This window comes from Pituophis catenifer, unplaced genomic scaffold (genome assembly GCF_029215685.1).
Source record: "Pituophis catenifer annectens isolate HBS135680 unplaced genomic scaffold, rPitCat1.0.hap2 SCAF_3, whole genome shotgun sequence".
NCBI lineage: Eukaryota > Metazoa > Chordata > Lepidosauria > Squamata > Colubridae > Pituophis > Pituophis catenifer.
In genome coordinates this window covers 69,520,043-69,592,131 of record NW_027256883.1, presented here as the reverse complement: position 1 = coordinate 69,592,131, position 72,089 = coordinate 69,520,043, and the positions used below count along the sequence as shown (strand labels likewise).

General features: G+C 41.9%; 1 protein-coding gene across 4 annotated transcripts; it reads right to left on the bottom strand.

Annotated features, from left to right (window-relative positions):
* Positions 1-38,752: 38,752 nt before the first annotated feature.
* Positions 38,753-59,917, bottom strand: TFAP2A (transcription factor AP-2 alpha). Of its 4 annotated transcripts, XM_070942512.1 has the most exons (8): positions 59,852-59,917; positions 55,578-55,604; positions 53,761-54,195; positions 50,297-50,348; positions 47,404-47,635; positions 45,468-45,586; positions 41,688-41,829; positions 38,753-39,544 (listed from the first exon to the last, which is right to left on the bottom strand). In XM_070942512.1, the coding sequence occupies exons 1-8, from the start codon at positions 59,900-59,902 to the stop codon at positions 39,256-39,258; spliced, it is 1,347 nt and encodes a 448-aa protein (XP_070798613.1). In that variant the 5' UTR covers positions 59,903-59,917; the 3' UTR covers positions 38,753-39,255. The 4 variants fall into 4 exon arrangements, with proteins under 4 accessions (XP_070798613.1, XP_070798616.1, XP_070798615.1 ...); XM_070942515.1 differs by lacking the exon at positions 55,578-55,604 and having other exon boundaries at positions 53,761-54,205; positions 59,859-59,908; XM_070942514.1 differs by lacking the exon at positions 55,578-55,604 and having other exon boundaries at positions 59,852-59,902.
* Between the last annotated feature and the right edge of the window lie 12,172 nt (positions 59,918-72,089).

Below are 72,089 nucleotides of genomic sequence, written 5' to 3'. Positions count from 1 at the left end.
TGGCCAAGATGTTGATTTACATTTATATTTATTAACCAGTTAGGGATGGAAAAAACAGGCTCCGGTAGAACAGCTTGTTCAGTGTAGGACACAGCAAGCCAGCCAATTAAAATCCAAGAAAGTTGTTTGCTTTGAATTATGGGTAAAATGATCACTCTGTCTTTTGAAATAATTGCTAAAAATTACTCTGGTGAAGTGGATTATAGTCCAAGCTGTAGCTGAGATATTTTTGAATCACCTTAAGCACAGTGGAGTCCTAATCTATTTCTGTGAACTGATGCAAAGTCCTGGATGTAATCAATGTTAAAAACCATCCCAGGTTTATAAATAGGAAAATTCTGTGGCTACAAGAATAGAGAGGGATGGTAAGACAAGAAAAAGACTTGTCTTCTCTTTTGGATCATGGACAACCTCCCTGCCCTAGGTTGCTGTCATTTAGCCCTCTGAAAGCTATTCTGGTGACTGCAATTCATCATAGTCCAGAAGATGGGAAGGGAGACTGAGAGGGAGAGGGAAGGGTATAAGAAAGCAAGGGCTTCATAAATAAATGCATTTACCCAATTTGGGATCTGACTTTTTTACTTAGAACTCACCCACCATTGCTATAAGGCAGTGATGGCTAACCTTTTCCGGACTGAGTACCCAAAGTGTGCATGCACCCAAACCCCCAAAATGCAATGTGTGCATGCACCCCACCCCCCCTGTGCATGTGGATGCACCCCCTGCATGCGCCCTGCCCCCCTGCGCATGCACATTCCCTGCATGCGCCCCACCCCTGTGCATGCGTGCGCAGTCCCCCACACGCACCCTGCCCCCCCCCCCATGTGTGGCAGAGACCTGAAGATTAGCTGGCTGGCAGGAGGCGCACGCGCTCTTGCGCAGTGAAGTTAAACTGGGGCAATGGCTCACGTGCCATCAGAGGGTCTGGCATACGTGCCATAGGTTCGCCATCACGGCTATAAGGTCTCCTTCAGAATTATTTCTAAGTGGGGAGGGGGGAATCTTGAATGAAGGGTAGTAGTAATGTTCAGTGCTTCCTAGTGTCTCTCTGTTTACTGATTAGGAAAAAATAACTGTGCAGTTTGTACATTCCCATTTGATTTGTTATTGTTTCTAAAGCTAAAGGGTTAAGGTTAAAATGTATTTAAAGGTAAAAACTTCACAGAAGTGTTCAAAGGATGCTTTGTTAAGGAGCCAGAGATGCCCAACTAACTTTCTTTGTCATCCGCAGAGCTGTTGAAAAATGCACCCTTGTGCACTATCCAACAGGCTATCTTCAGGGCGTTTGCAACAGCCCAGGGAACATTCCTCTGTAATTGTAGGTTGCTCACTTTTGTACTCTGTCTCACCCTTTAAAAGACTCCTGATAAAGAGTAACAGTTACAAAGGCAGATGTTAATTAATCTTTCACTTTTGGAGTTCACACAGAGAGCAGCTGACTATTTGGTGCGGTCTCCACCTACCCTTTCTTGTCACAGAGTCCCCAGCTCCCAGTGTGGCCCATTAATACAATCTTCTCAAATTGATGCCATCAAGGTGTGTCAGATTTGGTTCTCATAATCCCTAGTCAACATGGTCACAAAATAGTAGCACTAAATAATATGAGAGTTTATATTAATGAGAGATATATCCAGAAGATTTATCCATAACTACATATAAGAAGCATCCAAAGGCCCTTGCCAGGCTAGCCAAGGACAGAAGAGGGGCTCATATCCTTTTTCTGAGCATGCAAGGTTCCAGATGTGCCTTCCTTTTTCTTTCAGAAATCAGTAACTGAATGGAAAGACCGAACTGAACACTTGGCATCCAAAGATGAGGAACAAGATTGGAAAGGTTTCATCCCCAAAGCAGTATTTCTCAACTGCAGCAGGTTTAAGATAGGTGGACTTTTCTGGCTGGGGAATTCTGGAATTGAAGTCCACAAATCCTAATTATTTGGAGAAACATGGCCTCAAAGGACGTTTTTTCCAATCTAACCTTCTAAAGAGACTTCTACGGCCAGATATATTGGGTTGGACCATTTCAAAATCTAATTAATTCCCATGTAAGTATTTCTATCCTGATTTCTAATAGCTTGTTATAAAGCTAGCTGTAAAAAAAATGAAGCTTCTCTATGATTCCATCCTGACTGCAATTTGCCCAGATTTTAATCCACTAGCCTTGGCCTATCTAATTTTATGCTGTGTTCATAAGGAGGTCTGAAAGCACGTAGACCTCTTGTACATTTCTTCTGATTTTTCCAAGTACCTAATATACTTGTTGGTGTGTTTACCAGAAGTAATGTTGCCAGGAATGATGACAACCGAAAATCTAGATCTATTGATAGGTGTTAGTTTGACTTGCAACAATTGTAGAATTTCTGTTGTAATTTAACAGCAGTGAAGTGATTCCCTCTCAATTAATTGCTAAAATGACAACAACAAAAAAAAAAAAAACCCAGATACCTTTCAGTTTGTTGTTGTTGTTGTTAGTTGCCAAGTAGTGTCCGACCCATCGCGACCCATGGACAACTTTTCTCCACCTGTCCTCTACCATCCCCCGGAGACCATTTAAGCTCACGCCGACTGCTTCCGTGACTCCATTCAGCCACCTCATTCTCTGCCGTCCCATTTTTCTTTTGCCCTCAATTGTTCCCAGCATTAGGCACTTCTCCAGTGAGTCCTTCCTTCTCATTAAGTGGCCAAAGTATTTCAGTTTCATCTTCAGGATCTGCCTTCTAAAGAGCAGTCAGGGTTGATCTCCTCTAGGACTGACTGGTTTGATCACCTTGCAGTCCAATTTAGGGATTCACAGGAGTCTTCTCCAGCACCATAGTTCAAAGGCTTCAATTCTTTGATGCTCAGCCTTCCTTATGGTCCAACTTTCGCAACCATACATTGCAACTGGGAAAACCATAGCCTTGACTATACACACTTTTGTTGGCAGGGTGATGTCTCTGCTTTTTAGTATGCTGTCTAGATTTGCCATAACTTTCCTCCCCAGCAAGCGTCTTTTAATTTCTTGGCTGCAGTACCCATCTGCAGTGACCTTGGAGCCCATGAAAATAAAATCTGTCACTACCTCCATTTCTTCCCCATCTATTTGCCAGAAATTGAGAGGGCCGGGAGCCATGATCTTAGTTTTCTTAATATTGAGTTTCAAGCCAACTTTTGCACTCTCCTCCTTCACCCGCATCATTCACCATTCAGTTAGGGTACTCAAATGAATTTTTACTTTCAGAATTTTTTAATATTAAAAGTTGAATTTTGCATTCACCAATGATTTTCTACTAAAAACACTATAGATTCTACAAACCTGAAGTACTGTTAAAAACAAATTTGATAGTGTTATAGTGATAAAGGTCAGACTTGCATCAGATCAAGGTAGTAAAGAATTAAAATTTAACAAATAATAACAATTTCTTGCAAATATTTTTTCTTCAGTTCTACAGTATGTAATAGCAGTGAAGCACAATGAAATTGCCAGATCTGAACATCTACATTTTGATGTATCTTTCAAATTTGTAATGTAGCTTTTTTTGTTACATCATACCAAGGAGCCTTGGTGGAGCAGCGGACTAAAGCGCTATTAAGTAGCACTTAGCTGCCAGCTGCCTGCAATTACTGCGAGTTCAAATCTCACCAGGCTCAAGATTGACTCAGCCTTCCATCCTTCCAAGGTAGGTAAAATAAGGACCCAGATTGTGGGGACAATAAGATGACTTTGTATAAAAAAGAACACCGCTTAGGGGGGGCCGAAAGCCCTACTAAGCAGGTATATACAAAAGTATGAAAGCCGCTCTGAGTCTCCGGAGAAGGGCGGCATATAAATCGAACCAATAAATAAATAAATAAATAAATAAATAAATAAATAAATAAATAAATAAATAAATAAATAAATAAATAAATAAATAAATAAATAAATAAATAAATAAATAAATAAATAAATGCAATTAGATCCAAACAACCAATTTCCAGTTTTTAGCTATTCTACTTATCTATGGTATATTTAATTAATTACAAACATGGGAATCCAGAATTCCATTTTACAACGTATTTTTACAAGTAATATAATAAGCATTGGAAGTAGCATTTTGTGTATGTGAGTGTGTCTGTGCACCTTTTTCCTAGCCTAGCAAAAATAAAAGCTGAAGTTTTTGTATCTCTTTCTGTTAAACTCTTCAGAGTTCATAGAATGATGAAAAGTAGAACAGGTTGTTGTCTAGAATAAGACATAGTGGGAATTTATCTGAACCAGGCTGATGATTTAACTCAGAGTGGCTGCACTTCCGTTTTATATATGAACTGGCAGCAACTACAGCTTTCTTATTGGGCAATGAACGATTGCCTCCCCCTGCATTCTGTCCATTCCCCCCCCCCCAAGAAGACACAGGTGCAGGCTGAATTTAAAAAGAAGTGGCAGCAATATGAAACAAAGCAATATTAGTCCTGTAGTGTTGCATTTGTTCTACTACATGTTCAAAAGAGCGAAGCTGATTTCTTTCCAGACTTGATGGCGGAATGCACTTTATCCAACTTTTTAAGGGGAGGAAGAAAGGCAATCCAGTGGCTTGCAATTGTGTCCCCTCATTGTGGTTTTGTGTTGGAAAAGTGTCTGGAGCACAACTGCCTTGTCATTCCAGGGTGATTGCTGCTTTCTTCAGACTTTAAAAAAGTCAAGAGGTAACAGCTACAGAATCAGGATTCTAATCTGGTAATTATAGCCCCTCAACCTGACACAAGGTGACTCCAATACCGTTTTGACCCAAACCATATTGCCCTTTCTGCGTCGTTAATTAGACTTAAGAATGCAGAAAAACCAGTGTAAGAGCCTCGGCTGGCTTGCCCTCCTTTCCTAAGTGTTATTATGACATTAAGTAGATGATTTTGTTGCGGTAGAGGGATTTAAAAAAAAAAAAAAAGCTAGCTAAAATCTGCTGCTGTAGCCATAGGTTTGCAACCATTTGGGGAGCTTTGAAAAGTGGTCATTTTCGGATTAACTCTCTCTTGTCTTCCCTTTGATGCTTAAGAAATACTTCATCTGGTAGGTTGGGAACTTTACCTTCCCCTTTGGGTTGTCCATCTTGATGGCCAATCAGAATAAAATCTCCAAAGCCCCTGGCACTCTCTCTTGACAGCAGAAAGGAATTCCCAAATGTTAAAAGCTTTCTGGGCTATTTCAGTCTGGAGTTTCCTGCCGCAAATCAATCATGTTTGTTTTCAAACCTAACAGTTGGTGAAGATTCTGCCCTTGCTCTCATAAAGCACAATGCCAATAATTCAGATGAAAACATTTAAGGGTAGGTAGGTAGGTAAAGATTTTTCTATTAAAAAGGGCAACAAGCATTCCATTAACCTGAGTAAAATGTCACATTTCTTACCTAAGCAAAATTGCCATGACTTGCTAAGAATTTTGCACTTGTCTCCGTGGTCTTGTCTTCACCTTAAAAAGCATTAAAATGGATGTAATTCAAATACCAGCCATTTTCTTCTTTCATCTCCTTCCATCATATATTTTATGTTTTTAGGATTTTTAACTGTCTTATCAGGGTTTTTTTCCTGAACTCAGACACTTGCAATGATTTTGTAGATCTTGACTTAATAAAAGGATCCCTTTCATAGCTTTAATTTGTTTCAACAGAGTTATATATCATATAACTATAGGTAATGGAAAATGAATTATCCTATTACAAATATTTTGAAGACAAATTGCTACGTCTTCAAAAAAATATAAATTTCCTTTTAAATATTGAGAGGATATCAGAAAGTTGGACAGGTGGCAAATATAGCATTAATTCCAAAAGAAGGTCAAGTCCTAATTGTGCCAAAAAAATTATTGACCAATATCTTTACTGAATAAAGATTATGAAATATTTATGTTGATTTTAGCTGAAAGAATAAAAAGTGTCTGGCAAGACTTTATAGATGAAGATCAGTGTAGTTTTTTTATCTAAAAGACAATTAAAAAAACTATTAGAAATATTTTAATGCATTAGAATATTTGGAATATCATAATGAAAAAGAAACCATGTTAATATTTCTTGACATAAAGATAAAGAAGATTTTAACAAAAGAATAGGAAGGAAGAACAAAAAGAATTGATAGTAAAAGCTGGTTTTCAAATTGAGAAAAAAGTAAAATAATAAAAGTGAGATACTTTGCCATTACTATGACAAATATGAACTGTATCTTATTTCAAAATAATTATGTCAAGGTACCGAATGAAATTAAGAAAGATTTATTAAAATGGTAAAAGTTACAATTATAATTTTTGGAAAAATTTCTGTGATAAATATGAATGTATTATTTAAAATGTTTTTATATAAAACAATATCTGTTTTGAAAAATGATGTACCTTTTAAGCAATGCCAGAAGGATATATCCAGATTTATATGGCTAGGTTAAAAAAAAAAAAAACAAGAAAGTTGTTTGGTATAGATGAAAAAGTGGGTGTTGCTGAGAAATAAGAGAACGTTAGAATTAGAAGAACATAAAGTAAGATTTGGATGGCATAGGGATTTTTTTAAAGATACAACAAAGTCAGAGTTATAGATTTTAAAAATAATTATGTAGAAAGTACTATACTAAGGATATGGAATAGATATAAATAAGTTTGTGCCCGAAAATACATTTATTGGTCTCAGCACAAGAAGTATTTTTTAGAAAGCAAACAGTGTATAAAGAGAAATAGTTAACATATCAAGATTTGTTAGTACAGGAACAGAATTTAAAATAAGGCCAAGAGAACAATTGACTACAGAGGGATATAGTTTTCACTGGTTTTCATATGCACAATTAAGAGAAAGATTTAACTGGTGATAAAAAGTAATAGGAATTGAACAACATAAAATGGAATTTGAGATTGAACAATGTACAAATGATGAACATGTGATTAATAACATATACATTTTTGTTGACATTTTAAACAGAAAAGGAGCAAATTAAAGACTACATAATAAAATGGGGTAAGAACTTTGATTATAATATACACATGGATCAAATGGGAAAGAATGTGATTAAAAGGACTGAAAAATCACATTCTTTTATAATTTAAAAGATAATAAATTGATGTATCATTGGTATATGTCACCAAAGAAATTATCAAGGACGTATAAAGTTATGTCTAATCAATGTTGGAAATTTTGAAAAACCATGAAGGGATATTTACCACACATGGTAAGACTTGTGAAAAAGAAAAAAAAATGGACACAAATACATATGATGATACAAAGAATTCTAAAGATGAAATCAGCTTTTTTTTAGGGGACTTAAGTATAGCCAATTAGAATGTCTTCCAGTCATGGAAGACTGATTTTATTTATGTTAACTCCAGCAAGATTATTACATGCACAACTAAAGAGAAATATTGGAGTCCCACAATGAGTTTTGGATTGTCAAGATGGTAGGATTTGTAGACATGGCAAAAATAACCTGTTTAGTCAGGGATAGAACAATAAGCACTTTTATAAAGTCTAATAACCTTTTATAGACTTTTTGCTGAAAATGGGACAAAAAAGAAATTATTTCTAGATTTGCTGATTAAAATGGGTTGAATATGGGATAGAGGGGAATTATGTTCTATAATGTTAAGGAGGAAGGGATGGCAGTAAGTTTGTAACTGCTTTAAGAAGATTGGAAGTTGCTTCTTTAATTTTCTGTTTTCTTCAAGTTGTATTGTTTTCTACACTTTTTATCTTTTATCATAAACTTTTATGTTATGTTTATCTTTTATCCCTGTAAAAGAAAAGTTCAATGCACATTTTTTTTTAAATGAACTATCCGAAGTTTAAACTCTCTTGCTTGGAAGGTTCATGTATATTTTTTGGCTTATCAGCCATTTTACAAGCCTGTGCAATTTTTGCTTTTAATGGGAACTTGGCTATTCCCATGCAAAATAAAATTTAATCAGGTAATTTCAGCAGTCAAGCAAATCATTTGTTCAGCTGATGACTTTGAAGCTTATTGAAACCTAGGGTGCTTCCAGAATTGCTAACTCTTAAACAAAAGCATTAAAAACAACAGAAAGTATGTATTCTCCAAATTGAAGAAATGAACAGTAGTATGGCAAATATAGTTCCTTGAATAAAGACAAGAAAATTGGGACAATGTCCTTATTTCACATATATGCAAATGGAGCCTGAACTATGACTGAACAGCAAAAAAAAAATATTGGAGTTTTGTTGAGTAGCTCTAATTAAAATGTTTACCCAGCATAAACCCCTTATGAAATATGCAAATACGATTTCAGGAAGGCTTAAGGCACAGCTATAGTCATCCTGACTATACTTTATAGCTGACAGGTGTGGTCTTGCCCTGAATTTCATCTACCGTTCTGTAGAAGAAAAGCCTATTGAAGCTCAAGCTTGAAAAAATTGGCTACAGCAATGTTCCTGCCCCCTCCCCAGAAATTCTGAATTACAGCTATACAATTCAATGCATCGGGAGAACTGGAAGCGCTGCTCATGATGTCCTAAAATTAGGGTGATTGTATCCAACAGATCTGGAGACTGCAAAGTTAGACACAATTGTATGAAGTATCTGCCCTTCACTCAGTCAGGATCATTGATTTACATAGCAGTAGAGAGCTTGTACCATGTCAACCCAAGTGATGGTCAGAGCATTCATTCTTTCTTTCTTATCCTGGAATAAAAAGGAATGGGTTATCATAGGATTTGACTACTGGTCTGTTTGAAAGATTTGCCCTATGGTGACATTTTTAACCATTCAGGTGATGAATGGATTAAAGCAGAGGTCCCTAAGCCCTGGTCCATGGACCAACATCGGTCCATGACATGCCAACAACCAGGCCACGCAAACAAGCGAAGACCCATCCATGGAATTCAGGCAGCACACAAAACCATGACCTCTCCTCCAGTCCATGGAAAAACCTTTCTCCATGGAACAGGTCCCTGGTGCCCAAAAGGTTGGCGGGGTTGGGGTTGCTGGATTAAAGCATATAAAGTATTTAGGAAATACAGGTAGTCTTAGACTTATGATCACAACTGAGTCCAAAATTCCTATTGCTAAGCAAAACAGTTGTGAAGTGATTTTTTCCTCTGTTACAACCTTTCTTGCCACTGTTGTTAAGTGAATCACTACAGGTGTCGAGTTAGTAACACAGTCCTTAAGTGAATCTGGATTCTGACTCTGCTTGTCAAAAGGTCCCAAAAGGTGATCACATGACCCCAGGACACTGCAATCATCATAAATATGAATCAGTTGCCACACATCTGAATTTTGATCACGTGAGGATGGGGATGCTGCAAGTGATACACCACTTTTTTCAATGCCGTTGTAAGCTTGAATCAGTGGTGGGTTGCCCCCAGTTTGGACTGGTTTGCAAGAACCAGTAGTAAAACCGGTGGGAGGCTCCACCCACCGCCCCGGATGTTGTCCTGGGCAAACGCGCGAGTGCGATCCCATTGTGAACCGGTAGTAAAGGTAAGTAGAACCCACCCCTGGTTTGAATGGTCACTAAATGAAGTGTTGCAAGTCAAGGACTACCTGTAGTTGGTCATCTTCCCAAGACCAGGGGCCACTCTTCTTGTGAGGGAGGATTGTTCCACTCCTGAGGGCCTCTCTCCCTCTCCTCACCCCACCCTCTCTCATTGCTGACATGCAGAGTTTTCCCTAACTTGGAAATTCAAGCCTGGCAGGCATGGAAGTTTCACAAGTTTCAATTGTGCATAATAGGCAACCGTTACAGAGTTACTAGAAGAAAAAAATAGTAAACCCATGCATATTTTAACAGCACACGGCGTTTATATTAAACAGAAGTATTCTGGTACTTAGATATACTTTACAGTATACTGTTTCTTGACACAGGTTACCTAACATGCCTGTATTTAAAGGATGCCAGTTACACACACACACACACACACACACACACACACACACACACACACACACACACAGCAAATAACAGGCCACAATGCTGTAAGGGGGTATTTATTTATATTTAATTAATTTAATTCGTTAATATTTAGGAGGTGTTACAAGAACAAACAGAATTTGTCTCTGTTTTGGTTGGTTTTTTCCGGCTGCATTCTTTATAAGTATGGAACTTATACATACCTCAGCTTCCCTCCCTCCTGCCCTCCCCTGGCCCGGAAGTAAATAAAGTCTATTACGTCTTATCCAAAAGTTTGAAAGTGTCTTTTGGATAGAGCTTACAGTTCAAATTAGTTCTACCAAAACCAGTTTGAGGAATTTATATTACATCAGATGGGTATTGCTAAGATTAAGCCACTGCACAATTGAAACCCTTTCTTCCAGAAATGCATGCGTGGCATTGTTTTCTTGTATACTTGTACACATGAAACTGAAATAAACATTTGCATTCTTCCACCAGCTCAAAAACCCATGAGGGGGAGTCCTCACGACGGGGTTTGTTTCCAATGGGTGTGGCAGCGGTGGTGGCTGGCCAGGTTGCTTCAAAGGAAAAAGAGAGTTTGGAAAGAAGTGAGGAAATCAATGCTCATGAGTGGCAGGAAGAATGTGGCCCAACTGTGAAGCCTCCGCCCAGGGGCGTGTGGAGTCGCAACTTCTCCAGGTGACAGGTGCTGAAAGCATGAACAAGCGAAGGGCAAATCCTTCCTCTGGCTGGCTGCTGAACCAACCCGGGGCGTAGGAGAAAAGGCAAAGAGCGTGCTTCCTTTTCCTTTTTCTGGGCCCTCCCTCTTTTGCATGTCAATAGGAAGCGAAGGCGCATGCCACACACTTCCTCCCTTTGCTTGCTCAATTTATTTCTCTTGTAATCCAGGGGCAGCCCGGTTCAAACTTCTAATGATGCTACACTCAGAAACAACCATGTCAATTGTAAAGCCAGTAACACAAGTCAACTTCAACCGATTCTAAAAAACTGACCGGGAAGGGGGAAGGGGGGATAATTTTGGCAAAATAATTTCGGGAAGATGCTGAGTCAGCAGAGGGAGGGATGGAAGAGTCAGGCCCCGCCTACTGGAACTTCATTTCCAACTCTGGTCGTCGGCCATGTTTATTGCTAGGCCATCAAAATGCCTCACTGGTGTTTACTTTCTTAAAATGTAATTACGTTTCCTTTTTCCTTTCTCCCCCTCCTCACCCTGTGATCTCTATTTCCTTTGAGCCCTAAATGCAGCGGTAGTAGAGAATGAAACGGTAAGGTTTAGGACTATTTAATGTCAAGTTGGAACCATTTTCTGCTCCGGAAAATATTATCTAAGATGTTTGGATGCAGTGGTTAAAAGCAATTTTCAACAAAATGACTTTATTTGTTAAGGCAGTTTAGGCTTGGGCAAATCTAGCCTTGTGACAGCGAGGAAGCAGGCCAGAATGAAACAGCATTTCAGCCCTACCTGCTTGGTATTCATATACCAGTAGTGCTGGTAGAAGTACTGGTCTACTGGTACTTGGTGGAAGGTCATTTATGTAACCGTTCTTTTATTTCCCCCCAGAAAAGTGGGAGTTCTTTACAGTGGGGTTACTAGGCTATAGGTCTGGACCTATTATTATACAGGTAGATCTCGATTTACTACAATTGAGCCCCAAGTTTCTGTCACTAAGCAAGATATTTGTTAAGTGAATTTTGCCCCATTTTACAACCGTTCTTGCCACATTTGTTAAGTGAATCACTGCAGTTGTAAAGCTAGTAACACAGTTATTAAGTGAATCTACTTCCCCCATTGACTTTGCTTATCAAAAGGTCGCAAAAGGTGATTACCGGGACACTGCAACCGTCATAAATATGAACCAGTTACCAAGCATCTGAATTTTGATGATGTGGCCATGGGGATGCTGCAGCAGTCGTAAGTGTGAAAAATGGCCATAAGTATTATTTTCAGTCCCACTGTAACTTCGGTCACTAAAAACAACTGTTGTTAAGTTAAGGACTATCTGCAATGTGTAAGTTGTAAAAAATCAAGCAAAGGTTTCTGGAATCCAGATCTTCTCTGACACAGAGACAATGGGATGGTGTGATTGTCATAAATGTTGCCAAGTGCCCAAGTCACGATAATGTGATGACAGCTGCAACTTCAAGGATTGATCATAAATCACCTTTTTTCAGTACCATTATAATCATTTACCAAGTGGTCGGTAAGCGAGGACTCTCTGTAGTCTCTATGCTTCAAAGCTGCGCAGCTACTGATCACCCCTGATACGGCTTACACATAACTGAATTCTATCAGTGCAGCACTAACCTCCCTCCATTAAAGCACATTTCCCAGACTGTGAGATGTACCTCCCTTGGGGAAGTATAGACAGAGTCCAGGTGGGATCAGAAGAATCTTTTAGTTACACTGTTACAATAAATCCATCTTTGTCAAAGTTTCACTGTATTGTTTTCTTTATTCATTTGTGCTCATTTTGGCCTTTGGATTTTTGTAAAGGTGTATACCAGAGGTCCCCAACTCCCAGGGCCGGCAAACCGTGTTGGGAACCTGGCTACCCAAGCAAACAAAGATTCATCTGCTCATGTATGGGATCTAGGTAGTGCACAAAACCATACCCTCCATGGGGGGGGGATTTACAGAACTGGTCCCTGGTGCCCAAAAGATTGGGGGCCACTGGTGTATACCTTGATATTATACCAAAGGGAGGTGAGTTTAGGACACTGTTCATTAAAGGAACTTAGCTGTGCATCATGGAAAGCCAAGGCATCCAGTAGAAGCCAAAGACAACATCCTTGTGGGGAAAAAAAATAGTAATTCAGTTGCCATTTAATTCTGACATATTTGAAGGACCATTAAAACTAATCAGGTATTTACAGGATCATCCTATTTGTGTCAACTTGAAAGTAAGTTCCAATTAACTTAGTCCATGAGATTTCTGCATAAGAGTGAAACCCGTAATAAATACTGGGGATATATGAACATACGGGCATCCAGTAGATTTAAGGAAGAATTTCCCTCAATTTTCAACACTGAACAACACTGATGGGCCTCATGGGGCTTGGAGTCTCCCATTTTAAGCATCACAGGTTGCCCATCCCTGATTAAAAAGATGCAGAACATAAGGTCCTAGGCAGATTTCCTTGATCATCCAGCTTTAAGTAGACAAGCTTACTATGAATATTGAACAAGTAACTAAATACACATTGTACACACCCAAAGATACATTCAAATAGATTCCATCACAGTAAAACAAAAAGGATTTTTTTTCATTTTCAGGGTTAGTATTAGAGAGAAAGAGATTAACCAGCCAAGACCTCTTTGAGTTTCTCTGGAGTCAACACAATTGGTTAACTTGTCTACTCGGACCCACAGCCCACTGAGCTCAGTCCATGTTTGCTGTCAGGAAGCTGGATATTCACTTTCTAGGATTGCAGTTGATTCTGAGGCATCTAAAAGAGAAAAAAAATATATGCCATGAGGGAAGAGCTACAAGCCAGTTAATCAAATATACACCTTCATTTCCTAGACTCACACTTTCCTGCACTGTGGAGGAAGGTTAGCTGCTTTGACATGGTGGAATCACCTCCTTCTCAACTCAGCCCATAATCCTCCTTCCTTTCCTTCTTTCCTTTCCTTTCCTTTCCTTTCCTTTCCTTTCCTTTCCTTTCCTTCTTTCTTTCCTTCCTTCCTTCCTTCCTTCCTTCCTTCCTTCCTTCTTTCTTTCTTTCTTTCTTTCTTTCTTTCTTTCTTTCTTTCTTTCTTTCTTTCTTTCTTTCTTTCTTTCTTTCTTTCTTTCTCTTTCTTTCTTCTTTCTTTCGTTCTTTCTTTGTTTCTTTCTTTCTTTCTTTCTTTCTTTCTCTTTTTCTTTTTCTTTTTCTCTTCCTCTCTTCCTCCCTTCTTTCCTTCCTCTCTTCCTCTCTTCCTCTCTTCCTTTCTTTCTTTCTTTCTTTCTTTCTTTCTCTTTCCTTCCTTCCTTCCTTCCTTCCTTCCTTCCTTCCTTCCTTCCTTCCTTCCTTCCTCACACATGCTCCTATCCCAGTTTAGCTCTACCAAACCATCCCAACGTGCCCTGGGTTGGGGATTGGGGAGAGCCACCCTTGCAACCTTTTCAGAAAGCATCCGGACAGAAGCAGGCGGTTCGAGGAGGTGACCCCTTTGTCTTGGTGGCCGCCGGGCTGCAATCGACCGCGGAGAGGAGAGCACACTTCCTCCCAGCGTAACGCGCTTTAAGAGATTACGCCCGATTCTTTTATTTGGAGGGGCCCTTTCTCTTGCCACCACAAAAAAAAAAAAACACCCTCCCCGGTCTCTCATATCTTCCTAACGATCAAAAGGAGGGAGCAAAAGAAGGCGGGCGACGAATTAGCGGCGCTGGGGAAGGAGGGAGGGAGGGAGGCAGAGCCCGGCGATTGCTTTCTCCGGGGAAGCCTCGCCCCTCCGTTCCGTGCCGAGTAAGCCCTTTATCACGGGGTGGCACCGGCTGCGCCTGCAGCCAAACTTCGCCTGGAGGTACGAGCTGGGGAATGGCAAGCGGGCTGCGCTCAGCAGCCTCCCTCCTTAATAGCACCCGGGCTGCTGCAGCTGCGCCGTGACCCCTTTTGTGTCGGCGCCGCTAAGCGCTTGGGAGGGGATAATGGCCTTCTCTTTGGGGTGTGAAATTGCCATGTTTATTAATTGAGCGAGACATTATTAACTCTCGCTCGCTCGCTCGCCCCTCCCCTTCTTTCTTCGCCGTAAAACTTTTCAAAGAAACCTCCACGCACGGCACACGCCTCCCTCCCAGCTCATAAAATCGGCCTTTGCCTTTTTTTTTTTTTTTTTTTCCTTTTTTTTCCCCCCAAAGGGCAACGAGCAGCTGGGAAAGAGGCACTTTTCCAAGGGACGTCCCGGACGGAATTTGCTGGCGGCCCTGGGTGACAAGGTGGCCTGCCAAACTTTGTGTCGTTTATTGAAGAGACCTTTAGTCTCCGAGTTTCCGGATTACGTGGGGGGAAAAGAAAATCATTTTTATCTATGCCGATTAGTGTATATTTAAAGTGACAAAGTTATTCTAAGCCTTCTAAAGTTTAGATCCACTCCTGAGTGCTGTTGATTGTGCCGTGGCAAAATGGATTTATCTACACATAATCGGAATACCGTAGAAACGCAGGATTTCCGCCTTTTTTTAAAGGCATATTAATGTTGAATTTACTTGCCCTATTCTCCAGGGACTCTTGGCTAACTACAACAGAAAAAAAACAGTTTGAAGAAACCAGTTATTGGTTGGGTTGCAAAGTTGGGTTTGTCTCATTACCACCACCTACATTCTGCTCCTAGACTAGAGGCTGTGTTCACACAGCACTGTAATCTCTGCTTAATTGAATCGTGACTTAGTCAAGTAATTCAGCCATCACAGTTACCACAACTGAACCATGCCATAGCCTCAGGAGCTGCATACATTAAACACACTAGACTAAGAAGTAGTTAACTCATGTGGAGTTTGTGGTATCATTTTAAACTTACCTAAGAAAGTAGAATCTATCATGAATGGAATGGTCCTCATCGCCTTATGTTGAAGATGCTTTATCCATGGCTCCAAGGCATAGGGTCTGAAGGACAGACAACTTTTTTTCTCTCTAAGAAAACTGAAAAGTTAAAAAATAAAACGTCACCTTTCTCCAGCCAGGTTTTTCCCCCTAGATATATAGGATTACAACTCTTGCCATTTTCCATTTTCTGGTCAACTCGATTTTCAGCTCTATGAACCCCTCTCATTCATTGTTTTAAAGATGAACTGCAGATAAAAGGCAGATTGCTCTACAGAGGCAAGGAAGAACAAAACAAGCCATCCTCTTCAGCTTCCTTGATGATAACAGACCACTAGATCTTGCTGCCTCCTAAAATTATGGCTGGAACTCTGCAATCGGGTATCCACCTTGCAACCCACATAAAGAACCGATTGCTCCATCCTGGCCATCACCTTAACATTTGATAACATCCTGCAGATACCTCTATCTGCAGTACTGACCATGATTCCAGTGAGATCACCAAGCTATGTTTGCAACCATACTGTAACCATTTTAACATACCCTGTTGTACATCTCCAGTCCATGTGGTTAAGTTAGAATTCAGTGTATTGTCCAAATTCATACAACCAGACTGACAAAGTGTATGATGTAAAGAAAGCCTAATGCAGTTTTATGGATTCAGTGGGAATGTTTGGCCCTAACTTTGTGTCTAAACAATAAGCAAGGAATGGATTCATCAATTTGTTTAAATTTTAAAAATTATGAATTATATGTGCACTTTGAAGATTTGTTTTAAAGAATAGTTATCATTAGACAGTTTGATGTAGTGGTTAAGACATTGTGCTAGAAACCTTTGTAAATTGGGGGTAACTCACACTCTCTCAGCTCGAGAGAGAAGACAATGGGATTAGGGGACTGGAGGCTAAAAGATATAAAGAACTGTTGCTGGAATTGGGTATGTCCAGTTTAATGAAAAGGAGGACTAGGGGTGACATGACAGCAGTGTTCCAATATCTCAGGAGTTGCCATAAAGAAGAGTGAGTCAAGCTATTCTCCAAAGCACCTGAGGGCAGGACAAGAAGCAATGATGGAAACTAATCAAGGAGAGAAGCAACTTAAAACTAAGGAGAAATTTCCTGGCAGTTAGAACAATTAACCAGTGAACAACTTGCCTCCAGAAGTTGTGAATGCTCCAACACAAAGTTTTTAAGAAGAGATTGGATAACCATTTGTCTGAAATGGTATAGGGGTTCCTGCCTGAGCAGGGGGTTTGACTAAAAGACCTCCAAGGTCCCTTTCAACTCTGTTATTCTATTCTGTTCACTACTGAAAATCTCACCAAGAATTGTCCAGGACTAGTCCAGGCAGTGGTCAGAAGTCAATAGTGAAATGAAAGAACCTCCTCTCCAAAGTATTTAAATTACATAACAAATACTTTCATATTTTATTCAAACATTTAAAAACTTTTTAATTTATCTACTGGGTTCAAAACTAAGGATCCAGTTAGTACCATATTTAGTCAGGTTATCCATGGACCAAACAATTGTATTCCAGACAAACTCATGCAGATTATCAACAGGTAGCAAATAACCTCACTCCCAAATATTTGCCAGTTAAATTGCCAATCCTTCGAAGAGTAGCCTACTGCATGGTAGTGTTTTACAACCTCCAGAGTTTTAAGATGGGTAGACTTCAACTGGGAGAATTTCCCAGCATGGTTGAGCAGCATTGGTCTATATAAACTAGTATGGATTACCCAGGGGTCTCCAACCTTGGCAAGTTTAAGCCTGGCGGACTTCAACTCCCAGAATTCCCCAGCCAGCTAGGTGATTCTGGGAGTTGAAGTCCGCCAGGCTTAAAGTTGCCAAGGTTAGAGACCTCTGGATTACCCTACCTAGAGGAAATAGAACAGACTCAAAGCCTCAAAAGTCTGAACTTTTCCAGTTATTTCCTTCTGCCCGTTGACTTCGAAGGAGCCTCTTCAGAAACGTCCTCCGAGGCTAAGCCAGTCGATTTAAAAATGATTCCAACCCTCTGGGACTTAATTCCAAGAACAAGAAGTTTTAAGGAAAGCTGCCTTACTCTCTGAATTATGCCGAAGTACAGTGGCATACGAAGAAATTCCCAGCGCCGATCCTGTGCATACATACCCTCCCCTCAAGCACAGAAGATAAAGGACATTTATTTTATTTATTTTTTTCTGATAAAAAGCGAGGACGCTATTAGGAATTTTTAAAAAACGATTTTAGAAGAGTCCGAGCTGTAAAGCGGATAACACGGGAAGTAGTTTGGAGAGAGGTTTAAACCTCCTGCTTATATCTTCGTAAGGAACCCCCGTTGAATTCTCCGGACTTAAGTTTCCGGAGGGTGGAGTGCATAGGACTTGGGACCCAAAGAGACGAGTCTCTAAATTCTCTGCAGGCTTTTAATTTTTTTGGTGAAAAGCGTCCTCCTTTTATTCTTGCAATGTGGATGTGGGCGGCGCTTTCTCCTATTTAGGGAGAGCGAAGCGACCCCTGTGTCTCGAGGGCTACTTCCAAGAACAAGTGGGAACCCGTGACGCAATCCTGTAAGCACATTATTTGCCTAGAATATGTGTGTGTGTGTAAAATGACTACAAATAAATAAAGTTGGACGTTTATACAGAAATAATTCCCCTCCGTGGGGCGCACACATGGGAGCGCAGCTGAGAAGCGAAAGGTCTTCAAAGAAAAACCAGAAAGTTAAGTTGCCTCTTGGAAAAAACACCTTTTTTTTTTAATTTGATTTATATGCCGTCCTTCTCCGGAGACTCAGGGCGGCTTACAATGCGTTAAGCAATAGCCTTCATACTTTTGTATATTTATACAAAGTCAGCTTATTGCCCCCACAAACTGGGTCCTCAATTTACCTACCTTAGAAAGGATGGAAGGCTGAGTCAACCTTGAGCCTGGTGAGATTCGAACTTACAGTAATTGCAGACAGCTGGTGTTAATCACAATGCTATCAGTCTGCTGAGCCACTAGGCCCTTTGGGACAACCATGACCTGGATGACTGAGAATCTCCATAGACATGGGAGCATAGCATCAGAAGTTGTTCTTTTTTTTCCCCTTCTAAACTCATCAGGAACTGCTTGCTTCCTGCTTGCAAATCACAATCACTTCTCCTCTACTGGATCAGGGCCCGGCCTCAGGGATCCCTTCAGTAGAAGTGCTGGGATCCAGACTAGCTGTCCACCTTCAAAGGAGGCAGTTCAAGATCCTTTGATTTCCCTCCTTCCCCATAAGTTAGCTGCCCTATGCCCATGATGGAGAACCCTTCGGAGTTTCCAGCTACATTTGGGCCCAGCATAATTTGCTGGTTTGTGCTGCATTCAGTTGGTCCTGCAGGCTGGCTCAGGTTAGTCCTGGGCTGGCAAAGTAAGTGAGGCTGACAATTGCTCCTTCCCTGCCCAATGAAGGTGACAGGCAAAGGACTGAGAATAAGGCTGATAGTCTGATACACCTGGGGAGGTTTAGTTAGAAAAAAGACATGTTGATTATCCTTTTGAGAAAGAGGGATTATATTAAGCCAGGACTGAATCTTTCCTGTAGCAACCATGTTCCCCCAGGATCATACATCAGGGACCAGGTATTGGGAGTTTCAGGCCCCAGACTAGTAACATGGTCAGCTACTTTCTTTTTTCTCTCATATTTTATTCTCCACCCCCCCCCCCTTACTGACTGTTGTTGAACTGGAGGGGGGGGAGGAGGGTAAAAATAGTTGACTCTTGCCAGAAATTTGACAGCTTTTGAATGAGGGGTCCTTGGCAGTGGTGGGTTTCAATTTTTTTTTACAATCCGTTCTGTGGGCATTGCTTGGTGGGCGTGGCTTGGTGGGCATGGAAGGGGAAGGATAGTGTAAAATATTCCCTCCCCAATCCAGGGGAAGGTTACTGCAAAATCCCCATTTTCTCCCGATCAGCTGGGATTTGGGAGGCAGAGAATAGATGGGGTAGGGCCAGTCAGAATTTTTACTACCAGTTCTCCGAACTACTCAAAATTCCCACTACCGGTTCTCCAGAACTGGTCAGAACCTGCTGAAACCCACCTCTGGTCCTTCTTGCTCTCCGAGCTTGGTAGTTTTCTTGCAGATGTTTCATTGTCCAAACTAGATAACATTATCAGTGCTAACATTTAGTACTGATGATGTTACCCAGTTTGGGTAATCAAACATCTGCAAGAAAACCACCAAGCTCAGAAAGCATGAAGGACCCCCTCATTTCAACCCTGAGCTACAAATATTCTTTATTGCTCCAGCTTTTGAAATTAGGCCAATCTTCATAATGGACCCACCTCTAAATAACTAGACTGTGTTTATGTGAATAATTATGCATTCAACAAAACAATTTGTTTCCCAACAAAACAAGTGTGATTCAATAGAACCTTGCACGTAACATAGCTGTGCAAAGCAGATGTGGATGTACACGTTTATTTTCACCTGATAGAGTGAAGGTTGCCACTGAACTAGGTTTTTTTAAGTGGTTAGGAATCTCTATCTCCATTTTAAAACATTACAGTTAGAAGCTGGGTTTTTAATTGATCCCTAAAACTTTGCCTCTAGCGGCAACTTGACTCTCAGTAATTAAGAGGGGAAAATATTAAAACCTGCTGGGAATAGCTTTATCTCTTAATTCCTGAAGTTCATGTTTGTGGTTAAGGCTCAACTTAGGGCACCAATTGGACAGTGGGCAACCCTGCTTTTCATGTACAATCAGGACTTGACTGGAGTTCATTTGTGCTGAATGTTTTTGTTTTGTTTTGTTTGGTGACTTCGTTTATGGGAAGTTACTAGCTTTGTATTTTTTTAAGGAAAGAGAAGAAAAGAAGCTGTAATCTCTTCCAATCCATCTCCCCCTGCCTGTCATCTTGTACCTCCCAACAAAAGGAAGTGGCATAACAGCTGTTTGGGGGAGAAACTGCAGTGTTCAAATGCATTTGCCACTAGAAGTCTTTTCAGCTCAGATGTTCTATATGATTATGCCTCCTTCCATTTATTCAATATAGCTAGGGTTAGCCTAAATGGCTTTGGTAAACCACATGAAATACTTTTTGGACTCTGTATATATGCTAATGCCTTTAAACATGATTCCCCCATATTAAATGTACAAGCTTACTCTCACTGAAACAATCTGTTCATGGAGATATTTCAGCAGGTTCCCAGTCAGTGGAAAAATTAGAGTATTTTGCAGCTCAAAAATAGCATGGCAACATTTTATTTTGTTTTTCTTGCAGTCAGTCACACACACACACACACACACACACACACACACACACACACACACACACCAAACACTGGGTAATCAGAATTATCCTGGAGATTTCGTCCTCCCCCTTCTATTCTGAATGACATTACAAAGATTTCTGTTAAGGAAAGCCAGACTAATTGCTGCCAGAAAACTCTTTTCATAGGAAAGTCTGGTTTTCATAAGGCAGCTTGTGTGGGAGTAGTGGTTACATCAAAACCTGCAGGATTTTATAAAAAGTAGCTTTTTCTTAACCGCCATAGGAAATGATCTTGTTTTAGTGAAAATGGCCCATGACAAAATAGAAAAATGTAAAACAATACAACCAATTTTCTTCCTGGTTATGTTCCTCTCTTTAAGTGCTACAGAAATTGGATGACAGTCTTCTTCATTATTTAACTTATGGGTAGATAGCTCACAGGTGCCTCCCCAAATCCCCAAACACATATCTCCAAACATTGGTGACAAACCACCAAAATCCCCTCGCAATTTTTTCTCCCCATTTCTAGTGAAAAAAGAGATGATAGGCTAAGACCTATCCTAAATTTGAGTTAAGAAAAAATTCAGAAACCCACAAACTAAAGCCTACCTCATCCTCCTTTTGACTCTGGCATTAAATTATTATTATTATTATTATTATTATTATTATTATTATTATTATTATTAAAATATTAATAATGCAAGTTGTTAAACTGATCATGATCATCAAGATAGGCAATGTGTGAACTAAAGAAAATTATTTCCTGTTATATTTTGTGATTTTTAATAGCATAAAACTGGACGGGGGGGAGAGAGCCAAGACAAATATGGTCCTTTGGCCAAATATTCCACACCTTGTTCTGCTCCTGAAGGCAGAATTCCAAACCTGGAGGTTTGTTCAACTCCTATCGAGATGTCATTTCATGGCATAACTCACACATTGACACATAAAATAAAAATAATCAATCAAAATAATTTTTAGCACATCTTGAAAATTAACCCTGCTTGTCACCACAACAGCATGATTTCCTTTGCATGGGCATACAGATGACTTTGCACTAATTTTGGCAATAAGGGTACCTGTCTATCAATAAGCTTCTTTAAAAAAAAAAAAAAAAAAACCACTTCAGCAGAACTAGCCAAAAACATTTGGCCACTTGAGAAGAAGGGCAAATTGGCACCTGCTCTTTCCTTCAATATACAGAAGATGTCTGGACTAAAAATAGAATCATATCTTCCACTTTGAGTTTAATGGATCTGGGTAAACCACAAGGAACACCAAACTTTGCCCCCCCTCCCCAAACACACACCAGAGGAAAAACAGCTAGGCAAGGGATTAAGCAGAACTGTATTGAGCTGGCAACTGGTTACTCCTTCCCAGTATCTGCTACTTAAAATAGCTGCATCATATGCCAAACATTAGGGTACCCCTTGCTCCGGATAATTTGCCTACTGTCAATGTTCATTTACTGGGCAAAAGAGTCTCAGCTCACCCACTAAACATACATGTATTGCTGTTGGTAGTCATGTTTGCTATAGGCCTCAGAACAAGATATTATCCAGTGAAGCTGGATGCCATTTAGGATATAAAGTTCATTCATTCAGGGATTGTCTCCCTAGGCTATATACCAGTCTGGTGCTAATTCTCTTAGTTCCTCCCTCCAATTACTGTAAAGTGGCTGGGTAGGTGGCTATCTTGCCAAATTCCACCAGATTGACATCTTTAGTTAAACTATCTCAGCAGTTTAACTGCTGAGGTTAAACCGACCAAAGGTTGGTCACTTAACCAATTCTTCCACTGTGGACACCACTACCTTTTTAGGGGTGAACACTTTTCCAACTGGCCAAGAAAAATAAATGATTGGTTGTAGTCAGAATCCTCCCTTGGGGAGTGTTTCCTTGCAGTAGGGATTTTTATAACAGAGATTAATGCATCCCTGCAAGGAATTGCATTGGTTTGTTGTATTAAATAGATGCATTGGAATGGATTATTCAAGTTCTCCCTCAAACTATTGCTGTCCCTCCGATGTGTGGGATTACAATGCTCATCAATCCCAACCACTGTATTTGTTACATTCCTCAATGTACAACCACAATTGAACCCAAAATTTCTGTTGTTAAGTGAGACATTTATTAAATGATTTTTTGCCCCGTTTATAACCTTTCTTGCCTCAGTTGTTAAGTGAATCACTGTAGCTGATGATTACTAACCTGGTTGTTCAGTGAGTCTGGCTTCCCCATTGACTTTGCTTGTCAGAAGGCCGCAAAAGGAAATCACATGATCTTGGGACACTGAAACGGTCCTAAATATGAGTCAGTGCTAAGCGTCTGAATTTTGATCCCATGACCATAGGGAAGGTCATAATTGTGAAAAACGGTCATAAGCAGGGGTGAGTTCTACTTACCTTTACTACCAGTTTGCAACAGGAGCGCGCACGCACTTCTGCACATACGCAGATCATCCATGATGACGTCCAGGCAGGTGGGCGGAACCTCCCGCCGCTTTTACTACCGGTTCACAAGAACCGGACAGAACCGGGAGCAATTCACCACTGGTCATAAGTCACTTTTTTCAGTGCCATTGTAACTTTGAGCGTCACTAAATGAACTGTTGTAAGTACAACTACTATCTGTATTTGTGCTGGCAAAAATGAGGGGTGGGTGGGTGGGGTGAGAAAATGCATCAGCCCAATGAAGGCTACTTTTTTTCAAAGGAATATATCCCAAGAGCAGAATATTTAGCACAACCTACGAGAATTCCCCACCCCAAGAGATTCCCAATGAACTCAAGTGCCAACAATATTATTATCAGATTATTAGTGCAGTCAAGGGCTGACAAAGCCTGTCAAAGCCTGCATAATGGTACATAGGGGGCCATTTCAGCTAACCTGGCAGAGTCAAGAGGTCAGGGAGAATGAGATCAGAGCAGGAGTTAAGGCTGTGGCTATTCCATAAAAGTTTCCTGAAAACATCCAAAGCTGTTGTAAACTGAGATACAAAAAGGGTTATAGGTATATTTTAGGGAGGGAGAGCTTTCTAAGAAAAAATACACACAGGCATGCTCAATCAAACAGAAAGTTGGGATCGGTGGCATTCAATACAATGCTGGGCCCACTGTTGAGCTTTAGCACCTCACCATTGCATTTCATTAATATCCCATTTTCACTTTTATCAGTCTTAATAAATGCGTCTCTGATTTGAACTGTGGTTGCGCAGAGTATTTAGGAAGAACTCGTGTGCAGGATATGCATAGAATTGCGAGGTGCAAATAGCTTAATGGGACTCAAATTAACAATCAATGAAGTATGTATTCAAATGATGTTGTATTGTTTGATCTGTTCGATCAAATCATAAAATAATGAGAAACCTTTGGGGAGCAGTAGTAGATGAGTTGATACTAGGCATACCACTCATTCTGTCTACAAATTCATAGATGGCCACTTTCTGGATTCTTACGTGTTTTTTCTATCCTCTGCGCAAAAAGGTTTTCCATCATCTGTCTGTTCCACAATATTTTGTGACATAAAATCATGACAGGCATAGCCACTATTTCTTGTGCTGTTGCTGATCCTTCTTACACTGAGAGTACAACAGTCGACAGGTAACATTTGGGCCAATCTGATCTTATGATCCTTCTTGAATTCTTCACTCTTTAAATTATTAATATTCCAAAATCCTGGATGGGATCTTACTTGGTGATTTACAGTTTGCTGTGAGGATCTTGAATTCAATACTTAAAATTTCCTGCCAAAACAGTTCTGGTTGCAGTTGATAGAAAAGACCGAGATTCTTGTTCCAATCTAATCTGACAAAATCAGCTAGGAGGAAGAATGGTCTAACTCTAACTTAATATAAGTCCATTTCCTGTGTACCAAAATTTCAGTGCTGCCTTAACCATTCTGTAAAAGAGAATATAGGAAGTTTTCATAAGTGTTGAACGAGGTTTTTAAGGATGATAATCAGAGGCATCAGCAATATGTGAATTCAGTTCTAGAAAGGAACCAAGATTATGAAACATTATTCATTATTTGTTCTCTATACAGTACTTGTTATTTTAGTATCACAAGTTTTAATACTGGTCCAAGAATTGTTGTCCCCATAAAAGGCAGCTTTAAATCACATCTTTTGCAATAGCTCAGGCTAGAATAGGATTCAAAAAGTAATGGCAAGTTTTTAAAGGTTTTTACATATTAATATTCCTTTTCATATTTTCTAAGTGCACAAAGCATTTCACAGCTCAATTATGCTTCCAATTATCACATCATCGTTAGTAAGTTGCATTATTTCAGCCACTTCCCGCTCCATGCATATTGCAGGTGATGGGCTGAAAGGGATTAAATTCACATAAGGGATTTCATAGTGAAGATGTGATTTAACTTAATCTTCTTTGACTTCCAAATACCAGGCACCATACCTTTGAAAATCACAGCAACTAGAGGTGCCCTATTGGAAGAGCTGAAGGGCCATGGTGAAGACAAATCATCTTGTACAAAGTCCATCTATGTGGTGGCAAAGAGTTGACACCAAGCTAATAGCACAAAATCAGTTTTAATCAATGCCTTTGAAACAGTCAAGAAGAAAATCAGGAGGTGGTATGTTAAACACAGAGAGGCATCTTGTATATAATATCCCAGTTTTGAAGCAACAATAGCGAATACCATTCCATTTCCAGGCACAAATAACTTTAACCTATACAGCCACTTTCCCCAACCTGTCATCATCAAGTCATATGATCACATTAGAAAAGCCAATAATCTTAGAACGTTGATGACTTGTATTGGCTTCATGCAAGCTGCTCTGGGAATCTGTCACCCAAGAAACAAGGTATAACTTTTCTAAAGTACACAGAATATATGATGATGGAAAACCATGCTATAAAAGCACAGAGAAGGTACAGTGTAAAAGTGAAGCTAATGACTAAGACTGAGGTTGACCTGTGAATATACCTTTTTTTAAAACTATCTTCCCCTTCTGAAGCTTGCAGGGGAGATTAGTCATAAAGTAATAGATTCAAACCTTATTTCATAAATAGGATATTAGGCTTTTCCTAGGAAGGGAGGGGAGGAGGACGAGGAGGAAAGGGAAACACCAGCTTAGATAAATGTTAAAGGTCATTTAAATAAAGATATGTACCAGTAGTAAAGGGATGTGAATGCATTTAGTAGGGTGTGTTACCGTTTTTGCAGAGAGACAGATTTTGCTATGCAATTTCACTTCATTTTACTTCCAGAAGTTTCAAAACCAGAACTTTGTCTTCTAATTGTGGATTTCATTTCATTTCATTTCATTTATATACCAGCCTACTCCCGAAGGACTCAGGGTGGTGAACAGCCATAAGATAAAACACATAAATACAAAATTTAAAAACAAAGTAAAACCGAATTAAACCATTTGGCCCAAGACAGATTTAAAATACCCCAATAATTTAAAACAGATTAAAATTTACATTTTAAAAAGGGAAAAAAGGGAAAAGATTAGGCCAGGCCAACCTGATGGAATAAAAAGGTCTTAAGAGCGCGGCGGAAGGATGTTCTGATTCATTTCCTAAAACTAGCTGAGATGGGGAGGAAGGAGGAGTATTAGCAGTAATAGATACAGACTGCACTAGATGTTCCGTTGGCTGTCCAACCTATCTTTACTTGTCAGTTTTAAAGTCCCAGCTCAATCCCCACCCCCACCCTTTTGACAGAGTTTCAGAACTCTTGGAAAACCAAAGGAGGAAACCAAAGCTTCCTCTCAAATATTGTAACCTAAAAATGCAAGCCACTGAGAAACAATGACTTTACTGACTTTGCTTGCCTTCCAGTAGCTGATTAATATGTGGGCCCAAGAACCATTACTAGAAATGGCACTCATGCCTGGCATCTGAGGGGTTTAGTTGTTTTTAATAAACCATTCTTGCATGCATGGAAACTATTCACAAGTAAGGCCAGAGCCATGGTGGCGTAGTGGTTAAAATGCAGTACTGTGGGCTAACTCTGCCAATTGCCAGCAGTTTGATCCTGATTGGCTCAAGTTTGACTCAGCCTTCCATCCTTCTGTCCGTAAAAAGAGGACCCAGATTGTTGGGGAAAATATGCTGACTCTGTAAACCACTGAGAGAGGGCTGTAAAGCACTGTGAAGCAGTATATAAGTCTAAGTGCTATTGCTACTTCACAAAGAGAAAAAGGAATGAATAAATGTGTGCTGTGGGCAAGTTGTACTTTCAGACTCCAGGCATGGGGGAGGGAGGAATACATTCTACCATGTGATAATGTATTTTATAGAAAAATTGATCAGGTTTGAAGTATATCCCAACATTAAACAGTATTTTTAAACCTGACCTAAAGACTTTATATCCAAATCCCTGGGGATATTATATAGATATGTTTTATGTAACTGCATAGCTCCATAAATTGAAGCAATGTAATGATTATAATGTTAAAGTAGGACTAAACAGAACCACATTGAAATCTCCACTGAGTAAACTTGAGCCAATAATTTACTTTTCACTCTAATCTAATCTCAAAGGCTTATGCCATTGATAAAATGAGAGATCAACTATGTTTACATATCTGGCTATTTTATGGAATAAATAAACCCAAACATTTATTCATGGAGTTTGTCTAAATTTGGCTAATATATTTAGAAAATAAGTTTAAATGTTATGGTCATGCAATGCGGTTTGTTTTACCACCCAAGTTAATTTCAGAACCAGAACTGAAAGAAGTATGTAAATTGAAAATTACAAAAGTACATTTTTCAGTAGACAAGGTACAAAGATATCTTAATAGGAGGGTACCAGCCCAAGAGCAAACCAATTCATTTTCAAAGCAGCAATAAGCAAGTTCAGGGCATTTGTTACTGTTTATATTTTATAATGACTATTCCAATATTACAAATGCAAGTTAAGCATTATTTGTTTCATGATGAGGAGAAGGCTTTCTGTGGTTGACATTCTTCTCTAAGATATAAAGGCAAAGCCTGCCTTAAGTCAAAGAGAACTGCTTCCCAACGTGGAAGCAGTTTGCAGATCCTTTTTTCTACCACAAGCAGCTTGAGTTTGATGTGGTGTTCTCTGACTGGGAGAGATCAAATTCAGGGGAAGATCTAAACCACTGGATTTATTTTATCTGGTGGTTTTTTTCCCCCGTCTCCTCTTCCATTCCTCACCACAGTAGATCCAGATTTGAGAAATTCTGCTAAACTGAATGTTGTAGCTGATATGGAGAACGAGTCAAGCCTCCTTTGGAGAATCTGTCAAGCTTGTATCAATGAGAAAAGATCCTTTTTGGCAGACTATATTTATATACAGAGACGGCAGAAGTGATCCACATATTGCTCATGCCCCCAACTGTCATAAATTGCCCCCTTCACCCGTGACACAGTGAAGTTGAACCTCACTGTCTGGTTTTCTCTTTCCTTTTCCTGGGCCCCTCCCTCATTTGCTGAGGCTGGGGGTTGATAAAAGCAGACAGTGGGAGAGAAAGCCTTTGATTGAAATGGCGTATGCCAAGCGGATGGAAGCCAGTGAGGGACAAAAGCGCCCTGAATCCATGGCCACTCGAGCAATTATTCCTCCACGCTGAAGGTGGATTAGTGCTATGGAGGAAAGCAGCATATGTTTGGCCTGGGGCAACTCTCCCCTGACTGGCTGGGGAGAATGAGAGCCAGGAAAAGAGGCTGAACCTGGAATATCAGGAGAAGGCCAGGCAGGGAGGGGAGGGGAGAAAAAGAGAGGCCAGGATTTAACCTCACTCTGACACTGATGGGAAACCAGTAATCAGTCGGTTCTGAATCTCTCTCTGCAGGAGCTGAATCTGAGTCATGGAATCAAGGATCATGCTTCTGCCTAGCTCTGGGGCACCCCTGCAGCAATCAAAAGCCAATCTTGCCTTTTCAAAAGCAAAACAGTGATAATGCTTAAATCTGTGAGGGGGCCTTTGATTGCTTTTCCATGGTGGAGGAAGGGCGTCTCCATGCATGAAGTTAAATTCAGGTTTTGGCATGCCCTGAGCCCTTCTGCTGGTCTTTGTAAAGGTCTTGTCTCTATCTCACTTGAACAGCATGAATTTCCTTTCTGGCAAAGATGAAAAAAAGGGTAATTGGGCAGGATTGGTTTTTAAGCTGTCCTGGCCGTAGCAGTCTCAGAAGGAAAGGTTCATGTCTTCATTTAAAAACCACAAGGAGTCTTCAGGAGTGCTTCTCTTTCTGCCCCTACCCCAATTGTCCCAACTTTTCATTGCAGGAAAGAACTTAAGAGATGTGGGCACGCTTTTTCCTGTCTTGGACATAATACTATGCAGTAGACTTTAGGATAAGCTTTATCAGATGTAATCAGACTGATTTTTGGGTAAGTACATCTGATTGTGACTTCAGGCAAACCAAGGTAAACTATTTCTCCAAGGAAGAGTGTAGGATCTGAGGAAACAAAGGATGCTGTGGAATTTCTCTGTTTAATTCAGATGAAGCATGGTCATGTGTGATAACACATGGCAGTGGGGCACTTTCCTTCCTCATTTTTAAAAAATCACATCTACTAAGATGCCACTGAAATTAAGGAGATAGTTAATAATAACAGCAATTCACACCATAGGGATAACATGATAAATTAACAGTAAGGGTTAAAAAAGTAGGATGTTAAAAAGGATGTAAAATGCTTAACACATCAATAATGAAGAGGTATTAGTTGAATTCCCTTTTCTTTCTTTGAAGCCTATATAGGTGAATTATCATCACCATCTAGTATTGAAACCAAAAACTCAACAACAGAGCTTAATCTGTTACCGAAATTGCTGGTTATTTTCTTAAGCAGAATGGAAAACATTAACCCACCAGTCTTTTCCTAAGGTCTTCTCCTAGGTTGTGTTGGGATTACAACTGGGAATTCTGGGGACTGCCCCAAAGCATCTCTAGAAGCCATCTACGTATGAGTCACATACCCAGGATTACTGATGTAGTAGAGAAATTTATTGGGTGAATTAGCAAAGAAGGAATGATAGGAACAGGAGTAATTAATTAATCATGGAACTGAATTTAGTTGTACTCACATAGTTCACATTGCTTTGTATTAGTTTAGCCTGCTGGGTGAACACAATGTTTTTTAAACTTGGGTTAAACCAACTATAGTTTAATTTGTGAATCATATTTTAGAATTAACTCATTCATATAAGACTGGCCAGTTGTATCTAATTAAAATCCCATTGGTTTCAATTAGTTTAAATAAGGCCAAACTTAGAATCATACCAATTGGTGAGGGCAAGTGCTTGGAGAAGATCTTAGTAAAATGAACTGAGCAATGGCAAAACAAGTAATGTAAATAAAGCTTTAAGATTTACATTTAGGGAGACATATTTCTAATAAAACTACTCTTGCGGATAAACAGACTTCTACAATTTGCACATCTATCATTCTTACCACCACTGCACATTTAAAACCCAGAGTTCCACCAAATGAAACCTATGGCCAAAGAAACAATATGTGTATTCAGTGAAATGGCACTGAATGGAATTTCTAGACCTGGTTACTTTAACTTTAAGTAGTAAGATGGCCACCGTCATTTAAAAAAAAAGTGCCACAACTTTATTACTAAAAAGAATCTAAGACTTTTGCAGATATATTTCAAACCATGGTTGAACCAAACTCTATAATCTACAGGAAACTTGTTTATTGAAATTAGTTCCAAATAACATTGGCAAAGGGGAGTCATTGTAATAGTGCTGTAATCACAAAATGCTAGAGAAAATCTAAAAAGAAGGTGCCAACCAGAGCGGTAAAACAATTCACTCCCTGCCCTTCTCTCCCAATTGCATAACCAGCTAGAAACTTTTGATATGTGTAATATAGGAAAGAGGGAGAAAATGTCAGAATTGGAATTTCCAAAACAAAGGAATATGTTCCTTCTTTTAAACAGGGAATTGGTTTAAAAACCTAAGGTACACACACCTATACAAACATTACTTAATCAAAGCAGTGTTCAGCTTCTAGATTGGAATACAAAGAAAGCATGTGGTGGTGGCAAGAATATAAGACTTCTAACTCAGGAAGGACCAAGAGCAAAAAGGCATGATGCAACCACAGTTAGGATATAATAAACTGCAGAACTCATCAAGACTTGCTTCTGAGTAAATCCACACAGGATTAAGAGGTTTATGTAAATCTAGAACTATTTTACCCTCTTACTAATCCAAAAATTGAACCAGTTCTGCCTTTAATATAATTAAGAACCATATGTTGGTAATACAGACATACTAATATATGAACCTGACACAGAACAAAAAGTACTAATTGATATGAAGAATTAGATTTAGTTTGCCAAAATACTGGCAATCTAAGCAAAGGATAACTTCATAATGTTTTTTCTATAAATATTTATTATAAACAGTACATTCACCCCAAGTAGCTTCAATCTCCCCACCCACCCCACTTTGGAACACAAGCTTAAAGACTGCTACTTAACCAAAAGCAAATTGCCAATACTGTCACAAGGGGTGGGGGGGTTGATGCATTTTGAATTTGTCATTTTGCCTGAAAGACTTTTTTCTGCAGAAGATGTTGGGTCTCTGATAATGAGCCACTCCTTCCAGTTGCTGGAACACCATGAGATTTTGTCTCTCACAGAGTTCACTGAATCAAAGGGGGCAACTGGAGCTCCCAAGTATTTTAATGCCAAGCTAATGGTTCTGCTAGGATTGCCCACTCTGGCTGGCCATTCTCAGTGCTTAGGCTGGGAACTTTTCCCATCACCTGCAATTGCATCTTTTATGTTGAAATTGCCCACAAAGCAAAGCAGTAGCCCCTGGCTGACTCTCACCCTGAAACATATTCTGGTTAGGATAAGATATTCTGAAATAGAGAGTCCAACAAGTTATCTAGAGCATAGAAATCAGGAATCCCTTCCTACTATCAAAATCCCTGAAGCAATCTGGCTTGTTACAATGCAACAGAAATTATTTTGTTCCATCAACCCAAACAATTCTACATTGCCACATATATCCTTCCTTGGGTAGCTGAACATTTCCAATTTCAGCAAATTAGAAGATGTTCAGGAATGCAAATATCTTAACCTATAACTGCTGGTCATGGTGGCTGTGGGAGCCAGTAGCATCTCCCCCCAAATTGATGGCCCCACGTTTTTGGGAAGGTAATAGCATTGGCTCTGCAACAGAGCTGATGGAGGCTGAAATGCAAACATCTGAAGATCACCAGTTGTTGTAAGGAATCTCCAACCCAGCTCAACAAAATGCTGGCATTTAATCTGGTATTCTGAGCATGTTTATTTTCAATTAGGTGCCATTGAGTGAATTTAGCAGGTGTGTTATGGGCTACAGCCTCAGGGTTACTCAAATTGGGTTACAGTGTGGTTCAGGTGGGAGACAGACTACTATGATTTTTTATTTAATACATAACTATAGCCATAACTAGTGGTGTGGAGGGAACGTATTGAACAAAATGAGTAAGATACATTGAGTACATTATAAAAAAGAAATGGAACATCTATTTTCAGCCAGGTTTCCTGGCTCAGAAAAAGAAATCATGCTATCTGCACAAATTTGTCTATCTTCTCACTACTAGGTAAGTCAAACCCTATATACACCCTCAAGAAAACTTTTTCTCCATATGCTCTCCCTACCTACATATTCCTTTTATCTAGAATTTGGCACCCCAAACACCAACACCGTTTAGAGTAATTTCACCATAGCCCCAACCTGGTCACTCTCAGTTTTCTCGCAGCAGAAATGTTATAATAAACTGCTAGAAAATTATGCATGTTGTGCTCCAACTATTCTAGAGCTTGGCAAGGCCTTTTTGTGAGCTGGGAATACACACAAGCAACTCAGTGAAACTTCCCCTGTAAGCTATTCTTTTTTTCCAACAGGATGGTTGTTTTAACCGGGAACGCAGGAAGGAGCAACAAATTTCCTGTTCTTTTGCTTGCTTCCTCAAAGTAACCAGGTGTAACCACGTGGGTTTGAGGAGCGAATTCTTGGGTGGGGAGCTTTACAGGCCCTCCTGCCGCGTTTCCCAAAGTTTTCTTCGGGCCAGAAGAAAACCCGGAGTCGCTGCGTGGGAGAGAAAGGAAAGCATCTCTCCGGACCTTTTGGTCCCTCGCTGTTGCAGAAGAGAGACCGGCCAAGAAAAATCTGTTGTTATCTCCCACGCATTTTCCCCTCCAGCCTGGATCGAAATGCTCCTCCCCGGTGCTATAGCCCTGACCCCCCAGCCAAGCCTTGCCTGCTTTTCAATAACGGGGTGGGAAAGGGGAGAGGGCTGAAATGGAGGTGGGAAAAGGAGCAGATGTTGATTCCCAGCAGTTGTCTAACCCGATTATCCTCTGGGCACGTTCAGTGTGCCGTCAGGTCTGAAAGAGGCAAAGAGGCGCTAATCGGTTGTTCTCTGTTCCCAAAAACAGTCAAATTACGGCCGGTGCAGACCCAAGACCTGGAAACTCTCCCCCAGCAAAGAAGCAATGCGCAATTGTAAACTAAGTCTCCTTAACTCGCTTCCTTCTCTGACATTGGCCGACCTCAACAAAAGGATTGGAATGGCAGTCCAGCGCTTCTAGTTATAGGGAAGTTTGAGGACGCCCGATTTTGCTTTTAGAAGAAAGATGTGGGTGTCTAGGCATTTTATAGGAAATAGGGAGGACTTCTTATTCACTGTAGAGAGGACAGTCTGCAAACAACGCCCTTCAAACAATTATGATTCTGGACATGACTGACTTATTCCTTCATCAATATTCTATTTATAATTTTAGAGTAGAGATGGGAGATGAACCAGGAACTTCTTGCAATCAATTTCAAGTTCATTAAGTGGCTTTCAATTAATTGTTATTCCAAAACTTTGTCAATTTAGGATGAACTTTATTGACCTACCTTACAAATTTGTTTCATGCATCACTGCCATAAGGTAGTGAAACTTTTTGGAACCCCCCCCCCCCAAATTGCAACCACTACCAATTACTATAAAGTTATATGAGCAGTATTAGCAATATTGGTATTAGTAACACCAAGCATAAGAACCCCAAGGATGAAATGGTATGGAGATCTATGCAATTCACATTCCACTAAATTAATGACAACCTTCTCATTATATCCTGGTTTGGACTATAATTGATCATGTAATAGAGATAGCAAGCAACTGAGTCTTTCTGGTTGAATGGTGAACACCAAGGAGTTCAATGGCAAAAAAGGACATTGTCAGAAGCAATTGTAAATTCATTGCATGCTTAATTTCGTTAAACTACTGACTTCCCGTTTTATTTCTGCTGCAAACTTTTTTTTAATAAGCATATTCATTTGCTTATTTAGACTGCTGTCCTGCACCACAATAATCAATGTGCTTTGTTTTTTGTCTATGACTCAAAACTCCGCAGGCTCAACTGGAAGTAAATTTCCATCTACACCGGCACTTAACTTCTAATAAATCTATATAGGATTGTATTCTCACATGCTAGTTATATACCTTCAATTTATTGCTAGGGAATAAAGCTCTAACATCAGTGGGAGTTTACTTTGGAGCAGGAACCTAAAGGAACATCCTCAAGCTTTAGGTCGTTTCCCCACTAGCAATTTACAATATCGTCTAAAGTTATTCAGCCATCATTGTGCCAAAAAACAGCAATGAGGGCAGGTTTTCTATCACTTCCGAGATGGCTGGGTAATGCTCTGTGCACTCCACATGTATTGAATTACATTTCCCAAAATTCCTGCCACTGTGGCTATGCAGGCTGAGCATTTTAGGAGATGTAATTCAAAACATCTTGTGGTACCAGGTTAGGAAAGACAATACTTGAGAATACGTTAAGATGATGTGCCTTGTTTTCTTGGGGTTTATTTGTAAAGTAAATAACATCCTAAACCTAGTTTTGACAGGAGTTTAATCAACAGTCTTGTCAACAAATCAGATATAACTAAACTAAATATCTCATTCTATAAGTATTTCAGAATTCCAGTCTTACTCTACAAACTTATCCTAAATAGTAACCTGAGGACTAACTTTCACTAGTTTTTGAGAATCTAAATTCACCTTAAGTGATCTAAGACCACAGTTGTTTTAAACAAAATTCAACAAAATTGCAATTTGCTGAGGTATGCATTGTAAAGAAAACAAGCTATCCATTATAGAATTTAGAGAGAATCCAAGCAAACAAGCATGTCTTGATTGGATTATGCAGTTAAATTTAACACGGACAATCAAAGAAAACTCCTTTATATTTAAAGGTTTGGATAAATGAATATTCCTAGCAAATAAAATGTATTCAATTAACTGAAAACCTCATGCACTTCTGAACTGAAGTGGAATCGACTGTAATTGATTTATTTGAAACCAGAGGTTAAGGACTGAATTAGCTAAGTACAACTGGGTATTTCAAGCCACTGACTTATCAAATGTCAAATCTCTTCTATTTTAAATATTATTTCAGCTGCAGGGCATTGCTGTCCTGATGGCTGTTCCACCAGTTAAATCTCAAATTATATTAATATTCGATTTTGGAGGTTGGGAGGAAGGAGGGGTAGATTATGATTTATTACAGAGGAGGGTGGTAACCATTCAGCTTGAAGACACATTGTAGTACATTTTTAAAAAATGCATAAATTAGCATAGCATGAAGGGACTGCACTATAGCTCATTAACATTTAACCATTCATACTAATTTCTATTATGGTGTGTGTATGTTAAGGTTAGCAGCTAAAAGCATGGCCTAGAATTTGAAAGGCTACAACAGTGATTGATTACCACACTTAAAATACATCCCCCCCTCCCTGAAAAATACTGTGAAAGTAATTACCATGATTTGGTAACTGCACTTTTGTCACAGCAGATGAGCCCCAAACTGTAATGAACCCATTATTATCTCCTGCAATAAGCACTTTTTTTAAAAAGGTCAAAATGAAATAATGAGATATATTCTCAATGTTTACAGCAGGTTTCTAAAGCAGAATAAACAAATCATTTCAATAATCATCAGACTTACTGTCTTAAATTGACTAAGTTTCGGTTTTCAAAAAAGTTTAAAAAATGGCGTTAATAATAATTAACATATTTTAACTAAACTAATGATCAATCTATTTTAACATGACTTAAGCAATGCATAAATATCATTTAAGGTTTAATGTTATTTTTACAACTCTAATTCTTAATTGTTTGCAATAAGTAACTATGCAATATTTATTAAATTTCATTTCTGAAATTGTATTTTACTACCAGATACATTATTCATATCTTTTAAATTATTAGGAATGTTGTTAAGATTAAATATGCTTTACACATTCCCCAGTTACAGCTAAAAACTATTAGGCAGATTTTTTTTAAAGTAACAAGCATCTGTAAATCCAGATATGAATGAATGGTATTTAATAAGATTGTTTTTCATTTAAAAATGAGTATTTATGCATTGCTGGAGAAAGAGCAGCAGTGTGTGCATTGCTGTTTATGAATGCCATTGTGCCTGAGGTTAGGATCCCCCACACAATCTGAGTTGCAGCCAAGAAAAACAGCCCAGATAGACAATGCTTCACTTCACCTGCTACAATGCTGTGCATTTCATTTATGTCAAGGCTGCGTGTACAGTTAGGGTTCATTCACCTCATTATTTGGTTACATCCGCTTTACAGTTAACCAATGTATCTGGGGCAAGGGGATGAATAAGCATTTTCAAAATGATATGCAGAAGATCCACTTTCAATGTCTATCTCACAGACATAACAGCAGATTCATATGCCATCAGAGGAAGAATATTTCACTGTAAAACTGCATTTTAAAAGCAGCAAACCAACTATCTTGGTTTTTTGTTGTCTTCCCTAAGTAAAGAAGGGAAGAAACAGAACTTCTTCATCACTGGATTGGCTTCCTCTACCAACAATCAAATAGAAATACCAGATCTAAATTTCTCTTTGTTGAGAAAAGGTACCAACTAGTTAAGACTTTTCCATTCTGCTTTTGGGGTAGAAGCAGAAGTCCCTGCACTGTCTTCTCAGGTATGCCATCACACTGTTAACTTTTTGCAATACTTATCAGAAGACTAGACAAAATTGATCTGGATTGGTATCAATCATCATGCTGGAAATAAATTTCACAATGTTTGCTCAAACACTTCAGCTTCAATACTCCAAATCAGCATTTTAACCATGTATCTCCACAAAAATAACACTTTAATATCAACATTTCACTCTCTGCTTCTATTTCTATCAAACCACATTTGCATAAAGCCAATTTTGTACCATATGAACCCAAAGAAAATGAAATAATGAGTTAAAAGTGCAATTATTCTAAGAGTGCACTTTGAGCCAATTTCTAATATAAAAAGCATGCTAGCATCTCTTCCAAATGAATAGCCTCATTCTCTGGAACTAAAATCTAGCCAATATGAAAATAAAATATTTCACACTTATCTAAAAGTTTGAGTTGTATTGCTTATCATTCAAACATGTATCATTTAAAAATAAGATCTTCCTCATCCAAAATATTGGAAAAGCTATTATCACATGATTAAATGTTTAGAGTAATGTGACACAATCATAAGATCAAACCTAAAATAAATCCGAAGTAATATGTCAGTCAACCAAGATGAGTATGATTACTTATTTTCCCTAATATGAAAATATATCCCCTGCGTTTACATAGACACAATTTTTTTTAAAAAATGTGTTCTGTATGAACATTTATATGTGAATATACATAGTTACCCATAATTCTCAGTCAGATATAATTCTTTTCTCCATCCTTTAAATTGCATTGAAAATTAAAAAGCAATTCATATTATGTCACACATTTAAAATGGGTAACCCTGATATATAATTATGAAACAAGAACAAAACCTAAAGATCAAATAAATAAAATAAAACTTTATTTTTAAAAAATAAAATCACCTTTCAGTTAAAGGAAATTAAAATGCCATTTCTTCAACAATACAATATTTTTTTTAATCCAAAAGAATACATTTTGTTTTATTATGTAATTTGTCTGAATACAGACTCGGTGGAATATCTAAATGATACCCTGCTCTGAACTCCAACTTGAAAGTAAGTTTTTATTATACTTGAGGGAAACAATGGGTTCAGCTGCTTATTGCAAAGAGCAATTGTCAAGGGAGAGTTAAACTCAATTACTGTAACCATACTGAATAAAAAATACTGCCAAGAACAAAAATACGCCTGGGTAAAGACAGCCACTGAATAAAAAAAATCGACATAAAGCGTATCAAATATTTATTTATCTGGGCAACAAAGGACTATGATACATTGACAGGCATGGAAACTACTGCCAGCACAACTCAATACAATACAACTGTAACTGCTTCCAATATGGCCGGTGGAAATAGAGGATACCAGGTGGTCCCCAATGTATGGAAGTTCTTTGAACCAAAAGGCAACTCAAAATGAAAAAGGGGAGAGGGAAGTGAATATCCCCAGTTCTTTATCTTAATAGATGATATCAACTTATTGCTCTGATTATGCTTTCAATAGAAAGACCCTGGATATAAACTTTTTTAAAGCCACAGCATACAAAGATTTGTTAAAAATTATCAACATGCGGAAAAAATGTTTTTGGAAGGGGAATCTAAATTATTTCAGTGGTGGTTGGTCTGGGTTGGACGGTTGATTTATTTTCCTTTATCAATGTGGAAATTAAGTATCATGTTAATAATATATTTGTAAAAATCCAAGTTGCTTCAATCGCTTAGCTGCTTTATTGTCGCCTTTTTATAACATGCTACAACAGGGCTGAAGTGATGAATCCCAGAAAATACCACCCCACCTCCCCTTAAAAAACTCCCCTCCCCTTTTCTAAATAAGTAACTATGAACCACAGTGATGGAACTAAGATGGGAAAGACTTAAAAACCCACTAAACAAGAGGTAAACGAGATCACCAGATAAATAATAAAAAAAGCTTCAAACAGACTCACCATATTTACAGTTCCCATTAAATTACACATAAATAAATATATACATACAGAACACTGATTCCCTTATAGAAGTACTATGAATCGGTGTCACCATAAGAAAGTTCAAATTAGTCGCTTTACCTTGGCAGGAGAGAGGTGCTAAAACTGAAGACATGACATGGAACTGCATGTGGTTTGTGTTCAAGTTTATTCACAATACTGATAAAATGTCATCATCATCATCATCATTATCCTTTCTTTCCTGTTTTGTTTTGTTTAAATATGGCTACAATCTTAAACGGAAGTTTGTATAAGAGAAGGTGGTGATCCAGTCCGATGAAGCTCATTTGTTTTTGTTTTTCCACATTTCATTAATTATTAACCTTTAAACTTAGTTCTTTCTCTTTTTTTAGAAAAAAAAAGTTGCTTTATTTTTATCAGTTTATTTATTTTTGTTAAAAATAATAAAAGTTCACACAGACGACAAAAAAATGTTTTTTTTTCCTTTTCCTCTTAGGATGGCCCAATCACCACCTTTGTTTTCTGGGCTCCAAACTGGGTAGCAACTGGAAATGAACTGGGAAGTGATGGAGGTAGGGAAGGAGAGGAGAGAAGAAAAAGGAGAATGGTGGGTAGGGGAGTGAAAGAGATGTGAATTAGCCGGTCCTCCTGAGTGAATAGGCTGGGACAGATTTCTGAGCTTCTCTTGCTGTAGCCTCAGGGTGAGGAGGAAGGGGAGGGAGGGCCAGGCTGGCTCGTCTGGTTGGGGCTGCAAGAAGAAAATCCTCATTTTCTGTGCTTCTCTTCTTTGTCGCCGCTTTTAGTGCTGTTATCTGTGTGACTATTAGGATTGTTGCTGAGGTACATTTTGTCCATGGCCTTGAGCGCCTCGGTGAGATAGTTCTGCAGGGCAGTGACTGCTGCGCACACAGCAGGGCTGCCAAAGCCGTGAGAGATGAGGTTGAAGTGGGTCAGGCAGCTCTGGATGCCCGGCTCCAGAATGGGTGTGGGCCGAGAGTTCCCCAGTGGAGATCGATCCTGAGCCAGCAGGTCGGTGAACTCCTTACAGATCTGTCTGCAGCATAAATGGAGCAGAGAGAAGGGGAGGGAGGAAAATAAGCCAGTCTTGTCAGCAAGCAGGCGAGCCAAGGAGTCAGTTGCCTCCACAGCAAAATCATACATGCACACACAGAAAGGATCTCTACTCTTTTACCCGTTCTTTCAGTTCTGCACCGCTGATGCCCTATATAGAAATATTGGCATCAATATAACAGCCTTTCTCTTTCTCTCATCTCCCTGGCTTCTCCTCTGCACTGATTTACATCCATTTTTTCCAGGAACAATATTTTCCTTTTTTGTCTTTCAACACACAGATGCATTTTTACACTAGATCACCCTCTTATCTTGTGGCATCTAGAATCTTTTTCCCACATTTATCTCTCTCCCTCCCTCTCTCTCTCCCCCTCCCTCCCTCTGTCCTTCCCTCTCTCTGCATGTGCATGTATTACATACAAGTACATTAGATACCTATAGGGTGTTACTAATCCCTTAAACTATGTGTCTAGCTATGTGTCCAAAAATGAGGACCATGTCTTTATTTCATCCAAAGGATAGCAGTTATAGATTACTGTCTGAAAAATATGAAAATACAATACAAAGCTACTACTGTATCAATAATTATTGGAACAGCAGTTTGCACCAAATATATTCTTCATCCCAATATGCCCTCACATTTATTTACTGATGCTGATATCTGAAGTTTCTCTGTCATACTCAATACAGCTCTCTGTTTTAATTTAACTCTTTCCTCTCATATACATCCCCATTTTCATAATCACATGAAAAATGTCAGTTCTATGGAAATCACACAAGCATACACATTTCTCCTTGATACAAAACACATCTCCCACTTCCTTCCTCCAGAGTAATAACCCACTGTTTACCCCATCAAACTTGTTAATTACAAATTCTGTAATTAACATTCATGTCTAGTCTTCTGGCTTTAAATCAACAGTTATTTTTTAGGTCTAAGTATTACCATAAGATTGTAATTTTTCTTGAAAGTAAGTTGCATTGATCTCAATACACACACTTTTTTTCTTTTCTTTTTTTTCCACTTAGGACCCTCTACATATGTTTACAAAAAGTTCCATTATTCTCAGCAAGCAAATTGACAATAAAGTGTGAGGGTTACCATAATTTTATGGACAAAACAAAACTCCAATTGAACAGTGAACAGTTCTCAAAGCTACTTCTTTAGTTTATCAATCCCAGGACTCTCATTTCATATAAGATTTGGTGGCATTAGAAAGATGCAGTACTGTTTATGTAGGTCACAAAGCACTGGAATAAAGGGATCCACTCAGAAATTAGATCCATACCAGTATCTAAATAAACTGCCAGCAGAGGAGGGGGAAAAAACTGGGAGCATATATATGGCAGCAATTGAGTTTCTAAAGGGAAGTATTGAGACATATTTCAGCTGTATATCTCTCCCAATAACTGGGTGCCCTCTGGCCCACTGTTCTTTGGTGAATCACCATCTGTAATTAACTACTACGAGGGGGAAAGCATTTTAATTTCCAGCAAACACATCATTTACAATAATTGAGAGTTCCTTCTCCTCTTCCCCCACCACCTAACCTGAATATTGAATATCTTTTCTATTAAGCTATCCCTAGAGTCTTTCTCTTAAAATAAACCCCCACTGGCATTTTAGTTGCTTAGAAGTGAAATACTTTTAATACCTGAATTCACAGTTAATCAATCTTCAGCATTTTTATTCAGCATGTAAGTTCCATTGAGATCAATTTTACTTACTTCCAAATAACTATGCAACCTTGTCTACAATCCTCAAAATAAATCCCACTATACTTAACAGGGCTTACTCTCTGATAAATCTAGAGCCTCGCCATTATAATATGCCATTTTCTTCCCATTTGAACGCCTCCAGTAACACCATTGCAGGGAGGGTGGGGGAATCATTCTCATACGTCTGCTTGATTTCAACAATAGCGTCATTGGCAATAATATCGTTTCCCCCTCGATGAGGAATTGTGTACTTTTTAGTTACCTCGCCAAGGCAATCACGCAGGTACGGAGAATAATATATCCGCAGCAAACAAATGTAAATGCACCAGAGGAAAAGCTCAGCGCACAACCAAACATAATAAACAAAATCTTCCTTAGGAATATTCCGCAGAGGTAAAAAGTCTTACTTCGTTGCTAGAAGCATGTTTTTTCTTGTGACTTGCTCGTTTGGATCGGAATGTTGCCGGTTGAGAAATTCAGCTACTGCTTTGGCAGGAAATTCTGTTTCACAGACGTAACCAAAATCTCTCGCGAGATGCACGGCTTCTCCTGAAATGTGGATTGGGAGGAAATACATAATTAATACCCAAAGCATAAGCGGGCGACAGGAAGGTGGGAACTCGTGCCAACAAATCTATGGGATTTGTTATTAGACTTTGCTAGGTGCATCTTTGGGTTCTTCACGTGATATCCAGTCAATCAAGATTAACTGGCACTTTGCAATCTACTAGTAAATCGCTGTTTTAGAAAAGAATAATATCTCAGTGTGCTAAAGAAATTTCCTGAAGGTAATAAATTGCTACGGAGTGGGGTGGGGGCCGCAGTCAAATGCATTGCTTTATATCAAACTACGAGCGTGTTAATAGTGATCCTAAAGAATCCTTTGGGGGCGGTAGATTAAGCAATTCATAAAGTGGTGCAGGTAGTCAGCTTTTAGTCCTAAATTATATTGCAATATATTTATGGCATTTTATTTAACACACTAACAAAAGTGTCCCAAGTATTTTATCTCTATTTTGTAAAGTTTAATTATGTTTCTAGTTGTGCTTTTAGTTTATATTACATTACGGGAATACATTATGTATATACACAGAAAAGAAAAACATACAAAACATATAATTATTCTGTTCCTAGAGATTAATATTGATCATTGATCATTATTTCAATCCCCACCCCGTAGACTGCATTAAATAGTTAAGTGCTTAAAATTTAACTTGATTGCATATAATTATCCTTCCTTCCCTTCCTCTCCCCCCCCCCCCTTTTCAAACGATTAACCATAAGAATTTTAGGGTCATTCCATTGAGACTGTCTGTTTTGTTGATTTTCAAATCTTTGGTTTTAATTTCCTGAACCAGTTGGTTTTCACCGCAGGGCTTCCTGCCATTAGCTCGAGGTCCGGAAGAACGCATGCGCCAATTAGAGCTTCAAAGCCTCAGTCCACGGAGCTTGTTTCCATAAAATGGAGCGGATCATAAACAATAACAGGACTTTGGAAGCGGCTTCATCGCGTAAGGACCACAACCCAAACAATCGTCTATTATCTCTTGAGAGGGGGAAAAATTAGCCACTATTATTAGTTTATCTATGCATTAGCCTTATTCCTGTGTTTCTCTTCATCGTAATATGATGATCAAACCGTGATTTTAAAAAAAAGAACGCTCCTTTGAAATTATAGGTTTTATTAAACGTTTAAAATATTCCCTAACATCACGATATTAGCATTTATCTCCTTTCCCCTTCCCCCTTTTTTCCTGCTCTCCTGTTTTTTCTTCAGCTACTTGTAAAGTTTCTTTTGCTTTCCTTGATTACCCATTAGTTGCTGGTGGCATTTAAGTACACTATTTATTAATGGCAAGACTCCTTGGTGGACTTTCAGTGGCAGCTGGCATTTTTTTATAATGCTGTAGCTTCACTTATTTGAACTTAAAAAAAAAGAAAGAAAGCAAAAAAAGGAGAAAAGATGGCTATAAACTGATAGTAAGCAAAACTAAAGCTAACTTGGCATGAAGAATGACTTAAAATTCACTCTACATAACCAAAATCAAGGTTAAAGACCTCAAAATTAAAACCTAGTGAAGACTGCATGTATAGGACAGTTTGTATCAACTTCCTTGGGTCAATAGCTACTACAAAGTAATTCTCAATTTAGCATGCCCCTTGCATTTCTTGTTCTCATTATAAACTTTATAACTATTTTAACATAAAGGAAGATACACGTCCACCCCTTTTGACTTCTTAATGTTCAAACAGCACATTCACCCATCCTCTTTTCACAATTAAAATAGGAGGAAAATAAAGCATTTCTATTTTGCTTAATTATACCAAGCAAAGAGGAGATCAGAACCTTGCAGTAAGATTAGGACACTATTAAATCATGGTTTAGGTCAAGGATTCCCAAATTAATTCAAGAAGTTAATGTTCTATATTTTTCAAATGCAGATGTCAAAATGATTTAAATATAAATAAGCTACTGGTATGTAGCTTAAAATAGAAGAGTTGTAGCTTAAGGTAGCTATAGGATTTAACTTTTTAATGTTTATTAATGTGCAAAGAATTAGATCCTGAGCACTGGAAACAGATCTTAAGTGTTGTTAGGTCCAATAAACTTCCAGCCTACCTATTACAGCACATAAATGCAGCATGCTTTTTATGTGCCAAAATAAAAAATATTCCTGATCTCATTTCTAAACAGATTTCTTCCATCCCCATCCCCACCCCCACCCCCCATCTGTTGGTCTAAAACTACTCATATAGTTAGTTTCTGAAGCAACTAGCAGAGATGGTAATTCCTTAGTGGTCATGCTGCCAGTAATGCTGGCAGTCATTCTGTATCTGTTGTACCATTATCAAGCATAAAGACAGAGAATCAGGAATAGATATAGTACGTTTTATATTTTTTTTAATCTGAACAATGTTTCCATATTTGGTAGGCCACTATATATGTGCATAGACATATTCTGTTCAACTCTGAAGACACTAGAAAATAAGGACAGAGCTAAACAGAATAAAAATAAAACCAAAGTTAAACAAAACACATTATTTGGGATTCAATTAATGAAACAATTAACATTTTCACCCAAAGACAGTGTTTTTAAAGCCGTTACTCATATAATAGTGACTTGCTCTCAGAAATCATCCTTATATTCTTAATGTTTCTCTGGATTGATGTTATACTGTCTATAACTAAGGAGTCATTTTGAGTTATTTAAGCTATATTCGCTTCAGCAGAAATAATGCAATAAATCTATGGACTTCAAAGGCATGGTTGTAGAATTTGAAGTGACTAATATTGTTCACATTTAATTTGATTTTCAGTCTGGATTTTATAGGGCTTATAATTGGATCTTAACTATATAATATAGATGAATTATTTGTATTTAATATATTTATAAATATTAAAATCCATTCATTTCTTAAACATTTACAATAACATGCATTTAAGGAGCAACTATCTTGTGTGATAAATGGACTAAATAATCTTCAGCATGACTATGTTTTTTAATTCTACTAGTTTATAAATTTTAGCTCAATTATACGTCTTAGCATGATAATTAATCTATTAAATGTTGAGATGCTGTTGAAGAGCAGCAGTTTCTTTTAAGAAAGTAATTCAGTCAAGTCACACATTGTATGGAAAATCATCATAACCCAAATCCTTGTTATATAAATCAAGATATATACAATAATTGTACATGTCACTATTTTGCCCCTTTCACTTGGGATTACACTGATTAAAATCCAATTAAAATCTACCATGTCAATCAGTGATTAATAAATTAATCCATTAGTTATGTTTATTCTGTTAATGTTTTCAGGCCTACTTTTTAATCCAAGTGATCAATCAACTAGCAACCCAGTTAAAATGAAGCATTACACTGCATGCCAATTTGGTTACATTCATTTCACTGAGATTTAGCATCCAACTCTGAAATGCATTGCAAGGGTTTAAACCCAAATAAATATCAATAAAGCCACATCCAATGTTTTGACATCAATGGATTTTGGCTGAGAGTCCCTTTTTTAAAAAAAAAAATACAAGAGGAAAAGGTCACATTGACCAATAATGATTTAAATTATACAATATGCATAAACATTTCAGGGTCCACATGGTTTGTTTTCCTCAGCTAACAAAAAGAAACATTTCCAAATAATGCCTTTCCTACTGCCAAAAAGCCATCACTTACCCTCCACTAGTGATGTCAGCAGGGTAACATTAGCAGCTTTACGTCTCCCGGCTGGCAAATTTAATCCTATTTTGTCCAGTTTTTCTCTCAAAGATCTCCCTCCATTTTTTGATTTTGCCCTGTTCCACACATTAAAAAACAACAGCACTTAATACATAAGTACCTTCAGGTTCATAGTGCAACTTTTTCAGATACTTTGCCAGAAATCTATAAATGCTTATTAAAATAATTTAGTAAGTTTAGGAAAAAATTAAATTTGGGGGCTTATAATTAGAGTTATACACTTCTGTGCAAGATTCATTGAAATATATAATTCACTAAAATTACGCATGTTAAACATTAAATCTTTTGTATTCTTACAATATCAGCTACAAATCATATGTGAACACCAATTACACTCACAAGGTTATAAAATATATTTATATATTATGATCAAGCATATAGCTGTGAGGTTTTTGCATAGTTTTGAACCAATGGGCGATGTATTTTTAGCCTGATTTCCTTGCATTATGTAAGATTTACAATCATCATTTGCCTTTCATTATACAGTACTACATTCAGATTAAACAGGAAAGATCTCTCTTATCCTGCACACTAGTATGAGATTTTTTTAAAAATGACTTTCTCATAAATGTGTTCCTAGTCAAATTCCCCTCTTGCACTGGCCTTCCTCAGGAAAGTAATGCTGGCAGTGCCCTCAGCTGGTGTGTATGAGCTTTCAACATGCTACACTAGGATGAGTGACCTTGCTACACTAAAGGGTCCTTCCTATGATTGCTGATGTTGACTGTATGAGTGAGTCTCATTAACAGGACATGCTGCCTTCTTTTAACTGAATGCAGCCTAATTTCCACAGATAAGTGATGCTTTGCTGTATTATGGTCCAGACTACAGATAATGACAGCAATGAAAACTCTTAATACTAATTATTCTAATTTGTCACTGCATTTTCAATAAATATATTGCCATTCATATTTGGTAATTTTTTTAGTCACAATCCTTTGAAATGGCTTGTTCATGCTGTCATTTTGTTTCAGGTGCAGATTTAATATTGAGAATATAGGTAGCTTCTTTCATATTGTCTATTCTAAAAGAACATCTGAAACTCAAATGTAAGGTTTAGAGACTTGAAGGGAATAGTAAAAAAAAAAAACCCCAAAGATCCTAGAATCATTTTTAAAGGAAAATGTGGAAAAGTTGTGGCTCTGATTTCAAAACATGGAGCTTTGAGGTATATTCCCATTAACTCCACCAAATTTTTAAACAAGGGGAAATGATTACTGAAGAAATTAATGTGAGGGAATTATGAGAAAACACTTAACACAAGAAACTCTCAACAGTCCTTTCTTTTCAAAATCTGTTAACCCTTACAGTGAAAAATAAACATGAATGAATGAGCCAGGAGAAGCACCATGAAGTGAAAAACAAAACAAATATGGTGTTTTTAAAAAAAAAAAAATGTGGAGCAGAAGTTAAAACCAGCAATGTCTGAGGGAGCCCAGAAGGTTGCAGCAGATAATTGACGAAGTGGCATTTGGGGATATTGGAAAGAAAGGCTTTATTTCTCCTCCTAGTAACAGCAGCTGCCTTCTGTAAAAAAATATAAAAAAAGGAGAAAAGCAGCTTTGGAGGGAGGGAAAAATGAAGATGTGCGCGGGGTGAGGTGGGGGGGGGAGGGGTTTAAAAGCGTGGGGTAGCATATCCACTGTGAGAAATTAAAACAATAGACAGGAGGTAGAAGAGGTGGGAGCTGGAGCCTTTGGGGAAAGACGATTGGCTGAGGCGGAACACCGCAACCACGTGCCCACCCCTCTCTGCCAATGGGCTCCCTTCCCGCCACATTGCCTCTCGCACCGAATCCGGGGCCGGCTTTTTCCCCTCCTCAGTTGTCTTCGCGCGCGTCTGAGAAGCCCAGGCTAACGTCGGGCCGCCTCACCTCCGTAGCACTCCGCCCAGCAGAGACGCGTTGAGGCACTCCGGCGGGGACAGGCGCCTCTGCACTTCTGCCACGGTGACTTTGTATTTGGAGGTGGAGCTGAGCAGAGACAGGCGGCCGGGCACCGAGCAGAAGACCTCGTTGGGATTCACCACGCCGCCGAAGAGCGCGTCCTTGTTGATGGGGATGGAGGAGACGGCGTTGGCGTTAGACTTGGAGAGGGACACGGGGCCTGCAGAGGGAGGGGGAAAGGTGGGGGGGTAGAAGGGAGGCCGAGGGAAGGCAGAGCCGCGTTAGTGCACAAACGCTGAAGGGATTAGCAGCTGCTAAGGAGCCTGAGGCGATGGTGGGGCGGCAGGCTTGGGAAACGTGGGGGGGGGGGGGGGAAGGCGTGGGCGATGACAGGAGTGGGGGAAGGGGGATGAAAACAAGCCAGGAAAGGTGGCTGAGAGATGATGGCAGATGGGCAACAACGAGAATGACCGGGGGGGAAAAGGGGGGAAGCTTTTTGGAATAAGGGGTAGCCCCGAGGCTGGGGGGCCCTTCCTCCATTTCCTCATCCTCCGCCTTTTTTTTTCTTTCTTTTTTTTTTTTTTTTTTGAAGGCCACCAACCGAGCCGGCCAGCACCATCCACCCCAGACCTCCCTCTCTCGCGTCTACGCATCGTCCACACTCGGCAGCATCGACTTCGGACCAGGAGAACTTGGGAAACACGCTTACAAATTGGGGAGAGGGAGGGTGGAATATACCAATTTCCTTTCCGCAGCAACTTGGCGGGGACTACACACATCACTTGACCCAGCCACAGATGACCTTCGTGGAGAACCTCGATTTTAAAATTTTCAGTGTCTGGGGGGAAGGGGGAGGGGGACACGAGGGAGAAAGGGAAGGTGGGGGAGGACTCCGAGCCCTTGCTTAAAAAATCTAGCTTTTACGTACTTTGGGTAATCTTAAAAAAAAAAAAGTAAGCGAATCTTTTCAGGCAGAAGCACAGAAGACGAGTTTTCAACGTCTGGATTGGCTACTTCACAGCCCCCCCCTCCCCCATTGAAAGACCAAATCGGGATTGGATCAAAATTAAGGATTTTCCACGGGTAGGGAGAAGAGGTGGGGTTAAAATTACCTCCTCTTGTCCTAAATTATTCTAGGAACAGCAGTTCGCCTGTAATCTTAAGGATACGGGGCCTTAAATCGTGAAGGATACGGGAAGAAGACGTATTCCCTATTGCTAATATTTGTAAAGGACAACCACATAATATACCTTCGCTTGTTTTGGGGGATGTAATGCTACAAGCTACACAACTACGGGCTTAATTTGTACTAGAGTAGCCCCTAGTACTTCCAATTGAATAGTTTCAAAGTAATTGAATTAGATGTCACATTTTCTGCAATTGCAACTTTTTATATTGGAAGGAGAGGCGCCAAAGAGGTATTTTCATTACTGTTTTCAAAGGTAATAGTACAATTTTCTTTAAGTAACAATTACCCCGAAACAAAATAAAGGAAAATGGATACACTTTTGTCTACCTCCTTACTACCATCTGCTTCTCAAAGAGAAAAGAAACTTCCTTGACACAACTTTCACTTTTCCCCTAATGACAAAGTTCTAGGGCATTATTAAAATAATGTGCAAGAGAAGGGTAAAATTCTCCCAAATCTTTTTGCATGTTCAGTTTGGCTAACATCACTGAAAAATAAGGGCAGCCTTGTTTGGAGGCAAATGGACCTGGCATTATGTTCCAACCTGGTTACACTATAAATATTTACTCTTATCAGCATCTGTTTATTCCTCTTGTCCTTCATCCTACACTCGTATACTTTCCATTTTCACTTTAATAGGTCTAATCCAAATGTTAAAGGGTGGAGTGTGGAGGAGGGATATCTAGGTTTTGGATAGATCACTTGTGACATTAATAGCTCTGGGGAGGCTAATAGAGACAATAGGAGTTAAACGAACTCTTGAGATTACTAATAAAAGAGCCAATTATCATGTCGACTTGGAAAGAGCATCACTTTAAGATTTATTCCTTGCACATCTAATTTGACGTGACAAAGACTCTCCAGACTGGGAGGAGGGGTAATTTTTTTAGCTTTCATTGTGTAGTGCTGAGATTTTCACGGAAGTACTGTTTTGTAGAGCACAAGACCCAGCTACTATGTAAGAAAGCCACACTGATCCTTTCCCAAACCTTTCATGCCAAATGATCAGAATCCGGCATTTCCCTGAACAGGGTTTAAAATTAAAGCCAACCGTTCTGCTCTGCTGCCAACATTGCAAATACTTTTTTAAAAAACCAACAACGAAATTCCGAAGCCAGACAAGGTTTGGGAGACAAGAGGACACTATCTTCCAGACAAAAAACAAGTGCAACGAGACATCAGGAGGAAACAGCTGAAATCATAGGAAAAGCCAACCACAGCCCCCGTTGCAGAGAGCAGGCTAAGCAAGCGAGTACCCTTCCGCCATCCTGCTCGCTTGTTACAACAAAGCCCTCTGATGTAAACAATCCAGAACAATCTCCTCAACCTGAAGGGGGGGGGAGGAAGAGGGATAGGGCGGGAGGGGGGACTGAACAGGATTGGCTCTTTCTTAGGTAATGAAACATACTTTCAAGGCAACTAAAGAAATTAGAAGTCAGTTCTGAACCTCAATGTCATTAGGAACAGCTAAAACATGGATCTGTTTAGCTCGATAATATAATCATACATATACAGAGGGTGCGATTAAGTAAAAGGGTTATCAACCGAGATTGTCAATTTCGTTTTCCATTTTCAGCTCTGTTGTAAATTACGGGGAGGGGGTAGGGGGAGAAACAATCGCTTTAGTAAGTTCTCTCAGCTTCGGTATCAAGCTTGTGAGGACATGCTTGGAATGCTAAAGAAGTGGCTTACCTTTCTTAATTACAGTTTGATCTGGGATGTTAATACCGGGGTCCTCTACGTGCTGCAACAAAAGCAATACAAAAGGGATATGAATTTCTAAACACACCAGGAGAAACACGCGAAGCTCTTTATTTCCCTGTATCTTAACTAGTTTGGTGTTTTTAAAAAATAGAATAATATTCATTTTCTTATATTGACATTTTTGAATTTAAAAAGCAAATACTGGGTTCCCACTGCACAGAATCTTTGGAAAGCAGAAATGGCTAGGTTTGGGGACAGTCCTCCTTTAGTGGCATCTGCTCAGAAGTAGGTCCCGTTGATTTCAATAGCAATTACCTTTAGTTAAGAATGCCTGAACTTACTTATAATTCAGGCTTCCTGCATTAAGGGCAACCCCCTAAGTACATGTGCATAAATTATCCATTTTACCCTGCTTTTTAACGCACACGGCTTAAACTGAATTTCTATCAATGCCTCTCACTCTGAAATAAGCATTTTAAGGGAACGCTTTCCGGGCTCTTTGTGCTATTTTTTAATGGAGGTTAACACTGTAATAAGATTTTAGAAGAATGTTTTTGTGCCATATCTGCATACAGAAAACGGGGGGGAGGAATATCCCGAATATTGGGGTGAGAGAGACAGAGAGAGAGGAGGGGAAGATAACCCTACGAGCTTCCGAAGCCCATAGCAATTCTGGCTCCCCTCTAGTCCTAGGCAGGTTTGCCGCTGCTTTTAAATTCTGCTCGGAAGGTTTGAAACTCTGGGCACGCGGATACGGCGCGCGCTTGCGTTTCAGACGTGATTAGAAAGTAAAATGAAAATCGTGTTTTCTAATTCCCAAACTGACAGTCAATCTAACGTGTCTGTCTGTGTTTACAAATTAGCACTAACGCTGCTGAGCTAGAGAATTTCCCCTCGCGCTGCCGAACTTCAGCGCTACTATTTCGCGCAGGTGCGCGCGCGCGCGCGCCCCCACAGGCTCCTATGGAGAACCCCCACCACCACCTCAAACCCCCTTCCTCTCCTTCACTAAGTCTCCGTCCAACAATAATACCGAGTCTAACATTTTTCCATTCTGCCTTGGATTTATGCTCCTGTTAATTGTGCCTGATCTCAATGATTCCGGGTGGATGGTACGAAGTTGCTTTATTACAGGTTTTATTGTACTCAATGCTCTCATTTGTAACTTGCCTAAAGTGCTTCTGGATTTGAGCATAATTAAATTGAGAAATGTTCAGAAATGACTATGGCTGCCGTTTTCTTGGATTTTTTTTTAAACTATATGGGAAAATATCCCTTCAAGCAAAGAGCCTTAAACTTATTTAATAATGTAGTGGGGCATAACGTTTTTATTTGTCTGATTTCTTCACCTAGACAGAGTCTACGAAAGGCTGTTAGGTTTTAAAATCCCGCCGAGATACTTATGTTTAAATAATACTGATCCTCAGCTTAAGCAACTATTCCTATCAAGCAGCCGTCCTTATAGCTATTGATATAAGCAGGAGAAAAATTAAAAATAGCCTCTCCTGTCGTGGCAATTGTTTTCAACGAACTTCATTCGCTCCGTGCACACGGTGATGCCTTTGCAAGGCCGCTCTCTATTCCATTGTCAAAGCACGCATCCTAACGTGATGCCGCCCGCCTTCCTCGAAGATCAATGCCCTTCCCTTTTAAACGGATCAGATTTATCAGCTTTGGGAATACTCGACCCCGAATAAAGAGGGAGGTGTTCCTGTTAAATGTTTTTATCTTAAACTACTTGGTAACGGCCTTTCTTAAAACAGGCCAGACATCTCTTAACTGCTGGCATAGTAAAATAACCTATATTTATTATTCCCCCCCAAAAAACTCGCACATACAATTCTCATCGCGACTGAAATCCCAGCAAAATCAAATCGTTTGCAACTTGATACCTAAAACAAAACACCAGGGGAAGTTCCCCCTGATTTCAGTGCAACTGTTTTTACTTAAAAGTGCTGATTCAAACTGGGTTTTTTTTTTCTAAGCAACCCTAGTTCCAAACCAGGTATCCTTGGTATTATTTTGGGGGTTGTTTTTTAAATGAAAAGGAAACTGGCTGGTGTAGCTTTTTTTTTTCTTCAAAAACGCCCAATTCCCATAGAGATATGGATACTTCGAGGCATGCCTTTTTTTTTTTTTTTTTTTTTTTGCAAAACAAAACCTAAGCGCGATTTTTTGGGGGGATAAGAGAGTTGGGGCTGTAATGAATTCCTCCGTTTTCTTCAAATGTGGATTAATAAAAGGGAATGGAATAAAGGAGGTGGGGAAATCTCTTTCTGAAAGGAACCCATCGCAAAATTATCCTTGCAACATGGAATTGGAAACCATTAAACTGTCAGCGAACATACTATGATAATATTTGATCCAATAATCTGCGGTGACATTTTAGTAACGGGAACCAAAACAAATCCCAGGCTAATATTAGAAACTTCCTTTCCCCTTGCCCACAAATGTATTTTATTCAATGTAACCAGCACCAGAAGCAGGAGTAAAATTACTGGCTTGTTTAAATTCTGCATTTAGTAGAAGAGTGGGTTTTTTAAAAATATATAGAAATAACCCAGACTCAGATGATGCTTGCCCCTGGCTATAAAAGGGCTCTAGGCTGTTAAAAGATGGGAGGAGAGACACCAGTTTTCTTTTCAAATTATATTTGCGGATAAGAGAAACCAGATCCTGACCCGAATAATAATATTAAAAAAAACATTTAAGGCGCTCCAAAATCTTAGTTAAAATAATAACAACAACAATAGCAACAGCAGCACATTGTTCTTTTTTCCCCTGTGTGGGGGTGACGGGCCTACACCATTTCCTACGCCATGTTTGCAATCCGAAGAATTGCAATTCATTCTTTGCTTCCTCTTCCTCCTCCCCACCTTCCAAACAAGCAACTCCGAAGTGGAAAGAAAGCTTTGGATCAGTTTTTGCTTTCTTTTTCAAGCCAACCCAAAATCCGACTGAAGGCCAGGATTTCTAAGGTGACACAGCCTTTCTAAGAGTTACCTCGCTTTGTCACTAACAAGGCAGCATGGCCAACGACGTCAGTAGGGGGGTATTCTGATCTTGGCGTCTCTCTCTCTTTCTCCTTCCTTCCTTCCTTCCTTCCTTCCTTCCTTCCTTCCTTCCTTCCTTCCTTCCTTCCTTCCTTCCCTCCTTCCCTCTTTTTCCCTCGACTCCCCATCAACAAAAGCAAAGAGCTATTTTTCAGCATTAGCAACTGAAGACATTGGCGAGAGACAATTCAACTCTGGTTGCCAACCGCGAGACACCATTGCTGCTTGCCTTCATGGAGGGTGTGCTGGAGGCTTGAAATGCACACTGTAATTCCCATCCCCTGGTGAGAAGCGGGGGAGGGAAAGAAGGAGAAGAAGCGTGGCAGGGCGAGGACGGGAAAAAAAAAAAAAAGAGCCGGCAGGAAGCCGCCAGTCTCCCTGCCTCGCGGGTCTCCTTACCGGCACGTCTTCCAGCGAGTGAGGTATCGAGTGAATGGGAATATCTCCTAGTCCTGAGCTCAAGCCGTGAGGTCCGTGCAAGAGATCTTCATGCCGCCGGTAATCCCTTCGGGGATCCAAGCCGGAGAGTTGATGGGGAAGTCCGCGGTGCGTATGCAAAAGCCCCGTGTCCTGGTTTTGTCTCTGTCCCGGCCAACCCGGGTGCTGGGGCTGAGGCTGGGCGTGAAGAGGGTTCAAGCTATACGGATCGTTAACGTGAGAATACGGGTCTTGAGACTGCGGGTAAATGGGCTGATATGGAGGTGGGAAATAAGGGGGCTGGAAGTCGGCGTTCGGTGTATGCGAGAGCGGAGGTGCGCTGGTGTAGGGAGACTGGCCCACACTCCCCAGCTGGGGTAGCCGGGCTGTCCCGTTGCTGGTAGCGTCGTGGCGGTCCTGATGAATAAGAACACGAAAAAGAGGACGGGGAGACCAGAGAGAGAAAGAGAAAGAGAAGGAGGAAGAGAAGTCAAAATTAAACTGTGGATTAGGCCAAATGTTTATCACCCTATAAAAAAAACAACAACTATGAGATACAATATTTGCGCTCAGGTTAGAGTCAAAAGCACCCTTCGAGATATTCCCGTCTGGCAGAGAAAAACCTCTAAATGGAGCTGAGTGAATTAACAGTTAACAAACTGGGGGAGAAAAAGACCAAACTCCTGCAGGGAAAAAAAAAACCGAACAAAATTCTCCTACTAAGAGCAGATCCAGAAGGGGTTTTTTTTTTCTTTCGAGAGGAATAGCGTGTGTTCTCTGTGTGTGCTCGTATGTGGGCGTGGGTAACCTTTGTTTTTAAAAAGCCTACGGGCATCATTGTCAAAAAGAAGTGAAATAGAGCAAACAAATACTCTTTTTCCTTGCTCTAAAAAGTGAAAGTGCACCATTGCTGCATTAGTCCTTCTTTTCCCTCCCTGGAAAAGGACACCCAAAATGCCATGGAAAAGAACAGCGTTTGGGGGGGGAGGGGAATACTTAAATATAAAAGTCAGCATTTACCAATCTAGCATGGGACCAAAATGGATAAACAACGTACTATTTCGTTGATTGAAATCAAATCATAATATAATACGGGACGCTCAACCTCGTACGTATGGGCGGGTGTAAATGCACACAGACATACACACATCCATATAACGTATACATGCAACTCGTAATTTTACGTAAATAACAAGGCAGCAAAATTAAGAGAAACAATTGGGAAACACAAAAATGAAGCCGAAGAGGAGGAGGAAGATGCAAGAGGTTTTGCTTCTGTACAACCGGGCTTGGTAAATTATGAAATTATAGCCCGCAGGTACGTCTCAAGGAAATTAACAGCCATTCAAATAGAAGTCGGGGGGGGGGGGGGGGAGGGGAGGGGAGAGGTAGCGAGGAAATAAATAAATAAATAAATAAAAGTGCTGTTAAATGCCTTGGACTTTAGTCTCCCGAGGAGCGTTATTAACCCGGGAAAGGACAAGAGCGGAAAGAAGAGGTGAAACCCAATCGGAAGGGGAGGGGAAACGCAAAGCAAAACAAAACACAATGGACGGGTGTGGAAGCATGGCTAGCCTTTTGTAGTTTACTTGAAGCAGCCAAAGTAGAGGACCCGGGAAGCTTTTGCAAACGAGCAGAGGGGAGACGCGGAGAGAGGAGAGGTTTCGGCGGGAGGTGACACCCGGCCAGCCGGCCCCCCCACCCACCCACCCACCCACCCCAGAAGATGAGGGAAAAGCATGATGGTGACGAGGTTCCCACCAACCCATCCCAGATAGAGAAGTCTGAAGCACACTCACCATCGCTGAGAAACTGTGAACTAACATCTGCGCGGATTCGGGGGGACCAAGTCAGGGCCAGGAAAAAAAAAAAAAGGCAGAGAAAAGTGGACTCTTTTAGGTCTCGCTCGCTCGCCCCGCTTCCTAGCCGTACTCTTGCTCTGTCCCTCGCTCTCTTTCTGCCTCTTGCACACAAACGCTCTCTCTCTCTCTCTCTCTCTCTCTCTCTCTCCTCTCTCTCTCTCTCTCTCTCACACACACACACACACACACACACACACACACACACACACACACACACACACACACACACAATGGAAGGAGCCCGGGTCTAAACCACCCCGAGTCCCCAACGCCCAGACTTGTCCGCCAGCACTGGGCAAGCGCGCCTATAATCCATCAGTCCACAACCGAATGCCCGACGTCTCTGCAGCAGCGAAGAGCGAGAGCCGGATCCTTGGCGTGAGAGTTCACGATTCAAAGTTGAGTCGGGGTGCGCGCGCGTGTGTGTGTGTGTTCCTTAATCCGTTTGCGGGTGGTGTGCGTGTGTGCGCGTTGGTCCCCACCTCTCTCTCTCTCTCCTTCTCTCCCTCTCTCTCCCTCCTTTTACTGCTGCACGTGAGTTCCTAAATGAGAGAGAGTGAAGGAGGGAGGGAGGGAGGGAGAGAGAGAGAGAGAGAGAGAGAGAGAGAGAGAGAGAGAGAGAGAGAGAGAGAGGAGGGAGGAAGGGAGGGAGAGGAATCTGCAGCCTGCTTTCCTTAAGACTCCTAATAGCAGATATTCATGACTATTAATACTACACGAATACTTAATAAGGGAAGAATGGCTGGAAATCGAGCGTGAAGCGAGGAAGCAACTCAAGGCAGAGGCTGTTCTAAATGACGTCCATTGAATGAAGAATCAGTGTATCTAATCAGAGGTGGGGGGGAGCGAGAGAGAGAGAGAGAGAGAGAGAGAGACAAAAAGAGGACGGGGGGGGGAGAGTCATGCCGTTGCTGCGTCTGACGAATCACAGGAAAGGGGCAACATTTTAAAAGGTTGCAGGGCAGGCAGAAGTGAAAGAGAAAGAGAGCCAGGGAGAGCAAACGGGTGGGTGCAAGGCAAGCCAAGGCAGGCAGAGTAAGGGGAGAACGGGAGAAGGTGCAGAGAGAATGGGTGGGAAAAGAATCTGGAGAGACCAGCGGAAAGAGGAGGGATGGAGAAAGGCACTAGAAGGAAGGAAGGAAGGAAGGAAGGAAGGAAGGAAGGAAGGAAGGACGAGGAGAAGGAAACTGGAAAAGAGGGCAGGCATGCGGAAAAACTTGCAGAAGCAGAGTGGGCGAGAAGGGCGAATGGGAGAGAGCAAGTAGGGGTTCCCCAGCCAAGGGGAAGCACAGCAGTGGAGAAGTCGCGCTAGGAACCTCAAGCTCAAGGCAAGGGAGGCGCACCTCGGGCTGTGGCGGCGGCGGCGGCGGCTGGGTGAAGTCAGGCGCCTCAAAAGACAGGGCTAGCAACTGCCGGGCTCCGGCCCCGTTCTTGACCCCCGAGCTGCCGCTCTCTGGCTCCGGCTTGGGGTCCCCGGCTTTCAGCCGCCTGTGTTCGGGCGGGCCCGGCAGTTCCGCTCCGGCGGCGTCCTGCTGCGTCAGGTCCATGACTCCAGGGCCCAGAGGAAGAGGAGGAGGCGGAGGCGCTGCGGGCCTTGGCCGGATCCCCGAGCAGAGGAGTAGGGCTCTTCCCTCCCTCCTAGGCGCGTGGGATCCCGTCTCCCCGGGCGTTTAGTCCCCAGGGAATCGGGGCTCCGGAGCTCCTCTCCGCCTCCTGGGAGCCCAGAGGAGCCTTCCCCCCTTTGGGACTGAAGATCGGGGAAGAGGGTGGCGAAAGAGGGGGGGGAGGAAGGGAGGGAAGGGGAAAAAAAGGGAGGCGACTGCCGCTTTACTGGCCCTGACAAGCTCGGGCTCCCAGGCTGGGCCCAACCCGTCCAACTGGCTGGGCAGCTCACCGCCAGCGAATCCGGGGAAATGACAGGCCTGTTCCACTTTTCCTGCCAGCTTATCATAACAACAGGCATTTTGCCGCCGAGCAAGCAGGCCTCGGCACAACTCCTGGAGCACACCGTCACCAGAGGCATGAAAGGAACCCAACCCTTCGTTGTCGCCAGCTGCTTTTTGCCCTCCATCCGCCTTCCGATGCTGCTCTCGAGGTTTCCCCCAGCCAAAGGGGCGCTGCGCGGCAGCCGAAAGCACCGGGAGCCAAATCAAGGCTCTTCTGGGTTGGGTTGGGGTTGGGTTTTTTTTTTTATTTTAAAAAGAAGAATCCGGAACCTGACAGAAAAATTCAGGGGAAGGGGAGGCACGTAAGAGTTCACTACTATGTCAGTCGCGTTTGGCAAAAACGTTGGAAGCCAATCAAAACACTTTTGCGAGTTTTCCAAAGCTGCCCTGTGGCCCAACTTAAAATAAATAAACAAACAAATGTAATCGGAGTGATTATATTTAGCTTTATCTTCCACGTTCGGCTTCAGGCGTATTTACCTAGAAATACAAGCCGCCGAGGCTCGGTGCAGTTATGCCCAGGGTAAACGGGAAAATAAAAGTGTAACTTCCAATAGCCCAGATCCATTTTAAGCCCCGCTAGCTACTTTTAGCCGCTGACACTCGAACCCTTGGCCCCAGACAAAAATCAGCCACGCACTTCGCCCCAAACACCATTCTAGCCAGCCACGGAAGTCTCACCTCTGAATCTCTTGCTCTGAAGCCCCAAGCGTGGGAATCCCCACACCCGGCTTTTTGTAAGGCTGCGCGGAAGGGAACGGTTTCACCCGAAATGACTGAGGGAAGAAAAGAACCGCGCAACTTTCTCAATTCACACGTTCAATGAAAGAGGGAGCCTGTCCTGCTCTCTCTACATTTATAGACAGATTTCCCCAGCCCCCCACCCCAAAGCAGCCATAAATCTCCACACCAACCGACGCTGGTTTTCTTAATTAATCTTCCAAAGTGTCACTTGCCGGATTCTAGTGTGTGTGTATAGAATTAACAAAGGCGAAAGTGTAATGTACGCGCTCGTGTTTGTACTACACACCTAAGGTAGGATTGGAATGGAAACAAAGACCCCCCTCCCCAAAAAATTTGGAAGACTCAAACCCAATTAAAGATAGCATCATTCTTGCAATTCACAAAGAAGAACACACTAGCATTTAACTCTTATCTTTCTCTGAACACGTGGAAGATACGCGATTATTTAATTAGCAAACTACTTTTACTGAAGTGATCCATGCTCTGCCTTTTCATAAACACTTTCCATTCATCCAAACACTTATCATTTTCTTATACTCTGCCCTGTGATAGAATACGCCTGTGCAAGATCTATCACCAAGGCACCCTATGGGCACAAATTTACCAACAGATTGTTTTTGGCACCTTACTTAGGCGATGCTTCTCCATCTCTGCCTACTCTCCACGCCCGTCTGAATTACTCCGAGCATCTCCCACCCGCAATGCCTACCAGGCTCCACTTTCGACTTTCAAAGAGAGCTTAAAGCCACGCTGCCTTCCTCTCAACACCATCCTTTTCTTCCTCTTCCTCCTCCCCCTTTAATTCTAATCAAAGGGCTGAGAAGCAGAAGGAAGCTGCAGCAGCATCAGAAGAGGTTGGATGCAGAAATGACAACTATCCATATCAGAGATCTCTCAAGTCTGCAACACCAGACCTGTGGATCCAAGACAACTCTTTTGAGAGCGATAAGGTGGTTCTCTTTGGGAGATCCTGGGAATCTCGGGTACTGGCTAAAACACACTTTAATTTTGTCTCGTAGTGACTTTGCTCTTCCGCATTCATTTTGCTCATCCATTCCATCTTCTCGACCCTTTCCCTGTAGCTGTTGGGATACGGAGCCTTTGCAGGAAGATCCGTGTGGGTGTATTTTCTTGCTCCCCTCCCGGTCTGCTTCAGCAAAGGTCTTTTTTTTTTTCTTTTCTAAACCACCCACCGCACAGGCGTGCATCCTCCGCCTGCCCCTTTTCGAGTCCACCCGCCCTCGTCTCCCCATTTGCCAAAGTCGGCAAGTGAAGAAGTTGCTCTCCCAAAGCTTCGTTGGGTGCTGCAAGACGTTTTCCCAATCGCAGCTGGCAATTCTTTCTTTCTTTCTTTCTTTCTTTCTTTCTTTCTTTCTTTCTTTCTTTCTTTCTTTCTTTCTTCTTTCGCTCTCTCTCTCTCTCTCTCTTTCTCTCGCTCTCTCATTTGGGAGAAGAGAGAGACGGGGGCGGGAGGAAGGGAATCCTCTTTCCTGGTTGCCCCAGTCGCCGGAAAGCGCTTACCTCACATTCCTCATACTTGATATTATCCGTCAGTTTCCAAAGCATTTTCATGGATTGGCGTGGCGAGAGGCAAGAGGGCGCGAGAGTGGGGAGAAAGCAAGGAGGAAAGGAAGAAAGAAAAAAAAAAGGAGGAAGAGAGAGGGAGGAAGAGAGAGAGAGAGAGAGAGAGAGAGAAAGAGGACGAGACTGTTTGCCCTGCCCGCCTGCCTTGCGCTCTCCTCTGGCATGCAGAGCGCGCCCGCTGGAGTGCTGGAGCAGGAGGGAGGCGGAGGAGGAGGCGGAGGCGGAGGCGATCTCCCGTGCCCGCTCGGAGATCTCCCTCTAATGGTCGAAACTTTTCCCTTCTTCCACTCGTCTTTCACCAACCGCCCAGTCGCCACCTCATTAGCATAGCAACCCTCGGCCAATTGCTCAGCAGCGCAGCAACTGGCCCGCCAAGGGACCAGGGTCGCAGGGACTCCGCTCGCTCGCTCGCTCGCGCTCTGCCTCCCTTTGGAGGGGGAAAAAAAACAAAAAAACCTTTGTAAAGCACTGGGCCCCGGCAGGGGAGAAGGAAGCGGGGCGCTTCTCTTGGGGTGTCCTCGCTTTTTAAAGCAACAGCCTTCCGGGCATCTGTTCCTCTACTGCAATGTTCACAAGGCGACCGTGGGAGACCCTTGCTTGAACTTAGCTTCTCGCCTACGCCTCCCTGCAGACGCCCCCCACCCACCCTCCAGTCTCCCCGCGATTTCTTCAGTCGGAAGAAAGAAAAGCGTAGAAAACCCCTTCAAAAAGTGATGTTTCCGACGAGATCCTTCTCTGTTGAGCAGCTCCCGGGGTCGCTCTTCTCCACATGAACACATCAGCAATCTGCAATCCCATTCTGGACACTTGGAATCTAGGGGAAGCGCGTAGGTTCCCGAGAGATCTGTTTCCAGCCAGAAGAAGAGTTAACGAGCTGAGTTCGTAAGGCCTGATCCTTATTTACTCAGAAAAGTCCCCTTGGACCGAACACCCACCCAAGTTAAAATGCTCGAGACTGGTTCAATGGCCCAGGTTTGGATATAAAAATCCCCTTTCTCCTCGTTTTTCTGAAGTCATTAATTTTTGTTTCACAAAATCGCCTCCCACACACGCGCACGCTTTTTCTCCAAACCCAAGACGCGCATATATGCACAATATTTGTGAATCCCAAATTGTTAGCAGCAAGGAGGAAAAACACGCAGTCGACTTTCTGGGGTTTTTTTTTTTTTACCCTGATGAAACTTTTTTTGCCATTCAGTACCTTAAGGCATATTTTTGCCTATTCACATATATGAATTGGCCCCTCATATGCTTTTTCAGCTAATCGGGAACAGTGAGGTGTGTTCCCCAATTCTCCAAGGTTGTGTTCTTGAGTAGAATTACGTGGACTCAATTCCAAAATAGACTTGTTCTTAGAAACACTTGAACAACAGGTGGTTTCTGGGGCAGCTCAGGCAGGTAGCATTCAGACTGAAATAAATTTGACTCAAGGCCACAATGCATTTTTTTTTACAGACAATAACCCTCTGATTCATAAGGGACAAAGAGAGGTGAACAGAGCCATATGACTCAGGGGGAGTTAGGCTCAAGCAGTGAATTAAAGGCAGAGGTATGGATTTTCCTACCCAGCTTTTCTTTTCTGTTCGAAATCAGCTCTCTTTTCAAGGCTGGGGGGGAACCACGGAGAAAGACACATTTTGAGCGCAAGCAGAGCGTGCCAAGTCGCCCAATATCTGGAATCGAATTTCAGCCAGATTGACTGATAGGAGATGGGAAAGAGCCTAACTTCTATTAAAACAGTGTGGACCTTGGCTACATCTATACTTCGAATCTTTATTCCCTCCTTTATTTCATTCCGTGGCTTGTTCAAAGCTGTTCGTTTGGATTCCCTCTTCCTCCTCCTCCGTTTACCGTGATTATCTCATTGCTCATCTGTTTTATGCTAATCCAAATTGATTTCTGATCAGGCAGGCGTTTCAGCGCAACCAAAGCTGGGGCAGGGTCTGTGCTGGCCTTTCTCTTAAAACCAAGCCCCTTCCCCTTATTCGGACGCCGACACCGCAGTCCAGAAATGTTGCTGGAGCTGCCCTTTTGCCGCTGCGTCCACCTCTGCCCTTCCGCCGAGGACAGCCGCATTCCCGAAGGAAACAACCTGGAGCGCAGCAAAAACCTACCACTCCTTCACCTCCAACAAGGGCCTGAAAAGATTAGCCAATTAATTGGGTTCAGATTCTGGGGGCCCATCCGGAGATTTAGCAGGCATTTACAACTCAAGGTAGCCCCGACCTAAGCTGACAGCAGAACTGAACTGGCTGCTGGAAAGCATCCGGAAGTTTAGGATCAGATCCAGAGCCGTACAACCGGTTTCTGGAAAAGCTTCCCGGGTTCTGGAGCACAATTTCTCTTTGGTCTTCTTCCTCTTGCTCTTCCTTTTCCTCCCGACTCCCTGAGGAGAAGTGGCGCTTTGCTCTCTCCGTCGACATTCAAACCCAGCCGCGGGAGGCTCGCTACGAGGCCCATCCTCACGCCCGCTGGCAGGGCGAGTCAACTGCGCGCATGCACGCACCCACCCCTCTCCGCTCTTCTCCCTTGGCACGCCGTGCCTTCCAGCGGCGAGGGTGTTGCGCCATTCGGCTCCCAGGCACTAACGGGAGTGGATGATTTCTCTTCCCCCAGGGTCACCTCAAGTAGGCGGCGAGGGTGGAAAAAGGGCTCCTCGAGATCTGCAGGCAGGGATCGGAAGTTCGGCCTTTCCTCGAGGAGGATCCACAATGGGTAACTCTGCCCTGCATGGATTGGCTGGCAAGGCCTTCGGGGTCAGGATCCCAAACCCGGTTAAAAATAGGGGGTGGGGTAGTGGAAAAAGAATGTGGCAGAAGAGCTTCAGGTACGCTTTCAGGTGAAACAAAAGGGACCTTGTGAGGTCCTCCTAACATTCTGGCATATACAATGGAGCATCGGTCTCTTAGCTGTTCCTACTCAATTATGCCAGTGGGATCGCCATATGTAATTGTCCCAAGCCTGTAAGGAAGCAGTTGTCGGCCTCCTGATTCAGGAAGCACAGGGTTTCTGGAAAGCAAGACAGACAGGTCGCCGTCTTCTGATCATCCCTTTAGTTGATCTGCCCAATTTAGACCAGTGGAGGGTCAGCCCCCTAGGCCAAAATTTGGCCTCCAAGCCACTATGACCTTTGCTCTAAGGCGTGGAAGTTTGGCGTTTTGCACACCTGAAACGCCATTCCCTGCAGTACAGAAAGAGCTTTTCCTAAAAATTTGCCTCCGACTCAGATGCAACCCTAAAAAAATTATAACTTGAAATATCGGCAGCTAAGGCTGTTTCACTTCGGCTACTGACTTCCATAGGAAGAAGCCAATGACACCGTTAAAAGAACTAGGACTCTTTTTAAGGTTGTCTAAGCCTCCGGGAACGTTTACACAGACACATACACTTTCACACAATATCTAGAACTGGGGAGCATTGAAACTTTTCAGAAATCAAAAGAACTTTTTTTAAAAAAAAGCTTTCAGGCCCTTGACTTTTCTTTATCCCTTGGTCCGGACCTGGAAAGGAAAAAAAGCCACCAAGCTTCCAGACCTGTGTAAGGTTAACCTTTTCTCTTTCTACAGAAACAGCTCTGAAATTAGAAGGCAAAAGAGAGGCAGGAAACTTAAACGCCAGCCACACTAGGAGCTACAGGTTGACTTTGGCAATCCGCTGAGAGATGGAACAGGGATAAAGGTGGAATGGCGAGGTTCAGCCTTTTTGTCTTCAGATAGAAAGAGACTTCCTCGTTCATTGAGTTCATAGGTAGTGCACAGTCCATAGGCAGCCCAGAGCCTGCAGTTAACTTTCCTTTCCTTTCCTTTCCTTTCCTTTCCTTTCCTTTCCTTTCCTTTCCTTTCCTTTCCTTTCCTTTCCTTTCCTTTCCTTTCCTTTCCTTCTTTCCTTTCCTTTCCTTTCCTTTCCTTTCCTTTCCCTTCCCTTCCCTTCCCTTCCTTTCCTTTCCCTTCCCTTCCTTTTCCTTTTCCTTTTCCTTTCCCTTCCTTTGGAACAGTGGATATAGAGTGATGTTTAGCTTTCTCCCTCTGAAAGATGGTGGAACCTCTGACCTCAGTCCAAGCAACAGCCTTATTAAGGCCTAGCCCTAAACTGAAGCAGAATAGCTTTCGCTTTCTGGCACCTTTTAAGTTTCTCCCGACGTCCGCGCCAGAAAGGCTAACCAGGTGCTTACACGCTGTACAATATATGCTCCTTTTTTGGAACCGTCTTGGTGCCTTGCTCTCCGGCTCATGCTCTCTCACAAGTGCACACACACTCACACACACACTCATAGTTCCACAGTCACGTAGACCCAGGAGATTTGAAAAACTTCTTTAAAAAAAAGATTTTAGTATTTGCAATGGATTTCATAAAGACATGCTAAAAAGAATCAGCAAGCCAACCAACTCCCAGACAAGAAGACTCCAGTGGGGATGGCTTATTACTGTAAAGACAAAGCTATGGTTCGACGCTGTTGCTTCCTTTTTAACATTATCTTTCTCTCCCCCCCCTCTCCCCCTTCCCTCCCCCCTCCCCCCCCTCTCTCTCAGCAACCAACTCTCCCCACCTGTTGAAAGGTCGCGGAGTCTCTTTGCATAACCATGTAGTATCCTAATCAGATCGCCTTCTTTTCCCTTGGGGACATTGCCCCTAAGACTAGTGGGTTGGTTACTCAGCCTGCTGCCCTGGATCTATGCTTCCTTTTCCTTCTTTAAATTACAAGCCCCAAAAAATAATAACCCTGAATCGAGAAAGAAGGAAAGGAAAGCGAAATTACCTGCCAGTCCCCCATTTTTGCAAGAAGTGACATTTTGGCTCCGGGCTGCCTATCACCAGGTCCCCGCTGGTCATGGAATGAGTGATCCGCCCGCTTGCCTCTCCTGCGATCTCTTTAGGCAAAGACTTCTTTTACCTGCCAGAGGAACTGCTCACCTGGTCATAAAGTGCAGGATCCGCGCCTGCGCATTGACTCAGGAATGCACTCGGCCCTCACAAACTGTCTCCGCGGATGATGGATTTACACCGCCACGAGCAGCTCCGGAGTTGTGCGTCTCGCCTGTCTCCTCCCAGGGCCCGGTTCTCTTGGGAGTCGGCCCAGCTTTCCTTAGCGGGGATCAGAGGACAAGCGAGCCAGAGCAGCTGCCAGGATGATTCCTCGTCCTCGCTCCTCTTCTTCTATGGTCAAGCTTTGTGGTAGGGTAGAGGGACGGAGACCCGGGAAGCGCAAGGCGCGCGTCTCCAAGGAAGCCAAAGGAGCGCACAGGGCCGGGCGCTGCCTGAGTGGGCCTGGCGCTCCTGTGCATCGCCAAGCGATTTTTTGGGAGGTGGGTGGGGGTTACAGAATGAATGAGCGAGGGAGAGAAGTGACGACCGAGCAAGGAGGAAGCTACATAAACTGGCCTTCGCTCTTCTGCCGCTCGCAAAACAGCCCCGAGCCGGAGCTTCTGGCGAACTGAGGCGCTCTGCCACGGAAAGCGTCCCAGAAAGCCGCGGCGCCTCCAAGTCCCTTTGATTTACCGGCGAGCCACCTCCTTCCTCGGCTTTGGCGGCAACACAGACCTGCGGGCAAGAGGACTGGCTAATCTCAGAGCGCGGGGTCTCTCCCGGCTAGAGTAAGCGGTGGTTGGAACGGGGCCTCGCCTGGTCTTTGTCCGGAACTCAGCCAGGTGAGTCCCCGGCCTTTCGAGTCGCCGCGGACCTCCACTGACTTCCACGGGGTCGCTGGGAAAATGAAGTGGCCGATTGAACCGCTTCACGGACGGAGCTGCAAGAGGGCTTTGCGTTCAAATAAAGGGGGGGGGGTCATTTTCCGCGCAGCTCGGAAGCAATAAGACTTTTTTTATATACCGAAACTAAGACCCGGAGGGAGAACTTGGCTGGAAGTTGTGAATCGGGACTTTTCTGCAGCAAGAGTTGCAATCCCGCTCAGTCTGGATCTCACTAGCGAAGCAGAATTGGAAAGGGCCGCAGGGTTAAATTCTAGCGTTTCAGCTTCGCTTGACTCGTGGGTCACTTCGCAGGGTGCGGTGGTGGGCTTAGTTGAGTTTTCCACTGGGAAAGGCTGGGACGGGGAGGGGGACGTGCAGTTGAGAGTTAAAAAAGCAACAGGAAGAAGGAAGCGGGGGGCTTCGATCTTCCTTCCTTTACTTCTGCACTGGTGCCATTCGAATGCGTGAGATTACAACTGCTCTTGGCTATGGTAGACGGAGATAGGAATTGTAATCCAACAGGTTGAGAGATGACTCACTTAAGCCATTTCGAGACTGGCGACCAAGCGCTTTAGAGTTCATCCCACAATTGCTGTACGGATTTAGCATTTAATGAAGAGAGAGAGGCTTGGTACCACCGCAGCCACGACTAGGTGACATTACAGCACTCTTATCAATTACTTGTGTCCGCTGTATCACTATCGGCTGCCATTTGGGTGACTTTTCAACAGATTGGGTCAGGGAGAGGAGATGCTACCTTTTTTTTTAAGCGGGTTATCTTATTCTGGTTATTCGGTTCCCAAGGACGCGGATGCCACCACCTTTTTAAATTGGGTGACGTGGGCCCTTTAAGAAAGAGAGGAACTAGGCTTAGACAAGTTTGGCTGGGATTGTGCATAAAGCATTTCTGAACTCCAGGTTTCTGCCAGGAATCATTTGGCTCCCTCGCTTGGTTACCGGCTCAGATGTGCTTCGCTTAGCCAGTCTGGGCGCCATCCTTTGAGAAGAGAGAGATTCCTTCCGTTGTTTCTTCTTTGCGTTTCTCCTCCGGGGAGGAGGAGGGAGCGCAAAACTTCAGGGAAAGGGAGAAAGGGAGAAAGGGAGAGGGAAAGGGAGAGACAGACAGAGAGAGAGAAAGGGAAAGAAAGAAAGAAAGAAAGAAAGAAAGAAAGAAAGAAAGAGGGAGGGAGGGAGGGAGGGAGGGAGGGAGGGAGGGAGGAAGGAAGGAAGGAAGGAAGGAAGGAAGGAAGGAAGGAAGCTGCAGCTGCCAAGGCAAATGCACCTTTCTGTATATGCGATCCAATGACCCCTAACTGCGTGCTCAGTTTCCCGGCAGAGGGCTGAACAGTGCCCGAGAACCGCTGGGAGTTTTACCTGGCATTCATTTCGCCTGCATTTGACCACAGGGTGCAACGGTAAGGCTGGATTCCAGACTTTGCCTGCCAGACCTAGCCGGTCTCTCTTTGATCCTGAGTATTTTTCTCTAGGGCGGGTTTAGCTCAGGAAGAAGGCAGGCGAGAAGAAAAAGGATCAAAAAACCAGATCATGAATTGGATTTAGCGAAAGGAGAGATCCTGGGCCGCTCAAAGAAGCACATTGTTTGAGCCTAGGCTCTACTACGCAGTGACTCCCACTGCGAATTATCAGTGGCCAGATATTCTGACCAAAATTGGGAAGAGTTTAATCGGCCCGATGATTTGGGTTTTGCCCGAATGGGGTTTGGCTTCCTCTCCCAAACTACAGGATCGCGATAGGGCTGTCCGCTTTGAAGAAGATAGGCTTGCAACAGCCTCCTGGGAGTGCAGACCCGACTTGCCTTCCCCTCCTCCTTCTCTTGAAAGTCAGCAAGTTTCGAAAAGCGGCACAGGTGAGCAGAAGCGCAGGAACCTTCGAGTTCACGTTTCTTGTCCCTGCGGGGAAAAGAAGGACTGGTGTGTGTGTGTGTGTGGAATAACCAGGTCTCTGCAAATAACTAATAACTGGTCCCCATTGTGGTACCAATGGCGCTTTGAATCTGCGGGCGAAGCGAACCTGACTGAATTCGAATTAACCGGGCAGCATCAGAGAAGGGTCGGCTCCCGCCTGCTTCCAGAATCTGAAAAAGTTTTCATCTCAACCATTGGGTTCTTCTTACTTTCCCCTTACGAGTAAACGTGCCACCTCCGCAGGCGGGCAGGGTTGGGCAGGTGGGTTATCGCTGGGATTTACCTCCTGGCTGCAATTGCCCTGGGCTCAGGAAGAAGGCAGGTGAGAAGAAAAGGAATCAAAAGGGATCAAAAATCCAGATCATGAATTGGATTTAGCGAGAGGAGAGATCCTGGGCCGCAGGATTCATGTGCCACTAAGTCATCAGGTGGTTTAAGTTCTGGTAAGCACATTATAAGAACCAGTGACTCTGGTTTGAAAGGCGCAGTTAATGGCTTAGTAGTCATAGTTGTCCATTTGTGCTTTTACCTAATGAACTTCTGGTTAAACAAATTCTGGCATCCTACTCTGTAAGTTACGGTATTGGAACATTATATTTACTCCACAAAGTTATTGATATTACGCAGTCTATTGTATGCAAGGAACTCGAGGGTTAAACCAAAGTGGGAAAAGAAAGGAGTTTATTCTATCTCATTGGGGGGAGGGGGGTAATAAAACCATTGCAACCTAGTGATCTCCAGATGAGATTGCCGTATTTCCCAACCAGCTAGAGCTTTGCTAGACTCTACAGAACTGGGATCTGTAGATGGCATGTTTAGATGGCATGTTTAAATTGGAAATTAACTGCTTAGCTCACTAACAGCTAAACTTATTGGGCCCTGTGGAAGGCACTGAAAGGGCAAGAAGCAGCATGTGAAGGCTGGGAGCATCAAACCCAAACTTTTATGGCCCCAGCCTCAGTCACATATTGGGGTTAATCCTCCTCCAAAAGCCATGACTCTATTTGTGGGGGCACCACCAATTGAAACTACTTTGAATTACAAGTAAATTTCATTTAACTAATGGGGTTTCCTTCTGGAATGACTACGTTATTAATCATGATTAACTTTAAATGGGTCAGAGCCACTTTTACAAAAAAAATAAATAAAAAATAAACAGCCACTGCAGATGTGATGGGAGTTGTAATCCCAATACATTGGACAGTATGTCAAACTAGGGAAGGCTGCAACAGAACATAATTTTTTGAAACAAGTCTGGGATTATGGAGAAAAAAAAATTGGGCCAGCCCCATATCACACACTCTCCCCACTCCCCAACATCTCCCAATCTTTAATTAAAACTCCCATCATATTTAGAGAACAGAACCAATAACCATGCTGGCTGGGGATGATAGTGATTGTAGTCCATTAAATTGCTCCCCCAGAGAATCATTTGAAGGTGCAGGAGATTAAGGTTAAGCATCTCTCTTCATACCGAATGGGGTGTAGCTATATTTGTTTTAAGTGACACATTGAAGCCAATGGAAGGTATACAGTGGTGGGTTTCAAAAATTTTTACTACCAGTTCTGTGGGTGTGGCTTGGTGGGCATGGCAGGGGAAGGATACTGTAAAATCTCCATTCCCACCCCACTCCAGGGGAAGGATACTTCAAAATCCCCATTTCCTCCCGATCAGCTGGGACTTGGGAGGCAGAGAATAGATGGGGATAGGGCCAGTCAGAATTTTTACTACCGGTTCTCCGAACTACTCAAAATTTCCACTACCGGTTCTCCAGAACTGGTCAGAACCTGCTGAAACCCACCTCTGGAAGGTAAGGTTGTCATAACTATCATAGGCGTGGTTTATTTCAATGAGCCAATTCAAAGCCTGAATCCAGCTCCGAAACATGTACATTCAGAACTCATCTCTCCGAATAATATATAAGGTAACTGGCTTCTCTATATTTGGCCTTCACTGTGTCCTGTCTCGCTAGATACCTTACCTGGACTGGGAAAATCCAGATGTTCACTAACCTGCAATTAGAGGCAGAATCGTAACTCTTTGCTGCCGTCTAGTGGTCAACTAGATGTTTGCAATTCAGGTACGGTAGCCCTAAGGATAGATCTCCTCCAATGCATTCCATTCATTGGCCGATTTTCTTTCCGAACCCCTTGATTCCAAACCCTGTTACCAGCAACCTGACACTGAATTTCTACCAGATTGCCCTTCTTCTTAAATGTACCTCGCTGCTGAAGAATAAATCACGGCGATTGGCTTGCTGAGATGCTGCTTCTCAGCTTTCAAAGCAGGCAGACTCGATTTAGCGCTTTAAAAGCTACTTCTGAGGTCTCAATTGTATCCAGACTGATTGTATAGCATCAAGTCTTTTGATGTTGTCTGAGCGTTCCAAACAAACGTTCCAGAATGCCTCCAGAGTGAGAGCTATGGCCAATCACAGCCTTCCAAAAGTTCTAACTCTAATTTACATGCCGAACTTTTGGAAGGCTGTGATTGGCCATAGCTCTGTGATTGATCGAGCCGCTCGGTGGCGCAGTGGTTAGAGTGCAAGTACTGCAGGCTACTTCTGCTGACTGCAATGTGGCAGTTCGAATCTCACCAGGCTCAAGATTGACTCAGCCCTCCATCCTTCTGAGGTTGGTAAAATGAGGACCCCAAGATTGTTGGGGCAATATGCTGACTCAGAGCTGTAAAGCACTGTGAAAGTGGTATATAAGTCTAAGTGCTATTGCTATTGGCCATAATTCTCACGGGTGCACTCTGGAACGTTTGTCTGTTTGGAAGGCTCAGACAACATCAAAAGACTTGATGCTATACAATCAGCCTGAACACAATTGAGACCTCAAACAGAGGAGATAGCTTTTAAAGCGCAAAGTCTGCCTGCTTTCAAAGCTGAGAAGTAGCATCTTAGAAAGCCAATCGACTTGACTTTTATTCTTCAACAGAATAATCTGGACATAGGAGGTGGAGAAGATCGAGAGGCAGATAACCGAACTTCCGCCTTGCAATCGATCCGAAATCGATTGCAAAGTTCTCCGGAGAACACCCAAATGCCAAACTCAAATCCCCCAGGGATTCCACTTTGCTGGAAGTGACTTCTACTTACCGGAGCCGGGAGCGGGCCACAAAGCAAGAATATTCAGAGCTGATCTAATTCAATTAGGCTCCAAAGCCTGCTAATACTGGGGAGCGGAGGGGCGTGTCATATAATGAAAGAGCGGTCCATCTACTTTCTAATAATTAGACGGTGGGTTCAGAGATTCTATCACTCACAAAGAAGTTGTGGAAAATTTACAGAAAAAGTGGCGGCCTGTTAGTTTCTTACTTTTTAAAAGTTGCTTTTGCTGCCAGCGATTGAAGAGGCAGCTCCTCCTCTAGAAAAGGGAGCGGGGGGGGCGGTTTTGGGGGGGATTTTCTTTTTCAAAGACAATGTCTCTCCTGAATGGAAGCTTCTCGGGGTGCAGTTCCCATCACGGGGTTTCCTGCCTGGCACAAGTGGCGGCTGTGCATCTGATGCATGACCATGATCAGCCCCGAGATTTTCCTTCTGTTGACAATAGCAATCCCGCCATCAAAGGAGGCGAAATCACCGCTTATCCAGCCTGTCAAAGTTTAATCCGCGCCCCGGAGCAAAACATTCTGAATATTTGGGAGCCAGGGCCGGGAAGGGAAGAGAAAGGAAACAGAAACTCCCCAAACTGCCTTCTACAAGGCCTCTCCCTGCAAACTCCACCACCACCACTCTACTTCGTCCTTTCCTCCGTCCTCTCCCAGGAATCGAACCGGGGCTGGAGTTTCTGGGGAAGAAGTTGGGAGTTTGGGGGGCGGGGGAGGAGAACTGAACTGTATTTTTTCCGGAGATTGGGTTATTCCAGGGGTGAAATCTAAAATTTGTTACTACCGGTTCTGTGGGCGTGGCTTGGTGGTGGGGAGGTAATGTGACTGGGTGGGCGTGGTCAATTTTTTTTTTACTTTTAAAACCATTTTTTACATGTAAAACGATGTAAAAAAAATGCTTTCAAAAGGCTCTGATGATCCCAGCTGAGTTGCCTGATCATCAAAGGGTTTTTTAAAACAACTCAGCTCAACTCAAGCAACTCAGCTGGGATCGTCAGAGCTTGGATAGTCAGAGCCATTTAAAAGAAAAAACTTTTTTTTCTTTTAAATGGCTCTGAGGATCCAAGCTGAGTTGCCTGATCAGCAGGCAACTCAGCTGGGATTGTCAGAGCTTGGCTGGTCAGAGGCATTTAAAAGAAAAAAAGCCTCTGATGATCGCGCGGCTCAGCTGGGCATGGGGGGCGGGGGCAGGGATTTTTGCTACCGGTTCTCTGAACTGCCCGCCACCATCGCTACCTACTCGCCCAAGCCGGTCCGAACCAGGAGCATTTCACCCCTGGGTTATTCCAACGCTTAAGGTTAAAAGGAAGAAGTCATACTCTTTACAGATAGTCCTTGACTTGCAATGGTTCACTTAATGACCATTTGAAGTTACAACGGCATGGGGAAAAATGACTTATGACCATTTTTCACACTTACTACCATTGCAGCATCCCCAGGGTCACGTG

Bases quoted from the DNA above. Each gene is read 5' to 3' on its own strand.
- TFAP2A (XM_070942513.1), bottom strand. From the start codon at position 57,187: ATGGACCTGACGCAGCAGGACGCCGCCGGAGCGGAACTGCCGGGCCCG. The intron at 47,636-50,296 runs GTAAGCCACTTC...CTCCCTCTGCAG, and splicing joins TCAAACTGTAATTAAGAAAG to GCCCCGTGTCCCTCTCCAAG. The intron at 45,587-47,403 runs GTGAGGCGGCCC...TGTGTGGAACAG, and splicing joins CTGGGCGGAGTGCTACGGAG to GGCAAAATCAAAAAATGGAG.